Genomic DNA, 55,863 nt, shown 5'->3' with positions numbered 1-55,863 from the left:
GGTGGGTCGCAGGCCCGCCTACCTTGCAGGAGTGATTGGAAGCTCTGTCCCGCCGCGGGCCACTGGGCCTTTTCTATCAGTGGTCACAGTTCCGCCTACCTGGCAGGCGCGGGGGTTGGGGGGCGGCTCTGCCCCTCAGCAGGCCACTGGGCCTGCTCTGTGGATGGTCACAGTTCCCTCTACCTTGCCGGCGCAGGGGGAGGGGGCGGCTCGAATTTGTTGATTTTTTAAAAAAAATTTTTATAGTTGTAGATGGACAGTATACTTTTATTTTATTTGCTTATTTTTTTTTAAGCAGTGGTAAGGATCGAACCCAGGGTTTCATTCATGTTAGGCAAGCAGTCTGCCACTGAACTTGTTGATTTTTAACCTATTTAGTGTATTTTGATTCATTGTAGTCATTATTTCCTCATTCTTTCAATGTCATTTCTCTAGTCAGTAGGACCCCCTTCAAGTTTTTTTTCTATGTCTTCATATAACCCTAATCATTGTCGTTTCCTTGTTCTCAGGTATTAAAACAGGTTCCAGACCTATCTTGTACATTTCTTGCCCCAACACTGGAATCCTCCATTCTCCAAGGGGGCCTGATTCTTTCCAATGGCAAATGTTATTTAGAAACCAAACTTTGGGGAAGTTGAGGTATATCTTGCTGCCATGTTGGCCATTTGTCTTAGGCCTTTTTAATGGACAGAAATAGAAAATACATATTTCTCAGAGAAAACACTTTGTGAATTCATATTGATATTTTCAATTTCAATATAGGATTACAGAGTTTTTACTTCTTTTTTTTTTAAAAAAAAATTTTAGTTGCAGATAGATACAATACCTTTATTTATTTTTAGATGGTGCTGAGGATTGAACCGAGTGCCTCACACATGCTAAGCAAGTGCTGAGCCACAGTTCCAGCCCTTACTTAACTTCTTTAATATCTGTACTGATGAAAATTCTTGGTTTCTAGTGACATCCACAGTAGGGAATTAAGAATCCAAGTTGTAAAGTAGAGCTAAAAGGGCCTTCTTTCTATAAGTCACTGTAAAGTTTAGGCTTCTGGGGCACCCTAGGGAGCACAGCCCTGTTAGGCATGCAAAAGAAGACAGTGCTCTGAGTGTGGCCAATAAGAACAAGAATTTTAGATGATACAAGTCCAGATCAATATGAGCTTCTTCATGTGATTTAGATGCAAATGCATTCTTATGCAAGTATAATTGTAAAATTTCATGGATTACCTCAAAAGAAAGAGCCTTGATTTGAATTAATGGAAACTAGGGGACATTTACTACTTATCCTGTATTGGGAGTTTTATAGGGTTTTCAAGAGGTATTTTTATTTCAGAAAACCAGACTGAAAAACATGCTGTAACCTGTTAGATAAAGGAGGCTGCTGCTGGGGGGAAGGAATGGAGGTTTTAGTTTCCAATCCAGTGTTGAGTTTTAAAAATGCTCTCTGGAGTTGGAGATGGGGAGTCTGTTTATATGTGAGTGTTTGTATGTGTTAGGCTAGAAATAGGGTGGAATAGATGGTTAGAAAAACTTCCCTCATTGTTCAACTTACAAGTAATGTGATGTAAGTTCATGATTATATGTAGACCCTGGCTATAGGTTGTATACAGTTAATAGTTGTGTGAGGTCAGTTTATTCATATTTGCACATGACTGAAGGGACTGATTTTTTCATACCCACCACTTATTAGCTCCATTTCTGCACTACATATTTATTAGCAATCTTTCAGTAGGAATGAAAGCATGCTATATTCTGATTTTGTTTTCTCCTTTTGATAATTCCCCTCACCCCAGCTTTTTCAAACCTTTCCTTTCATATTTTTTAAAATATCTTTTTGGTTGTAGATGGATACATTACTTTTATTTTATTTATTTTTATGTGGTACCGAGGATTGAACCCAGTGCCTCACACTTGCTAGGCAATCGCTCTACTACTGAGCTATAACTCTAGCCCTTTCTTTTCATATTTTTAAAGAACATTCTTTTACCGCTATTTCTTATTTTTTCTCTTAGATTTGAGTATTATACTTCTTGTATTTTCTTTACTTTTTAAACTATGAAGTATAACTTATACAGAGAAGGGCAAAATATATATAGTTAAACTATTTTAAAAGCTTATCATATAAAATGTTGTAATATATTAATATAATTATATTTTATACTAATGCATTTGTTAATATGCAAAATAGCTACATAAATCATTGTGTATGATTTTATTGCTTTTCCTTACTTTGGGCACAGTTTCTTAGGAAACACAATATTTGGAAAGATACACTAGAAATCCTTCTGATTATAATTCTTTAAGTAATAGAGTTAAAATATCGCATCTGGATTATTTCCTGGAAGCACTTTTTCAGAGATGCTGCACTTTGGAGTGGACATTTAAGAAAAGAATTTTGGGCTATTCCCCTGTATTGTCTGTGTATGGTCATTTGTGTTAGAGGGAGTTTATTGTGACACAGTGGTGAGTTCTTTGGGTCGAGACCATCAGGATCTGTTTGTTAGCAGTTGCTGTTGTGAGCTGAAAGCCTGTGACTTGTCTGGATGTGTTGAGGACATCCTCTGCTCTGGGCTGTGCATATGCTGCCAGGGAGGAACTTCTCTGCTCTTGTCCTCCTCTCTGGCTAATTTATTCATTCTAACTTTAGCTTAAATGTTACTCACCTTGGGAAACCTCTTCTAGGTGGCATAGATTCTAGGTACCACAGTGCTATTCCTGTCAGAGTTCTTACCACACTCTATGTTGTATGATTAATTTTTTCTCTGCTCATGGGAATAAATGAACATTGTCACCTAATCCCAAAAGTTAATGGCTTTCTCCTCAACTTTTTTTTTGGGGGGTCGGGGAGGGGTTGTAGTGGGAGTACTAGGCATTGAATCCAAGGGCACTTTAAAACTGAGTTATATCCCCAGGCCTTTTATTTTTTATTTTGAGACAAGGCCTTGCTAAGTTGCTGAGACTAGAATTGAACTTGAAATCCTCTTTGCCTCAGCCTCCTGAATTCCTGGGATTATAGGCATATGCCACCATGCCTAACTTAAAAAAATAATTTTTCAAGTACTAGCTGTAATATCACTAAACAAAACTCACTTTCCACTACCCATAATTGTTTTTTTCCTCTGATTTTGCCAAAAATTTTAAACTTTCAGGAATTAATTTAGTAAAGCATTTTTAATTGACTTGGTTATTGTCTTGAACATATCATGGTTTTAAAGTCTTCTTTAGGGTTTGCTTGGATAATAAATCTTTAATTAACATTACTTAATGCCTCTATATTGCTTATTTAGTAAAATAATCTGCTTATACTTTTCTCAACTCAAAAGAATCAGACACTCAGCATCATTATAATTAATAAACACCATTGTGATTAAAAAGCAGGATAAATAATCTAGCCTGGATGGAAATGTGACCACATGCCCCACTCCACCACTATTCTATTTTCAAAGTTACTTTTTTAATATTTATTAATCAGATATACAAACACATTCCTTGTTCAATGCAATGAAGCTCATCATGAATAAATAGCAACCTCCTGGCCCACCAGCATTGGCTGTCATGAATTCCACACCCTGAAAATGATAACTTTCTTTTTTTTTTTCTTTGCTTTTTCATGCTTTCCTTTCCATATTTTAAAATAACATGCTTTTACTACTATTTCTTAATTCTTCAATTATAGGTTAGCTTTTTACTTTCTATGTTTTGTTTATTTTTTAAATTGTGAAATGCAAATAAAGAAAAGGGCATGAGATACATATACTCAAATAAAATATATGCAGCACATACATATACATATATATACTTGAAATAATTATAAAAGTTCAAGTATTATATAAAATATGTTGTATGATATATTAGCATAATAATGCTTTATACTATTGTGAATATCTATATGTAAAATAATTATATAAATAAATAATGTAATAAGTGATCATTATTATTTACAAGAATACTTCTCCAAGGCCTAAAGATCTTCATGCATCTCTTCCAAGTCCCAACATTCCCTTGTCTCCCAAGAATGGCAATTACCCTTGTTTGCAGGATAATTTCCTTGCTTTCCTTTATTGATTTTTATCAACCATAATTATTCCCTTAAAATATAGGTCAATTTTGCCACATTTTGAACTTAATTTCAGTGGAATCATACTGAAATACAGCAGTTCTCAGTGGGAGTGCTTCCTCTCAGGAGGTGTCTGACAATGTCTGGAAACATTTTGATTTCCACAACGTGGGAGGATGCTTTTGGAATCCAGCAGTTAGGGGCCAAAGATGTGGCTAAATATCCTACAATGTACAGGACCATCCCTACAACAAACAGTTTTCTGGCCCAAAATGTCAGTAGCTCTGAGGTCTACTAGTAACCCATAGAAGAACTTGCCACTGTATGAAATACTGTAGAGCATTCCACCAAATTTGTTATTTGTTTTTCTGGCTGAAACAAACAATGTTTCTGTGAACATTTTAGTATCTATGTGCTAGTCGCATCAGCAGTTTGTCTACGAATAGAATTTTTTGGTCTTAGGTGAAGCATACCTTCATCTTCCCGGGATTAGTTCCCAAATATTTTCCAAAATGGGTGTTAGAATATTTACTATGGGAAAAACAGATTTAGTTGTTTTGCCCCATTCCCATCAAGCATACTTTTCCTTCCAATTTATATGCATCATAGTTTTGGTTAAAATAATCTTATTTAGCATAGATATGAAACATATCCAAGTCATATAGCTATGAACATATCCATCTATTTATCTATTTATATATGTGTGTATATGTATATATACATTTATATATATATTTACATTTATATATATACATTTATATATATACATTTATATATATATATATACATTTTTTTATATATATATATATATATATATATAAATAATATATATATTATACAGCTACATATTCCCATGAATATGATCCAATGTACCAGGCAATGTCTGTTCTGTTTTCTTCTTAGAGATAGACTTCCTCTGCTTTTCTGCTCCTAGCCAGACTGACAGTCTCATAGGCTAAAGAGAACTTTCCCCTGTCATCTTGGGAACTGATTTTGATTCTTTCCTCCACTAGCCTCCCCTGTTTCCTGGATTCCTTAACTTCCTTCCTTGTGTGCTGAAGCACACTTTGGTAGAGTAATTTCACATTCTAATTTCCTCAATTTTGACCTTTGAAAAACTTTTTTATTGTGTTTAAATTTGCTGCCCCAAGCACATTTTAAGGTTTTAAGCAGCTTCTTGATTCTGGAGTGCTTCTTTTGTTCATTCAGCATCTGGTTTTGCTTCTTGTTTCTTATTGCTCTGAGAAAATTAATGATAGTTTTGTTGATTTTTTTTTTTCTTTTGCTCCGGCACTTTTTCTGTTTCCTCAATCTCCCCACTTTTCCCCCCCTGTTTGTTTCAGCTTCTGTCTTCCATTTCAAAGTTTCCTAAAATGTCTCTTGGCTTTTACCTACTTATTTATCTTTAAAAATATGGCATTAAGGGACAAATTGGAAATTCTATGTATGTGGGTGGAATGAGACAGGGCATAACTCATTTTGGTGAAAATTCCCCTTATCCTCAGTGTTGACATCTGTAGGATTTTTTTCCCCTTGGATTTTTTATGTCCTTGGAACAGAATCTTCATTTTCTTGCCTGGGACATACAAGGCTACTAATCATTGATAGTATGGATCAGAGCTGGAGATCTCACTGTCTATGAGTCAGGTCTTTGCTGATTGCCTGGTTCCAGTAAGGGGCCACATTTCTACCTTCTGCTATCCTTGCTGTGACCAAGTCCAATCATACATAATCTGGTACAGATTATCTGGAAATAAAAAAACCACCTTCTTTTTTTTTTTTTTTTTAGTATATGTTAAACTTTTAATTAAGTCCTTTTATTTTTGACCCCACTTCAGTCTGGTGTGTTCAAAGATGTCTGCTACATCTGGTTCCTGAGTGCATTCTGAATCATGGAACATGTTAGCCTAACTCACAGGTGGACACCTAGTAGAGGAAAGCAGAAGCCAGAATAGCTGTCCCTTATCTATCTGGTTGTCCTCTTACAGAATTTGGCTAGCATTTCTGCTTGGCTGGTGTCTTCTCTTTCATCCCTGTCCTTGTGAGTTTATACCTTTTACTTTTTCCCCTCATTTTAGTGGAGTTATAGCAGGTGAATAAAAAAATATGTTTAATCCACTGTCTTTATAGAAGTTAATTCTTCTCTAGCACTAAGGTGACACACGCATTCGTACCACATGTGTACCTCACAATCTGCTCCAGGTAAGGTCCCCATTGTTCGTCTAGTCACCACCTTCCAACGTCAGGTTTCTGTTACCATTGTACTCAGATTCTCAGCCTACACCTTTGATTTGCTTCTCCTTCCCCTTTGGCTTTAATGACACTGGTCTTCTTTGTTCCTTCTAGTTTCTTCTGAACTCTTCTCTGTCCATTCCTTTTGCATTTGTGATCTATAATATTTTATTCACTATCTCTTCTTTCTTTTTTTCTATTCTAGCTTTTCTTTGAGCCTCTCTCTTGGATTTTGGAATACTTGCATGTACATAATAAAATATCTTGGGTTTAGGGCCCAAGTTCAAGCAGGAGACCTGTTTATGTTTCATTTACACCTCATACACATAACTTGAAGATCATTTTTTAGTAGCATATATAGTGGTATATTTGGTGGTCTGAGTTTTGACTGCAACCTGTTACATGAGATCAAGTATGGAGTTTTCCATTTGTGGAATGATGTCAGTGCCCCAAAAGTTTTGGATTTTGGAGCATTTTGGATTTCAAATTTTCTAATGAGAGATGCTTAACCTGTAATAATTTCATTCTGCTTTGCATATAGTAAACACTAAAATAAGCTTTGGAAATGAAATGGATAATCCTCAAATATAGTTTCAGTCTTTCCCCTTTGTTTATGGTACAATAATGGTTAAAGAGTGAAATGCTCCCAAAGTAGCAACCAGAGAAAGACAGACATTAAGAGGCCATGGCAACTACCATCAAGATAATTGACCTTGGGAACTTCAATGTCTGTCTGTACATTTGGTTCTTCACACAATGAAACATACCAACAACATAGTCTAAAGACTAGAAATGTAGCATTTTAATAATTTTCATATTTCTTTGATAATTGTATGTTTAACATAAATAATGTCCACTGTTACATCTCTATTTCCTTTAAATATTTATTCAATATCTAATGAGTTAGTGCCTGCACAGTGAAAAATAAGCTATTTTTTAAACAAATTTTATTGGTTTGGTTTACATAATAAGGAAACAGCAACTACAATAGTTGCCACTTTAAGTGACCACGGGGGGGGGGAAACAAAATATATAATTATTTTACATGGTTATATTACAATTTTATAAAGTTAGCTACAGCATACCCATGTTCTGCTATAAACTGTATTCCTTTGGCCATGTGTAAGCTGTTAATATTAAAAGGTGTCTGAAATTATACCCATGTTAGCAGTGAGTAATAAGGAAGAAAACAGGTTAAAATCACTTGCAAATCTGTTAGCTATAAGATCCATGTTAACACCATTTTTTGTTGTTATATTAAATAGTTCTTTATACTAGAAAATTTGCTTTAAAGTCAGAGTAGCACTTTTCTATCTTAGTTTTCATCATGCAAAGAAATCATGATTGTTTGTAACCACCCTTTATCAGTATGTCAAAATTTTGAACAATTTTTTTGAAAAGCTACTGAATATCATTTTATTACAAATAGTGCATAAGTCTTCTTAGTTTCAGCTTTAAGACTAGGCAAGATGATACAAATCGGGATTCTGACATAGAGAAGGAACAGCATTGGAGTGTAAACGAGAAGGGTATTAGGATATAAAATCTCAGTAAATGGTAATAAAATGATCTAAAATTGAAACAGGAAAAAAAGATCTATTCATAAACTGTGAAGACAATTAAATGGCCCAAAGTTGATTTAAAGTTGAAAATCTAAAATGTCTTTTATGATGACAGGCATTTGAAAAAGTGATTGAGAAGAAATTAATAAACAAATTTGCAAAGATAATCCATGTGGCATTGAACTAATTATTTAATTATTGCCCCCTCTTTTTTTTTGCCACATTGAGTTTCGGCTTATTGTATTGTCACATTGGATTCTGGCAGAAAACAACATTCCTAGCTTATTTCCAACATGTGGCCTGACTTCCTAAAAGAAATAAATTGGAAATTCTGTTATATTTTAAGACAGAAAGCTCTTGGGCCCAATTTGTTCCTGAAGTCGCTCTGAGAACACTGAACTGTGTTCTGCTGGAACAGAATCAGGACCTTTTGCATTGATGTGACGGGGCCATGACGAACTCCAGGCTCTGAATGGGAATCGGTCCCCATGGGTTTCCTCCCACCCCATCTCATTTCCTCTCTCTGCCATTTTCTCTTGTACATACTTTCAAACACAACTCATCCCAAATTAATCTAAGGCACTTTGCTGCAGAGATTAAAAAATTGGATCAGAATACACAAAGTGAAGGTTTTTTTACACTCTTAAAAAGAAATTTTGCCTTCTGGTGATAGAAAAGCACCACGTCAAGAACACCTTTCTGTTGGTTATTTAAAAAAAAAAAAAATTGAAAAGTTAGTAATAAGCCTCACAGGTAGCTGTTAAATTGGTTAATTTGTATGATTTTAGAAAGTAATATTCTAAGTATACTTAGAGCTAGAGATCATTTTGACCAAAGCAAGGAGGGAGGGTGCGCCTTGCTCTTTTGCTGTGTGGACACTGCACCAGGCAATTCACATTTTGTCCTTTTTTGGGTCACTGGAATCTCCATTGTAAAGCTATGAACACAGGGGCCTGCCCCTTGTGTAATCATCTACATGTAGTGTGTGTAGTTAAGTATTTACAGATGACAAAAGTAAACAAATAAACTACCATACCGAAGGAAGAATATGCAGTAATCCTGAAAAAACTGTAGGTGGTATTTTCTTTGTAGATCATGTGACTGGGAGATTTTAAAGTCTTCTGTGATAACAGTTCAAGCCTTCTCTTTCTTTCCTGACATTTGATTTCATTTCAATGCAAAGAATGTAATGATTTTTAAAAACTTACCCTTGATCTCTCTCTTTCTCTCTCTGATACTCTCTCCTGATCTCCTAAATGTTTCTATCGTGCAAAAAATAAACTAGCTAAACTCTTTTCATTTTGCATTCACTTACAGTTTGACCAAAGATGTGATGCCATTCATTGGAAAGTTGCTTATTAAAGGATTTTTTAAAATTTCAAATTGAGCAACTGAAACTTTACTTAAAAATATGTCTTACATAATAAGTGGCACATTTTTCCTTTATTCAGACCAATCTGATTTAAAAATAAACCTCTTTACCAGGAATTATGAGTGAGCTCATTTTCAAATCTAAGGTGTGTATGAGTATACTAAAAAAATTAATAAGAACTACCCTGAAGTGCTAGCTGTAAAAAATTAAGTGCTTTCACAATGAGGCTTTCCTTAATTCTCACTGATTTTCTTCTCATATTGTAAACAGCTCATAAAATGTCAGGTGTAAGGATGAGTGTTAAAATAACCCTGCTTACATTTTTACATGGTTTTGTACCAATGTACAGATTTTTGTTTTGTTTTGGCAAATGTTTCATTTTGTTTTAATGACGTCTGTCCAAAAATCAAGAAAATGAGATTAAGTGAATATTCGTTCTTTCAAGACGAGCTGTATTTATTACTGGAACGGAAGTTGTCATATCCATGATCATTGGCTTTGAACTTTAAGCACGACTGCTTTTCCTCCAAGGACTGTTTTTCTTCAAATGACTGGCACCAGCAGCACAAACATGACTACAAAACAAAGCAGCTTGTCATATGTGCACATGACTCTCTGTCCCCACTCTTCCTGCTCTCTAGGGTTGGACTTTCTCTGCAGAACTGGGAGTTCTGGGGCCCTTTATTTCAATGCTCTTTTAATTCCCCCTTAATGAGATATAATTATATTAGTGGATTCTTATAAAATTTTTCACTAAAAAATATAAAGGAAAAAAACTATATAATCAAAATTCCTCATCTAAAGAAAACTACTCTTAATTCTTGATATATACTCTTGATGACTTGATAAACACAGTATTTGATAAATGTAGAATTTAAAACTTTTTCCCCTTACAAACAGAAATATTATCACATACACGACTGGATGCCGGCAGGTGTTTATGAGTGTGTATTTTGTTTTAATGAGATTGTACTATATGTGTACTCCATGACCTGCTTTTTCTTACTTGACAGTATCATAAACATCTTCCTAAATCAATGAATTTAATATTACTTTGTTATTTTTTTCAGTTGCATTTTTTAGTTGTAGTTGGACACAATACCTTTATTTATTTATTTATTTTTATGTGGTGCTGAGGATTGAACCCAGGGCCTCATGTGAGCTAGGTGAGTGCTTTACCACTGAGCCACAATGCTAGCCCCCTCAAACACCTTTTCAATGTTGTTACACAATAAAGCTATGAAGTTGCAGGCGTCTCAGTTGTATTAATTTAGTTTTGTTTTCCTTGGACTTTTTAAAAATCCAAAACTTTGTTCATTCTGTTTGTTTTCTGAGAAACTATAAGAAATTGTGTTGACTGGGCATGGTGGTGCACGCCAGTAATCCCAGTGGCTCGGGAGGCTAAGGAGGAGAGATTGCAAGTTCAAAGCCAGCTTTAGCAATTTAGTGAGGCCTAAGCAATTTAGCAAGACCTTGTCTCAAAATAAAAAATGAAAAATAAATAAAAAGGGATGAGGATGTGGCTCAGTGGTTACGCTGAGGAGAAAGAAAGAAAGGAATTGGGAGATTGGGAGGTTCACTCTTTTCTGTTTTGTATAATGAGGGAGTTGAGAAAAGTTCTTTTTCAGATCTAAAATCTGAGTGGCCAAAGAGTTTTATAAATTGCTTTATTTTTTACAAGGAAGCCAAATTTTTGGCTTCCCAAAATGAAATACCAGGGACAATGGATCATGCCCATCCAAGAGGAGGGCATTTTTTATTGTTGTTTAAGGAGTGAATGGATGGGTGGATGGATGTTACAGTGCCAGCAGCTACAGGAGGAACAATGAGACACGAAAAGGAGCAGCACATCTCTGTTGTATAAAACTGGGGAAAAGAAGAGTTGGAACTTGATTCAGATTTCTTTGTTTGACTTGCTATTCTCATAGCCCATGTAAAAAAGTGACTAACATATCATAATATGAATTATGTCTAAATAGTTCAAAATCTACCAAGAATAGAAGAATGGTAGATTTACTTACGTTCAGCTTTTATTTATCATGTGACACACATCAATGAGTGTAACTTTTATTAATTTTCTGAGCAATTCCATGAGAATAACTGGCTTTGGCAACAGGGAGTGTGGCTGGCTAGGATTTAGAGGCAAAAAATTGACTCGAGTGACTTATAAGCCAAATTCATATTTTAAAAATCACCCTTGATATAATGCAAGGGAAAACTAAAGAACAATTTGCCAGATATCTACAGATATAAATATTGATGATTTCAAAGGGTTATACTTGATGTCATGCTACAAAGAGCTTTTTCTTTTGAAATAGTCTCTTACCTTAAAGCAGTTTTTGAATCTTTTGCTCACCAAATACAGAGCAATTGGATTAATGCAGGAATTCAAGGAGGCCATGTTGATGCCAATATAATCCAATACCAATAAAAAGCTGCAAACAGACAAAAACCCATAACATGTCTATGAAAGATGCTGCTCTGAGTATGTGTTCACTGCAGACTTTTGTGTTTTTGTGAGGGAGAAAAATATTGCCTAGATCCAGTGGTTCTGAATTTGTCACTAATTTGCTAGTAACGATCGCTGTCCCTTGCCTCTGTCACTCCTTCGGTGTCTCATCTCCACTGCCCTTTCCCATGGTCCCCTCCCAAGCCCAACTTTCCTTTTTTAAAATACAACTTCATTGGGAAGTGCTGAGGATGGCCGAAAAGAAAGCATTTCCAGTGTCAGGGAAAATCAGCTCTGACATTGTCAGTCTTGCCACTCACTCATCACACTGTGTCTGTGTGTTCCCAGGGTTGTCCCAGGCCCGAGTCTTAATTGCTCCCTACGGACTAAAAAAGTGGTATTTTGTGTGCCTGTGAAAGGGATCGATGAAAACACTCCTGCGTGGCATTTATTTACAAAATGATTTCCATTCCACCTTTCGTACCTCAAAAGTTCGCATCTGTTGGGATCATTCTGATCGTAAATAGTGAGCTTCAAGATCCTGCTGAGGTGAAGGGGAAGCCAACAGAGGGCAAAAACAAGGACCAGGCAAAACACTGTTTTGGCCACTTCTCGTCTCTGAAATAAAACCAGTCAGATCCTTAAACATGAACCTTTTATATATATAGCATACACTCTTCCCAAACAGCATATTTGATATCCCTTAACTAAATTCAGCGATATTTGTAAAAATTTAGAACACTGATTCTTCTTTTGAATAGTTAATATCAATTAGAACTAAAATGATGATGAAAGATTCATCTGTCAAAAGTAATGGTTTCTCTTCTTTTAGATCATATAGACTACTTCTAAATAGATAAAATAAAAATATTCCTTATAATAAAAAATAACCTGGAGGAAGAAAATGGTAATGCGCTCTGGCATGTAATTTTAGTTTATTCTCATCAAAATCAGTTTTCATCTCTCTAGTGGTAATGACAGCCACAAGCCATCCAACCTTGGCACCTTCTTACCTGCTTTAGGTGGTCATTCAATGCGATTTGCATGCCACTCTTCTTTCTCAACATTTCACAGGTCATCAAGGTGTAAAAAAGTGCAGTGATGGCCAATGGCAAGCAGAAGTAGAAACTGAATAGCCACCAATCTTTAGCTGTCTTGTAAAACTATGGGGAAGTGGGAATTTTCTATGGTTAATATTCCTCTTTTTTTTTTTTAAAAAAATTATATACCAAAAGTTAAACCTAAAAAGAAATTCATCAAGGGGCGATTATCTCCTAAAGTAGATCCATTTTATAAATGCTATATAGAATCTTTAAGTCCACAAATATTTAAGTAATATATTAAGTGAAGCTTTTCTGAACAATATTTCAGTTCTTTGGAAATAGTACAGTGTGATTATGCATAAAATTTAAATAGCTGGACCAAATTTGAAATAAATGGTGATTCAGTGTTTCATCTTTATATAGATTATAGTTAAGAGTATTATTTGTGTGAAATATTATATCTGAATGTGTAATGATATCCTAGCATTTAGGGGAAGTTTTAACTTTTTATTGTGTTTAATGGGAGAAAAAGACATGAAAAGGTCTATGTTAACCATTTGGGTAATAAAATGTATAAATCAAAGCTCTCAAAAACTCAAAGTGCTCATGAAATGTTTTTTTCTCTTGTTCTTTTTCTGCTCTGTTATCTTTTTTTTAAAAAAGTACTATTATTCCACATATGTTTGTGTTGGAGAATATCTTATATAACTGATACAGCACTTTTCCCTCTTTTTACTAATAAATAAGCAATAATCTTATTCTCAATTTCACATTAATGTCCTTTTAAAATTATTTTATTTACTATGATATACACAGATAAATTTTATATAGTATTATTGTATATAAAATAGAAAATAATTTTTGGCTATAGTTAGATCAGCCCCTTTGCATATTCTCTTAATCCATTCTGTTGAACAGGGTCTTTATATTTAGGATCGGTCTTTTAGAGACTGGTGTCATCAATCTTTTCCTATTTCCCAATCAACCCAAAATTAAACTGGGTGTGGTGGTACATCCCTATAATCCCAGTACTCAGGAGACTGAGACAGAAGGATCACAATCTCCAGGCCAAGCCTGGGCAACTTACTGAGACCTTGTCTTAAAATAAAAAGTAGAAATGGCAAAAGGGCTCTGAATCTTTAGCTCCATCGAAGAAAGCTTAGGCCCTGGGTTCAATCCCCAGGACTGAAAACTACAACTACAAAGCATTCTTCAAAAATGGCCAACATGAAAAATTCTTTGCAAAGGTAGCTTCCCTTTAGCATCAGAGACAGAGAGCAGGTTTGCTGTTTCTAACACACCCATATTAGGCATCTTCTTTTGAACATTTGCAGAATCATCCATTCCTCCAATGCTTATGCAGATATGTAAAGTGGTCAGTCCTTATATGGTTTTAAGTAGAAACACCATAAACTCATATCATTTCTCATGTGAACTTGGTTTATTTGTATCTCTGAGATTTAGGGTGTTCTGGGAAAAGCTCTGATCTCAATTCTTGCACTTGGGTCATTAGTCAATGTTAACCCACAGTACTGGGATCTATACTCTTAATTGATGCCAAGGACAGTCATAAATCAATAGCTGCTCAAGGAAGGGGAACTAGGAAAAAATATCCATACATTTTATAAGGCCGGAGCAGAAAGTGGGGGTGGAGTAAAATTTACCTGCATGAAGGTTGTTTTCTGAATGGGATGAAGCAAGCAGATTCGCAGACGACTCCCTTTGTAGTCCATTGTAATCAGATCAAAACCTATGGCTTCGGGGATAGCCAGAACCACAGAGATCACCCAAATTAAAACAATTTCTACTGCTGTCCATTTTGGAACTCCTATTCCTTTAATTCGGCTCCAAGAAGCAACAGCTCGATATCTGAAGATGAAAATGGAATTGTTTTTCAAGCTGGTTAGTTTTATTGAATTACATAGTTTATTGTCTAAGTAACTTAGCCAACAGTATTATGGTGTTTAGGATAAACTTGACTTAAAAATAAATTCCTACCTGTCAATACTTAGAGCACAGAGACTCAGCACAGTGATTCCCACGGAGGCTTTCTGTATGAAAGGCACCAGCTTACACATCTCAGCTCCAAATGGCCAGTCCTCTGCCAGCAGCTGCATTGGGGAAACATGGAGCTCTGTTAGGGAGGCTTTCACAAGACGCCCTCTGAACTACATTACTTAGTGCAGAGTAATTAACATGCAAGAGGTTTGAAGATAAGACATCTCAGCGCTCATTCTTTTTCTCACGGACTATGCCTTTGAAAAGCACTCGTGTTTGATATATGGAAGGGGAGAATGTGTGGGGAATAATAAAATGCAGCCAGCTTATGAGAATTCATCATGCATACACAATAGCTTGGTCTGAATCCCCTCTGCAAGGCCAACTGGGGGCCCTTACTTAAGTTTCCCTTAGAAAATTGAAACAGCATATTGTCATAGAGTCTCAAAGCTCAGGTTATGGCCAATTAAAATACAGGTTAATTAAGAATAATGATAAATTTTCTAAAGCTGAGGAGGCTAGACTACCCCCATGGAAACGTACTCTGGAGAATAGTGTGTTCATTCATGCACTTGTTCATTACCAGTGACTACTCACCGAGTATTCACACTGTTCCTTGACACATTGGGCACAATCCTACCTACTTCAGGGTGTTTGCTCTAAATCTTTCCTTATCCTGGAAGGCTTTTTCCCCATAGACCCACTTGGCTAAATCACATGCCACCCTTGCCCTGCTTTTAGGACCTGCTCTTTTCAATGTGACTGACCCTCACTACACTATTATAGTAACCAGCTGGCCCTCCCTTACCTTCTCCACTTTTTTTTTCATCTATAGCACTTCCCAACTCTTACTACATTTAACATTTGCCTATATGTTTCTTTAGTTTTTTTCTGTCTGATTCCCTGGAGTCTAAGACAGAATATCAGTTCCATAATTGCCTAGAATAGTGCCCGACACACAGCAGCCGTTCAGTAAATATCCTTGCCTCTAAAATATGTAGGCACAGCAATACAATGAATGAAAAGACACAGTTTTTGCTTGTGTGTGTTTCTCTTTATTCTAACTGTAGACTATGTAACCTTCTATTATTAAATGTGGTTATTTTCTTTCTTAGGATATGGGTGTGTCCCCCGCTAACAATTGAATCACTTTAGGTAAACATCTGGACGGAATATTCACGAGGTTTTGAAAATAAAGGAAAATATTTCAAATCTATGAGGTTGTTTTTTTTTTTTTAAATAAGGTTTTCCAAAATAACCTTCCAAAAGTGAAAACTGTTTTGAAACACAATTGGTTGTTTCTGTCTTTTCAACAGTTACGAAAACTCAACTGAGTTTGTCAAGCGAGGTTGATTGTTCTTTAACTAGAATGGCCAAAGGCTAATATGCATGTCTAATTATGAATATGGCTTAGAGATGGAATACAGGACAGGTTTCATTTCTAAATGAGACAGGAAAGATTACACAAATACATGGGACAGATGTTGGAGGACTTACCACATATGTGCTTACTGTAGGCCCTGACAACCTGCAGGGCCAGGCAGATTAACACAAGACAATAAAGAGAGCCAGGTGTAAGCATGCCATCAGTGTCAGGAAGGCAACAGGGAGTGGTGGAGTCTGGGGTAATCCAGGTCAGAAAGGAGCAACTCTAATAGACAAGCTCTAATAGGTCCCTCTTTTCTAAGGACCCCCCAATACAAAAATCTATTGATTTTTCAAAAGAAGCCAGAAGTTGTTGTAATTTTTATATGAAATTTCACAATTAATAAAAGCTGTCAACTAATTCCTAATTTAAACTAATCTGAAACACTGTTACACACTGTTGTATTAACAAAATAGAACCGTGAGCCAGACTATTTTCCGTCTTATGACTTTTAGATTAAGCAGTTGACTCATAACTCGGCTTAATTCACTCAACTAATATTTATTGAGTATTCACTATGAGCCAAAGAGCATTTGGAATAGAGGATACATATCAGTGATTAAGGCAAACCCCCTGCTTAGTCTGGGGAGGGTGGCAGACAAAAAAACAAATACTTGATACAGTGTCACACAGAAGCTGTCATATTAAGAGAGTGGTGGTGGGATTTGAGGTGCTTCCTTGATAGGCTTCCTAGTAAGGTCTCTTGGAGGAGATACCATCTGAGTAGGGACTTGACCAAAATAAGAGAGTAAGACATGCAAAGGGCATGCTAGACAGCAGATAGAACATGTGCAAAGGCCCTGGGGGTAAAACAAGACTGGTGGACTGAAGTGGAAGCAAGAAGGTTCTCAAGGCTGAAACAGAGTGACCCAGGCCAAGTATATAAGAAATGAAGTTGGAAAGAGAGAAGGAGTTGTATTTTTTTTTTAAACTGAGGATTGAGAACAGGAGTGCTTTACCACTAAGCTACAACCCCAGTCCTTTTCCATTTTGAGACAGGGTCTCTCTAAATTGCTGAAGCTGGCCTCAATCTTTACAATCCTCCTGCCTTAGCCTCCTGAGTTGCTGGAGGTCTATACCACTACATCCAGCCCTGAATGCTTTTTCGAGGAAATTCATGATAATGTTTGGAGTAGGGAAATAGCATTACATTATTTCCCCTTTTTAAATGGTCACTGTGACTGCTTAGTATAGAAAAAAATGTAGAGTCAAAAAAGAAGCATTGGTGGCAGGCCAGACCATGTGGTGCCTTTATAACTGAGCCCCCCAAGTGAAATTAATAGAAGGTTTTCTTTCTTAAGAGGCTTGGTCCATTCTCCCTCCCTAGTTAATGAATCCCCAAATCATATTCATGTGCCCAATGTACAGCAAACACCAAACATCAAACACTGGGCAGAGCACATTCTTCCTTTCCTAAGCTGATCAGACCTTGAACACATACTCTCTGTTCCCATTCTTATCAATTATCAATTATCATTAACAAGCTTGGTATCTTTACTGCAGAAGAATGAGCTAACAGGGTCACAGAGTGATTTTATAAACTTGATTTGCCAAACTATAGATTGCTCATCGGTTCACCAGATGTCCACTAGAGTCAAGAAAACTACACACCCTGGTTTTATTGAAACTTGTGAAACTACCAGTTTCTGCCTTTTGTGCTCTTTTCCCTTGTATAACCCACAATTATACTTGCTGGGGGAAGGTGGATCTGACTTTCCCTCAACCTTTTTGATTGATACCTTCTCAATTAAACTTTCTCTATTCCAAACTCTGGTGTTTGATGTTTGGTGCTTGCTATACATTGTGCACATGAATATGATTTGAGGGTTAACTGGCAAGTTTTGTTGAGCCAGCCAGGAGTGTTGTACCCATGGTGAACTGACCCCATGGACATCTGGAGAGCCCCTCAAGTGCTAAGGTACTATTTGTCCAGGGGATTTCTCCAGACTGTCTTCTGTAACGACCAGTCACTTTTGGTGCACAACCACTTGAAGCAGAGAAACTCATGAGTTTCATAACTTTTGTCCCTTTTTCTTTTCTTTAAGAAAAAAAATTTTTGTGGTGCTGGGGATGGAATATGAGGCCTTATGCATGCTACACCTCCCAGCCCTTGGTTTCAATTTGAAACTGTTGAGTGAGTTGCCTTGGGACGTGTGGCTACAAAATTCTTTCTTTCCATTTTTATTCAATTTCTTGGATTTCATGTATAAGGATCCCCTGGGAAAATTTAATAGAGGAACCCTTGCTTAATAGGCTTTAGGCTTAGGAGAAAAATGGCCCATAAATAGGACCCTAAGCTATTATACCGTCTGACAATTAGAAGTATTTTGTAAGAGAGAAGGCAAATGGGAAGGCTTCCTGTTACTTTATCAAAGTGGACCTGCTTGGTGCAGATGTAAAATCATCATTCAGCACGCAAAAAAACTTAAGCTTGTCGTCGCTGATACAGAATGGGAGAAAGATAGAGAAAAATCTTTAAATGTTTTAAGTCCACAAATGGCTCTGCTATCACAAGCTCCTCAACTGGTGGTTGCAGACACTCCATCCCCTAATGGGAGCATATAGTAACAGAGAAATTATTCAGAAGGGAGGAAAAGTCTATAATGGTTTTCTCTCCTATACCTGTCAGGGCACTTAATTTGGCCTAACCCACACCTAACCCTGGAGATGTAACTCAGTGGTAGAGCACTTGCATTTGTGAGGTCCTGAGTTCCATCCCTAGCAACACACACACACACACACACACACACAAATTAAGAAGCCCACGCTCTCCCTCCCTTAGATTTAATATGATTTCTCCTTATATCACTAGAGGAGCCTTAACTACAAATGACAGGGAGGATCAAATTAATCTTACGATAAAAGAAGGAAACTTATTCTGTAATTAACACATGCCTATCTCCTGATTTAAAAAACCATATGATTGTAACTGGCTATCAGGGGAAGCCTTTTTCGTAGCCTTTGGAATGCCACTTTGGCAACATGAACTTAAAGCACAGCTTTCTATCTACGCCGGAATGCCTAGCAAAACTGAATGTACAGGTAACTTTTCTCAAAAGATGGGCTAGAAATAGCTATTTCACCTGAACATGCCTGATATTGATAACTGGCTGGATAACCAACTATTGCTACAGAATAACTTGAGGACTCCTTGGAGGTACCAGAAGATATCTTGAACTGGGTATGAAAGAGGAAGTATGGGTGGACAGGAAGTCAGAATGTTCCTGGATCACACACATGTCTGGGTGCTCCTAAAGAAAGACCATGAAATATCTAATTTCAAATAATATCCCTTACAAAAGAGGAAAATGTAATATGATTATTTCTGATGGCCTTTTTAAGTTAAGGTCTAATATGACCATGCCATTCCCTATATAATATCCCTAGCCTTCCAGTGAAATGGCCGAATTCTGAAGAATGCCTGTAGAGGCCCGCAGGGCCTAAAATAACATGGTGCAGAATCTATACTCAGTTCTTCCCAACCCTTGCACTCTCTTGGTTCACTGTACTAGGCTGAAAGGATGACTTTTTCTACATCCCACTAGAAGAAAACTCTTAAAGAGCTATTGGTCTTTGAATGGCAGATCCCAAACCCCAAGCCAAACAAAAAATTTGTTACGTTGTGCTTCCACAAGGGTTTAAGAACTCTCCCACAATCTTTAGGGAAGTACTAGCCAGAGACCTAAGGAACCTTCAGTTAAAAGAAGTGATCCTCCCATAATATGTAGCTAACATTTGGTTGTAAGTAAGAACAAGGCAGCTTTAATTGAAAATATTGTTCAGATCTTAAATTTCCTGGCTGAGAGGGAATATACAATTTCCAAGAAAAAGACCAAGGAGACTGTTAAAACTTAGAATTTGAGCTCCTAAAGAAATTAGCTCCACAATTGAAGAGATCATTGCCCAGGTAGCCAGCCCTACTACCTATTGACAATTGTGGTTTTCTGGGGATGGTCAGATTTTGTCCTATCTGGATTCCTAACTCAATGTTCATTGTCAAATTTCTTTCTGAGCTTTAAAGGGAGGACACCATGAACCCTTACAATGGACTGAGGGATGACAATCTGCTTTCTACCAGATAAAGTATAAACTGTTTGTTGGTTTAGCTCTGGGTTTCTCCAATTTAAGAAAGACTTTGAACCTTTTTGTACAATGAAAGCAGGGACCGAGACTTGGGGGAATAAATCACAATCTTGGTCCTTTTCACCACTCTTAGCTGACTTGTCAGAGCAATTGGATCAAACTGCAAAAGGATGGCCTCCTTGCCTCTTGGCAGTAGCAGCAACTTGTGATGTTCTCCAGGAAGCTGAAATGTTCACTCTGGGGCATGCAGCACCATGAACCCCACCCATCTACCCACCCACAGCCCACATGGTGTCCTTCCACTGTTAGAATAAAAAGAGATCATTGACTGACTTGAGGTTGATTGGGAGGATACCAAGCCATCCTGTTAGACAGAACCCTAATAAAAAATTAAAAGTGATTTCCACCCTAAATCCTGCCACTTTATTGCCCATCGGCTTTGATGATTATGTTCAGTAACTGAATAAATGTTTTCCATTGGACTAGACCTGACCAACAAACCACTGGGAACATCAGACATAGGCTTTTCACTGACAGTACATTTCATGGATCAAAAATAGTGCCAGATTAGGGAGGAGAAAGGGAAAAATAATACAAGGGGGACAAATGAATGACAGTAGAGGGGGCAGAGAGAGAAGAGGGGAGGGGAGGGGAGGGGAGGGGGGATAGTAGAGGATAGGAAAGGCAGCAGAACACAACAGACACTAGTATGGCAATATGTAAATCAATGGATGTGTAACTGATGTGATTCTGCAATCTGTATATGGGGTAAAAATGGGAGTTCATAACCCGCTTGAATCAAAGTGTGAAATATGATATATCAAGAACTATGTAATGTTTTGAACAACCAACAATAAAAAATTAAAAAAAAATGATAGAAAATAAGCTTTATAACATGTTTTCCATGGTTGGGGGAGGGACTACTCCAGTCATTTCTGTAACAAAAGACATATCAACATGAGGGGTAATGTTTGCCAGGCATTCGTTAAGCCTCAGCTACCTGGACACAGCATGCTGGGATTCTTCATTACTGGCTTCCCCTGCCTGGCCCTCACCTACATGCCAGATTCAGTGTACTGGGATGGAGAGCAGCTGTGGATGCAGGCCAGCTGCTATAGCAAAAGGAAGGGGGCTGCGTACCTTGTGTTCCTCTTTTTTGAAATGCTATTTCGATCTTTGGGAACCGGTGGTAGGGTGTTTTTTCTTGCTTAACCAAGCACTGTCTATGATTTAAATGCTTTGCTGGCCCCCTCCCCACCACCACAACCTCTGCCTTAAATGTAGGAGATCACACTCTGCTCTGACTAAAGTGTGCTTTTCCCCTTTGCTGGCACATAATGTCACTACTTCCTGTATTTACCCAGTTTGTTCACGTGCAGATACTTTTGTGCATGTCATTGTCAATATTGTCCATTTTTAGAAGCAAGTCTGTGTAATACTAAATTAAGTTGTGCACTTAAAAAAAAAAAAAAGAATAGTGCCAGATTAATTGTGTCACTGTCACCTTTCAAGAGACCACTGAAGCAAAGGCCCTACCCTCTGGCACCTTAGCACAGGAAGGTTGAATTCATTGCCCTCAGAAGAGCTCTACACTTGTATATAAATAAGGTGGTCAATATTTATACTAACTCCAGTTGTGTATTCTCCGTGGTTCATATTCAAGGGGTTATCTGGAAGGAAGAAGACCTACTCACCTTAAGTAATAAGGATATCAAACACATTTCAGAAATTTTGGCTCTATTATAAGATATTAATGAACCAAAGAAAATAGTCATCATAATTCGTTGCCTGAGACACCAATGGCTGAAGAAAACCCACTAGCTGACTAACTTGCTAAAAAGGCTGCACGAATCTTGAGTTTTGAGGATCTTTTGACTCTACCTGTGTCACAAACTGATTTCAATCAATACCAGCTCCATTATGCCCTTTGAGACTTAAAAAGACATAAGAGTGGGTGTCTGAGATGTCTTTCTCTTGTGCCAGAGGCTATACTAAAAGACCTCTTAAGATAATTCCACTGGAGTACCCATTCCAGTGGAACAACACCCTTCAGTGGGTCCAGAGATACCAGATAGGCCCCAACATACAGAGTCCTGTCCAACAAGATTGCTCAACAATGTTCAGTCTATGCCAAAAGTACCTCAAAGACTCAGCCTAAAACTTGTGAAAGGGAATTCAACACCAAGGGTGAAGCCTTGGTGAACACTAGCAAACAGAGTACTGTGATGCAAGGGCTTCTGGAAATTTTAAATATCAGTTCATTTTCTCCCATACATACAAGGCTTCTGAAATAACTAAAGCCTTATCAAAAGAAATAATTTCTAGATATGTACCATTTATGTCTATACAAAGTGGTAATGGGGCTTCCCTTGTGGCTAAAATAACTCAAGTATTCAGTCTTGGGCCTCGACTTGGAAAATGCACACTTCATGGACATCACAATATACCAGAAAGATGGAGAAGATGAATCTCACTTTAAAAAGAGCCACTGTAAAAATGTGCCAAGAGACCAACTTGACTAAGGTGTTGCCTATTGCTTTGCTTTGAGTAAAGGTGGCATCTAGAAGCAGACTTTGGTTCATCCCATATGAATTAATATGTGGGAGACTAGTCTAGGTACCCCACCAGAGGGAGACTTGACTCTAGAAGGGGAATCACAATCATTGGTTATTTAGAAACCTTAAATGAGGTCTTGACTTCTATTCATGAGTTTGTTTCCAACAGGTTGTTGTTCCCCACAATTGTACCTCTCTACCAGTTCAAGGCTAGAGACTGAGTCTTTCTCAAATCCTGGAAAGAAGAATGATCTGAGGACCAACTTTCTGTCAAGTGCTACAGACCCTATGATGTTCTGATGGCTACCTGGGATATATCACACCCAACTCAAGCTAGCCGTACCCTAGTCTGACTCCAAAGAACCCAAAGACCAGGGGACAAAGAACTTGATCACAGACTTAAACCTTCTCTTTAAAATAACTGCTTTTAAAAATAACTGGCCAAGACAAAATGTGATTTCACATGTATTATTACTGACATTATTTTCCTTAGCTACATTTTTATCATTTCCTTGGGAACTAACCAATATGATTTCTATTTATATTATTGTTTTCCTCACCCTTGTTCATATAGAAAAATAACTCTTTATGATCAGGATCTCTCAAACCCTGTAAGGCAGGATATTTAACTGATTGTTGGGTATATTACTCAAATCCCTCTTGGTTTATGACCATAACAACAACCCCTTGGCTTTACTAAACTTTCCATGGTTACTAACTTTACTGTGAGATATCAAAAAAGACCCTCCAAAGTGATATATAGAGCCTAGGTGACAACCCAAGATCACATGTACCACCTCCCCTGGTATTTTCTGAATCTCTCCATGCTAAAACTTGAGTTTTTGTCATATACCCTGAGGTTATGAGCTATCCTGAGCCTTTCAGTAATACCAAAATTAACAGACCACTTAGACATCCTCTTAACCAGTAACAGTTTAGCTAAATTCTGTGTAAGAGAAAACCCTGATTACTAGGCTCCTGTCTCCTGTAACCATCTTGATCAAGTCTGCCAACAAAATAACCACACTCTTCCTCTTTGACCTATGGAGGGCTCAATATTCAGGATGCTCTGAGTCCATACTCCTCCTACAATATATCTTTAAGAGTCTGTTCAAAAACTCCAGACTCTTATCTTGGTTTTCAATAAATAAAACACCAATCAGAAGTTCAAACCCCAGTGGTTACAGATGCATGGCTTGATCTAATCTAGGAAGCCTTGCCCTGAGACTCAGAGCTCAATTTTTAAAAAATATTGTGGATTTTACACTCTCTGACAGGATACCTATTTGTCTGTGGGGACTCTTTGAAGAAGTAAATACATGATTGGAATTGGAGGGAGGGTTGTCTACTGGGATATCTGGTCACATGTCTTTTTATCCATTGGTTCCAAGAAATTAAGTATTTGACTAACTCTATAAAATTATTCTCAAGATCTAAGAGAGAGTTTTATTACTATTTACTGGATAATAGGAAGATGGATTTTGGTACACATTTGGCAGAACCTTCTTACCCTGATGGGAGTTAGAAGGTCATGAATACATAATTAGAAAGCTGTCTATCACCCTGAAGATTATAGCTAATGAAACTGCTTAGATCATTTCCCTTCAGCAAAAAGGAATAGAATTCTTAGATAGAGTAGTGCTTGATGACCACATTGCTCTAGAATATACCCTAACCAAGTAAGGTGGGGTGTGTGCTATGGAGAATACTTCCTACTGTGTTGCATTAATGCCTTTGGTGAAGTTGGAACTCATGTTGAGAAGTTCATAAACAGGCATCCTGGCTTCAAAAAATATCCCCAGAAGCACCAGAAATTAAAAGGCAGGTACTCAGGATTGTTTCCCTGGACCCCCTAGGGCTATGAATCTGTATTTTCTGGGATGCTTAAATTCTCAGTGTCCATTTTACTGATCTTATTTATGATTTATGCTATGATTAAATGTGCTTCAAAATGTCGCAATAAAATATTTGTAAAAAGAGCACAGTCTTTGGTTTTTACACAGTCTTGAATTTACCCTTGGAACTTGTAAATATTTTGAATTTTAGGTGCAACAATTTAATTCCTCCATCCCCTATCCTCCACTCCTTCTCAGCGGTAAGTACCAGATGGGTTATCATCTGTAGTCCTTCAAGATTGAGGAATAATAAAATGGACAGTAGGGATTTGTAACAGAGTTTCTATAACGGAATTAATAAAGAACTTTCTCTTGTAAAAGGCTTGGATCATTTTTCCTCCCTAAAGTTAAAACAACAACAACAACAACGAAAAAGGTCACATTCTTTCTTTCCACTAATTAAGCTGACCAGACTTTCACGCATACTTCCTGTTCCCATTCCTAAAAGTATCAATTATCATTGATAACCTTGTTATCTTTATTGTAGGAAAATGAGCTAACAGCAACACATGGTGATTTACAAGCTTGATTTGCAGAACCATAGCTTGCTCGGTGGTCCACCAGATGTCCACTATTATCAAGAAGTCTGGGAACCTTGATTTTATTGAAACTTGTGAAACTACCAATTTCACCCCTGCATTCCCTGTTCTGCAAACTTTTCCCTTATATAACCCATACTAATGCTTGCTGGAAGAAGGATTTGAGGCCTTGTCCCCTGCCATCTTGGGCAATACCTTCTCAATTAAACTTCTCTATTCTGAGCATCAGTGTTCTGTGTTTGGTTTTTTTGTGTGTGTGTGTGTATCAGGCATAAAAACATATGACTAAGGTTCAACAGTGTGCTGGCCTGGGGGGAACAGGTGATGAACCATGTATATTTTGAAGGTAGAGCTAGCTAGCAGAACTTGCTGATGGGTTCAGCATAGAGATGCCAATCATCAGTACACTCACAGAGCTATATCATGTAAATAGCAAAGCCATTTATGGAAATGGAGTAAACTCTGGGACCTACAAATCTGAATAAGTCTGGAACTTGCTTTAAAAGAACAGCCAGTTGCCCTTGGAACATAAAAATAAAAAGATTCCAACTGGTTGCAGGGATACTGGGAGACCTGGTTTGGTATAAATTATTCAAACAATATTCTGTCCAGTTATTCTTATTGTCTTTAGATGAATCAAAAAAAAAAAACTATACTTACATGCCACCAATGTTGGTCTAGGCACCATACTAAGCACTTTATATATACTGTATTATCAAATTCTTAAGGCAATCCTGTGAAGCAGTGCTACTGTAATCCCCATCTTATAGAAAGGAAAGCTGAGGCACTTAGAAATTTATTCATTTGCTGTGTAGGTTTTAAATATGTCCACTTTATATAGTTATATATTTCTTCCTTCCAATGACAAAGCCTAATTTCTCTTTCTTGAATATGGATTGGACTTTGCTTTTAACAAATAAGATGTGGCAGAAGTGATGATGTGCAATGTCTGCGAGTAATTCGTGAAAAGCATCATGGCATCCTCCTTGCTCTCTCTGGGATCACTCAGTGTGGGCGAGGCCAGCTGCTATGTCATGAGGATACTCAAGCACGACTTGGGAGAGGCCAACATTTAAAGAGCTAAGGCCTCCTGAAAATGAACAAGAATTTGCCCTTTGTGTGAATGAGAGGATCCTCCAGTCTCAGTCAAGCCTTCAGATGACTCTAGCCTCAGCCAGTAACTTGAGTGCACCCTCAGAAAGACCCAAAGTCAGGACATCCAACTAGGCCACTCCTGAATTCCTGACCTACAGGCACAGTGGGAGATAGTGAATGTTTTTACTGTTTTAAGCCACAAAACTGTGGGGTGATTGTTCCTCACTGGATAACAATATATCTATCTTGGGTCACTCACATAAGTATTAGATCCACATATGTACCCAGCTGGTTCGACTCCAGAATCTATGCTTATAACCACTATGACACCTGCAAGATAGTGTTTTTAAGAACTGATCTTACAAAAATAATACTTGGAGTTAAATAAAATATTTTAAAACCCTTAGCTATGTGTTAAAAACAGTGGTACAATGTCTAAACTCAGAGTAATTTTTTTTCCTAATAACCTAGTATGATGGTCAACTTTATGTGTTTATTTGACCAGCCTCTGGGGGCCCAGATTATATATTTTTGGGTATGTCTGTGAGATTAGCATTTGATCTGGGGACTCAGTAATGGGCCTCCCCAGTGTGGGTGGGCATCATCCAATCTGTTGAAGAATAGAACAAGGATGGGGGCAGGAGGAATTGACACCTTTGGCTTTCCACCTCATCTCATCTTCTCTGTTCCTCAGAACTGGGATTTACAGCATCAGCTCCCCTGGTTCTCAGATGTTTGGAGGTGGACTAAATTATACTGGCTTTTCCTGGATTTCCAGGTTGTAGATGCAGATAGTGGGACTCCTTGAACTCCATAATCTCTTGAATCAAATCCTCATTATCCACTCTTGCATTTATCTATTTATTGTACTGGTTCTATTATTTCTCTGGAGAAATATCTAGCTACTTTACTTATATAATATCCAAACATTTGGTTACTTTAAAAAATTATATTCCTTCTCAAATTATTTCCAAATATGTTAATGTTGATATCATGTAGGTACAGCCATCAGAAGAATCAAAACGCATGAGTGTTCCAGGCCTTTGTAGGGGAAGCAGGCCAGCCAATGAAAATGAGTTCTGCACTGAATCCCAGCTCTGTTTTGAGGTTGCTATTGTTTTTGGCTCAGCCTAGAAATTGGATTACAGCTCTTCATACCACTGGGAGGCCTGCAGCCCAACCTCTGACCCAAGCTATCACAGAAGATAGGGAAACATAAACTGAAAATTGTAACAATGCTCTTCAAATTCAACACAGAGATAGTAAGAAACCTACTCATAACTGAGAGATTACAATTTTCCACTCTTAAATATTGAAAGGAAAAGGTCTATCCAGAAGGCACCCTTATCCTTCATGAATTTTCAGTATTTCATGCTTTTGATTCAAAGCTGGATGCTACTGGTTCTGAGAAACCAGGAAGACAGGGTAAGAGTTTGCACTGCTGCTTCCATTATTTTGTAGTGAGAAGGACATTTTGTAGTGGCAAGATGTTAAGTGCTCTTCCTACTAAAAGCTCAGCCTTTGCCTCTCTCTAATCAGAAGGCTCTGTGGAGACACAGCACAGCCTGATACCCTATGACAGAAAACATGCCCACTATGATGATGCTCATCTTTGTCACTGAAATGCCACTAGCAAGGCAGTCTCTGTGCATGGCTTTGGAATTTATTTAAATGCAAAGACATCAACTTCTTATTTAATAAAAAACAAAGTCTTAGTCATGGGAAAGCTGTGAAGTTTGGTAAGAAAATCATTCTCACCCAAGATGCCATCTTTTAATATTTGGTGAGGGAATGTTCTTACAGATTTTTTATGATTCCTGGACATTCACTCTTTCACCATTCACTAGAAAAAAAAATAACAGTAGTCAACATCTATAATTTCAAATCGAATAAGACAACTTCCCCCTCTGCAGAGGAAATCGATTTGCTTTATTGCAAGAGGAAGCAACTTCAAACCCAGCGTTAACACATTTCTTAGTCCCTATTTTTAGTTTTTTCTTTGGACTTTATCCCATTAACTAGATAACTTAAGGGCAAGGTCTGAATGCCAAAGACAAATCAAACATGTAAACAAAAAAGTCAGTCCCAAGCTAGGGGACAGCTCTGTGGTGAGTGCATGTTTAGCATGCATTAGGCCCTGGGTTCAATCCCCAGCACCAAAAAAGAAAAAAGTCAGTCTTACCACTAAAAGGAAATTGGAGTTCAGTATCCTTTCCCATGAGTTAAATTTTTAGGTTCTGATTAAAATTAAGTTTGAAAAATCTGTCACCTAATATTTAACAAATGTGAACCAGTTAGCAGATTCTCCTGCAACTGACACTGATTTTCACATCATGCTGTCCGATCTAACTCAATAGATTTGTTAGCATTAGGTCCTCCTGGCAGTGCGTGTTCCCATGACAAAGTGGTAGCTTATGTTAGTCCTGCTCCCTTTTCCCCTCAGGCTTATATTGTTCCCTAGCACATTTCTTTTGGATGATAAAAACAAACAAATAAATAAACATAGTGGTTCTAAGGTTCCTATTTGAGGCTAGCCACCATTTCATAACTTTACTTTGGGATGACCAAGAAAGAAAAAAGGAGAATTTAAATAAATTACTTTTATATTACATCATAAAATTATTCTTATGTGACATAGTTTTAAATTTTTTTCTAAAAGGATAAGAACATGAATAGGAAATATCATTCCTTTAAAGATATTGTAAAAATACGAAATCTCTCCAACTGAAAGATTTACATTTTCATTTCTCCTTTAATTAAAAATTACATTCCTAACAATTTTTTTTTTTTAAATCTGTTAATACATACCCTGTTCATGCCAAAAGGAATTAAGCTCCCACAGGAAACTCTAATCGTCTTGCGCTAGTAAATGTTCACTTGCCTCATTAACCAAACATACCACTTGCTTTTTCTAATCTTTAAATTTGAGAGTATATACTGAGCTTTAACTGTTTCAGAATATTCTACAGATTTATAATGCCTAGCACAGTACCTGGCACACAGAGGCACACTGAGTGCTTTTTGAGTAAAAATGAATGAATGAGTGAATGAATGAATGAATGAATGAATGCATTTGAGCACAAGGCATAACCAATGGTAAACATTTGTCAGAAGCCTTTTAATCTCATTTTCTAAATATATTCTTTGGAGAAATGCGGTGACTGTGTATTAGCTTTTTGTATTTTCTAGTCCAGGTGGATGATCAGGTCTTCCTGACATGCAGAGACAGGAATCTCGGATCAGGGCTTGAGGGCAGGCTGTACTCTTGTTGGACTTCTGTCCTTCCCAGCAGGCAGGAAAAGGTGAAAGACAAAAATTCATCCCCCACTCTCTTTCCTACTCGAACTTGTCAAGGAAATGACTGATACTAAACAGATCCTACTGTTTCTCACCATCTAATGTGACTTGGTGAGGAACTTCTGTCCCTGGGGAACTGTAAGTGTGATGAAGATGGCTGCTATAAACATGGACACTGTAAGAGATGACAATTTAGAGGGTGGGTGAGCGGCTCATCAAGGAGGACACTGGTCTGTTCCATCTTGTGATGAATTGTTAGCAGCATTTGTTTCAATAGACCCGTTACAGAAGTGTTTTTACAAAGAGTCGGAAGAGGAAAATAATGGAGTGCTTGCACATCACAGCCCGGGAAAGGGTGTATTCTCTTTTTATCTAGGTTTCCTATAGCAGATAAGTTTTTCAGTGTTTGAATAAGATAGGGCATCCCCATTCAAGGATTTCCATGTCAGAACTCTTTTTTTTTTTTAATTCATACATAGAGAGAATTCAAAGTAAGCTACGGTCAAGTGTATAGAAAATTTTTTTGACATTCATTGTATTCATGCCCTCGGGGGAAAAATATAAATTACAAGTTCTACTCTGTGAACATCAAAATGCACTTAATCACTCAAAGATTGTGATATGTGGGTTAGAAATATGTGGGTCAGAAATAATGTCAACCTATTCCCCAGGGCTCCATTTAAATAGGTCATGATGTATTCAGTACCCCCTGGAGTTGTGCCAGGCAGAGTTCCTGGGGAGTTTCTTTCATAACACCCATAAAACATAGGGTGCTCCATTGCTCTGGAAAGATTCCTATGACTTACTGAAATAGAACAATGGTTTTATGTTGATGGATTAAAGTTCTTCTAACAAAACCTTGCAGAGAAGCAGAGACAGAAAAGATATTTTGAATATATTTCTTAAGAGAAATTGAAGTTTACCTCAAATATATTTCTCTACAAGTATCACAGTAAAATTTATTTCTAAGTCTGTAATAGACCAGTAAGAAACTGGATTGCTACTCCCCTATTATCTGAACTTAAAAATATACCCACAGTTTAAGCTTAAAAACTGTCATTGAGCCAGGTGTGGTAGCTCACAACTGTAATCCCAGAGGCTCAGCAGGCTGAGGCAGGAGGATCAGGAGTTCAAAGCTAGCCTCAGCAATTTAGCAAGGCCCTTAGCAACCTAGTAAGACCTGATGTCAAAATCAAATGTAAAAAGGGGGTGGGGGATGTGGCTCAGAGGGTTCAGTTTTCAGTACCCAAAACAAACAAACAAACAAAAACCCAACAACTTTCATTGACACATTGTATATCTTGAAAAGATCCAACAAAGCCATTAGATTCATTTATCTGAGGTAGATCTTTCAAGATCAGGGGACACCTGAAGAAACTAGAGAATGAGAAACCTATGGCCGTGGAATAAGATTCTCCAACTGAATGAATTGAAAAATCTTCATTAAGTAATTTCTCATGCGGTACTTAGACCTATTTCTGTCTGTGGAATATGTAAATGAACATTGATCAGCTTAGTATCAGAAGATGTCTGTTTACTATGGAATTTTAAAACTCTTAAAATAGTTTGTAAACACCAAGTGATGTGTACAATGTAAACAACCCAAGAACAGTTTTCCTCCTTTCATGAAACTGCAAGAGAAGTACAGACGGGAAACCCATCCAAAAGCATGAGTACGGTTTGGAGCCTCAAAGAGGAGAATTGCTAGGAAAATTCTTCAGTCAGCTTTGATAATAAATTCATGAAAAATGATCTTTATATCCTCTTCTTCTGTTCTCTCTCTCTTCCTGTCCCCACTCCTCTACCCGCTTCCTGCCTTTTACCACCACATCTCGTCCATTTTCTTATTCTTTTATATTTTCATTAGAGGGTCTATAGATAAAGAGAAATAACTCTAATACAAAATCATTGGGAACAAAATTAGACAAGTTGTTGGCCAAGGTATACCCATGCCCACACTGAGCTTTCTCCCAAACATAACCAACCTCTTCTTTGAAAACTTCGGAAAGAAACTGTTTCACATCATAAATTACATCGCATATCTTATTTCAGCTCAGGCTTTATCTGTCAACACCCATGAAAGCACTTAATCACTTATTAACATTTGACATGTTTCTCTAAAAATAATCAACTATAGCATATGAGCCACACAGAGAACCTTATATGGTTTTCTTTGTGAGACGAAGAACATGGCTGCCTGGTCTTGAGACAACAGAGTCTTGGCCATGTTGTCTGTTTGTACAACTATGGAAATATCTACAATCTTGAACAACTCACTTTAAGTGAGCAAAGAAAAAAAAATGTAAATGCTTTGATAGGTAAGTCTTGCACTATTGAAAGAAAACATTACCTTGACATTTTCAGAGACTTGGATTTATGGAGTGATCAAAGGCAAACACAACAAATTCCATAGAGTCAACCTAGGGAAACTTTCATTGCCCAGGATCCAATGTTTGCTAACTCTTTGTCACAGGAATGTATGGCTAACACACAAAACAGTGCATTGGAAGCATGAAGTCTGGAGTTTTCGTGTTATTTGAATTCTGCTATTGATCTGTTATTTGGTCATGACTAACATACCCTCATACAGACGGGACCAAGCTTTCCCCCTGTTTTCTTTTGAATGTTTGTGAAAGTATGAGTAGAAAAAGTCCATAGAGTTATATGTTGTATATAACATAATTTTTTTTTTCACAAGCATTAATCTGTTATTGACTATTCTAGGTACTATGTTGGATGGGTGTTGGGAGTATTTATTTGTTACTCCAGGTCATCTAGAGCTAATAGTCTTATTCTTAACACATTTTAACAAACGGATAATACTTTGTGTTTACTTAGTGCCTCTTAATTTTTTTTTTTTTTTGCTATAAATAAGTAAATCTCAAAAGATACATAGTTTCCATTTTTGGCATAAAATGCTTCTGCCATTAAGATATCTTTAAATGTCACTAAAATATCTTAGTTATTTGACTAATTTTATAATATTATTAAATTAGAAGAAATTAGACTCCCTCCCTAATGATACCTGTGTTTCTTTTATTTCTGCATATGCATTTACTGCAGTTTATTGATGAGAAAATTATAACTTCAACAGTTAAATTTGATGGTGTTTCATCAACTTCTCCTTCTAACTATGAAACTGTTTAATTATGAACAAACTTGTTAAGTACTAGAAGTAGTCTAAGACAGGATGAGAAAGATGAATTTGATGAGAAATTCTGGCACAAAATATCTGATTACCTGCCAGGGTCACTTCATTGAAAACTCATTTGTGGGCTCAGTGAAGCAATTCCACTTTTGACATGCCAGCATTTTAATGTTATATATATTCCATCGTAACTAGTTAAACGTTAAAGATCAGCAACTTGGCCTTTCAGAACTATGAAGGCGACCTCCTTACCTCTTCGGGCGGCCTGCAAAGTCTTAACAGCAAAACCATCTAAGAGTACTCCAATGAGTCACGAGGCTGTTTTAGCTTTTCACCGGCATTGCATGCCTGATTACATTTGGATTCTTATCAAGCTAGTTAATGCAATACTGATAGCTGCCTTATTAGTTTACAGATTATTTTTCAAATTCAATTTGCTTACACATAAAAGAATCTACATTTGAGAATTATATTGACTCAATTATCCATATAAATATAGTGTAAGGAGAGTTACATTGATAAATAAAATCCAGAAATAATTTAAGAACTCATTATTTGCTCAAGAATTTTAAATTTCTTTCCAACCTGCAACCAAGTCATTTTAAATATCGCTGCTAAAGCAAACTAAGCAACAACATAAAAATTGTCCCAAATACACTCAGTACACAAGTGTACTCAGCTCTTTTGCTTTCTTCATAGCTTTTTGACCTCTGAGTGACCACAGTTTAGTAGTCAGATAACAGGTTTTAAGTGGAACAAACATCTAGATGACCCTACTCATTTTAGCACATGTAAGAAGAACACAGTGAGAAGCTTGTGAACAAGGAGAGAGTCACCCCTGCATTAGATAGTTAAACACTAACCACTGGTGTATAAAGACCTCGTAAATACTGGAAATCAATGAAGAATCATAGACATTTTAGAAACAGATATTAATAATATACATACATTTATGTGAAGAGGTTATATAAAATAATGACTAGTACTAAGAGTATAATAACTTTGGAATGCAATGTGTCAGTATCTATCAAAATCACAACTGCATACAACCTCTGAATTGGTAATTCCACTTTTAGAAATTTACCCTCTATAAGTAGTCATCTATTTGTGCAAAGCTATATGTACAAACATGTTATTTGTAGTCATATTTGTAATAACAACAGCTAAAAATAATTAAAAAATCAGTTTCCATTCTTATTCAGACACACACACACATTCTAATAACATTTATCATTTGATATCTATATGCCAGGCCCCATGCCAAGTGATATTCATCTATCTACTTATGTATCTGTACATTCATATAACATTGAATATTTCATGTATGTATGGGTGTATACACACATATCTATATTTACTTTGAAATATCCACTTTGGATGTGTGAATTTTCCATTTTCATCTGGATTGTGTTGTGCAATATAGGCACAGCCTTATGTGTACTCATGTGATGGGTAAATGAGGCTTATGATTTTCAGCATATTCACTAGAGTATTTGAAGTGCTTCAATAGCCACAATTTGCTCAGTGTCCTTAGACTCTCCCTGATCTTCAATACAGGATTGCCTGGCACAGGAGGCTGGAGAGTGGGCTGACTCTACCTGAACATTTCTAGGGACCCAGCTCCTGTAGGGAGGCCAGGCAGGGCAGGGCAGTCATGTCTTCCAAGGTTGTCAGCTCCTCATAGCAGCACCCCTGTGAGAAGTCCTGCTCCATTTTATAGCTGCATCAAGGATTGTGGCTTCCAGCAAAAGCTGACATTCTCTGGCTTGTAAATTTTTTGAACACTATAATTACTGAACTTCAGATTAGTGTTAAACAATTATGCAATCCAATAAATTTAATCAACACTAAATAAATTAAATCAGCAGACATTTTTGCACCCACAGAATGTATCAACAAAAGCTATGGGGGACTCTATGAACTTGCAGAAACTGTGTAAGTTGGATTCTCAAAGAGAACTATAGCACTGCATTACCCCCTCCGACTAAATTAGAAATTACTTGCTCAGAGATTCAAGTTGCCCACTTTGAGATACATTTCAATGACATTCATAATTCACTTAAATTAGAAATGATTCTCTTTAGAAATTATTATACCTGACTACTCTGAAATTCTAAATGCGTTTTAAAAGAACTTACAGTAGTGCCACAATTATTTACAGGAATAGATGACTTTTAACTGGTCCTGGGTTAAGCATTTTGTGGAATAAAGTCTTTAGAGTAACATCCACTGATATTATTGTTATTATACACTACAGACTATCTGAAAGGGATTTCAAGAGATAGAAATCCTCAAACAAATTAAATTAATCCTAGTACTTGTTTGCCAAGTATCCTACTTGCCATGTGTCACATAATTCCACTAATATACTCAGATGAAGTCCTAACAATGCTCATTGGAAGCCATGCTCTGCCTGATTACACTTGGTGCAGTGGGATGGGGAGGACCACAGGTTCTAGGGCCAGATGGCCTGGGTTCATACCCAGTTTAATCACTTTTTAGTGCTGTGACATCAGGCAAGTTACTTCACCTCTCTGATATGTAGTTTCCATTGTTCTGAAACAGGGATGATAATAATACCTTTTCCATAAAGTTGTTGCAGTGATTTAATGAAAAAAAAAAAAACCACACACACATAATGAGTGTTAACCATCATTGCATTAAGCCTTAAGTTAAACCAAAGGCAACAATGTAGGTTGGTTCCATGTTATTCAAACTTAGCAATGGGACCTAATTTATGTAATGGATTTGTTTCTGCCCAATGTAGAGAGCTAGATGGTTAGATATGTAATGACTCATTAGTTTATTTAAAAAGTGAAAACACAATTTTGACAGACTGGATGGCTTCAGGGAAAAGGATGTAACTGCCTAGGGAAGGAGTAAAGGAATTTGAAATGAAAGGAAACCTAGGTGCTTAGTCAGATAATAATTTCCCCACTTAACGGAAAACACTCATTTGATCAGACAGAAAGTAAAATGGTTCTGGAAGAGCTGATTTACATCTGATCTGGAGGTAACACAACAGACAAAAACATTCTCAATCCCACCTTCCACACTGTACTTCAGCTGCTGGCTTTTTTAGGGAGGTTTCTAATGGGACTAGATGTGTGAGTTTTTAAACTAAGATCTTCCTAAACAGAACTTCCATAAAATTCTGAGCAAACCTAACAAAACTAGATTATAATCTCCCCTTTGTGAGGGATCTTGTTTCACTTTTTAATTTCTCACAATACCTTGTATTGAAAGTTTCTCTGTTCCAGTTTGATGAATTGAATTGAAATGCCTCTGCCAAATGGTGTGGTATGACTTAGACTGTGGGACTCCTTAAAGAACAAATGGGTCACTTCTTGTCCTGCTAGAGTTGTGACTACATATTAACAACTATTTTCATTGCACACTTCTCCAAAAAAAACCTGTAGAGTTCATCAGAACCAGTTGCCATCAAGGATTTTGGGATTTCTTCAATTTATCCCCTGTTTCCTAAAGCATTTCCCTCCAGATCCTGAATCATAACCTGAGTCTCATCTCTAAATCTCAGAAATGTGTGGAATTCTTTTAAAATATGGCTATTAGGGTTAGGATTTCCATTCATGAAGGGAAATGTATAAGTCTGCCTTATGGTAACCATTTCTACCACAGAGGTCAGAGTATCCCTTACAGCAAGTCCCAGCCCTATAGTCCATTTTTCTGTCTTGTACTGAGGCTAGGGGTGGCCTTTGGCAATTTCAGAAAGTGCATTCTCATTTCCTTACACTTTGGTTGTGCTTTTATATAGAACTTCTATTGCTGCTGGTGATGAGAAGGTTGAGTTTTAGATATCTGCATAGCTCTTTACAATTTTCCATCTTTTTTCACTTAGACTGGTTCTCTTATCACCACAGATCCATAGAAGGGGGCACTAGCAGCCTTATCATAGAGTTGTGGAAACTGAGACCAGAGGTGTTGGGATGCGTCCAGAGTTCCAAAACACCCTGGAGTCAAACAGTATGGGTGCATATGTTCTGCCTGGTTCTTTAAGCCTGTTTCCTTTGATATGTGTGTGGTAATCACACAGCAATATTAACTACTGAAACCATTGTAGACTTTAAGTGCTTCTTGGTCCCTGAAATAATCAACAGGGTACAGTCATATGTCTTGTACTTTGGAACCTCACAAATTTTGGCCTGATCTTCTGGCTCATTGTGAGACTTTCAACATCCTATCATTCATCTGTAAAATGGTGGAAATATCTACTTGAGGGCTGCAGGAAGGAGTCTGGGAAGTAACATATCTAACCCAGATATGTTGTGACCATTCAACTAAGAGCCACTTGCAACAGATGAAGTTTTTCCAACTCACCTGCCTGGGCTTCTTTCTTCTTGGCCCTCTGTTTCCTAAAAACCTACTTCAGCTCCCCCACTTTCAGGGTCCTCAGAAACAATGGTTCCCAAAGTTAATATGCATCTGAATCACCAGAGCACATTATGATGCAGAATCTGATGAAGTCTGGGGTAGATTTGCATTTCTAACAAACTGTCAGGTAATGTCAACTGCCAGTTTGTGTACTACACTTTTGAGCAGAGAGGATATACCCAGATAACTGGAGTTCAGAACTAGTGGTTTTCAAACTTTACAGTTTAACATAATCACATAGACAGCTTTTAAAAATACAATCATTCTGCTCCACCCCAGAGTTTCTGATTTGATAGGTTTGGGGTGAGTAGAAAAAAAAATCTTCTTTTCTAATAAGTTTCCAATGATAGTAATGCTGATGGTCATGGGACTGACTACACTTGTCTTAATAAGTTTAGCAGAAGTTTACTAGACCAGAGAGAATTTTAGACCAGAAGATAATTTGGGTCCAAAGACTACTGTTAGGTGGGGAAGAATATTCTTGAGGAATCTTTTTCTAAAGACTGTCTCATCTCCCTCTTTCCAGCTGGGACCCTCCCAGAAGCCCGCCAGGATATTAACAAGGAGCCGGTTCTTTACCTTGTAGACATTGATAGGAATGTCAATGACGATGTGCAGCAGGTCTCCCAGGGCCAGGCTGGCAATCAAGATATTGGGACCGTTTCGCATGCACTTGTTCTTGTAGATGATTCTCAACAGTGTGGAGTTCCCGATGATGCCTAGCACGAACACTAGGCAGGATACAACCGTGTTGATATATTTGAATGTCTCCTTGATTTCAATGTTTCCTTGGCATGGGGGAAGGGAGGGAGTGCGTGGCGGGGGGCCTGCCACTCTCCCTCTTTTAGGCTTCTGTGCAGGTGCTAAGGACTGTGACAGGCTGGAGTTGGAACTTCCCGACCAGGAGGTCTTAGTAGGCGGCGTCATTATCTCTCGGGTCCCCAGAAGCCACGAAGTGGAGCGGGCTGGCGGGAATCCTCTCTCCTCTCCCCTGACCCCCGCTACGCCGCAGGCAAGAACCAGAGCCATCAGGGCGCATCCGCACAGGCTTGGCGGCGTCAGCATGCCGCTTGCTTCAGTGGGCGTCCGGTGACCGCTGTGCTGCTTTTAGTCTGGATTCCGGCAGGGGAATTAAGACAGGACACTAGGGTCAGCTACCACAAGTCCAACTCTGCGAACGCTAGCGCAGAGCTCAGAAGCGTCTCCACTACCCGCGCGCGCAAAAGTAACTTAAGTTTGCGCGCCAGTGGGGAACTTTGGCTAGCGTCACCCGCCCGGGCGAGTTGATTCTCCTTCCCGACTCCTCTTCCAGTGTTATTTCCTAAGTCCGGCCAAGGGGTAAATCACTGGCAGTGGGGCGGGGCATTCTGGAAGGGGTGTGACGGGGAGGGAAGGATGTGTGTCCCAAGCAAAGCTTGCAGCTCTTCGATGTGCAGGGAGAAAGACAAGTATGTTTTAGTTAAACGTGGGGAATAAGGCATCAAAGCAGCATGGGGCCAAGGGCATATGCTATTTGCCACATTTTGCTTTGTAAGGGAACTTAAACCACCCAGCGTCTGAATTTAAAGACACCTCCGGGCGTGCGAAAAGCCGCTACTCCCTGGTGGACTGCAAAAAGGTTACCCCTGGCACCGCCCTGGAATGCTTCTGTGGACTAAGAAAAATCTGAGACTTCTCAGCTCAGTCCAATTTAGGGGAATATCCGCTTTGAATTGGAAAGTTCTGCCTCTTCCAAGTGGCTTCCAGCACCCCACTTACTCGCCTTTACCCTAACCTCATTTTAATTTGCTGTATCTATAAGTTATGTGGATCTAGTTACTTAACCGCGCCCCCAAACCAATAAACCAAGCTGAAGCCCCAGAACAAGATCCAGTCACTGATATTAATTAGACGCTAAGCCAGAACGTTTACCTTGAAGATCCGACGCCCCAGGTTCATCCCAGACCTCGTTGCCCAGACGCAGAAGGGCCGCGCTCAGCTCGCAGCTAGGTTCCAGCCGGTTCCCGGAGGAGACCACGCCTCCCTGTACTGCAGGCGGGCCTGGTTCTGACGAAACGTGGAGAGAATGCCAGACTCTGTCGCTTCCACAGCTCGCTAAGGGTCTCTATTGTCCCCAGACAAGTACTTTTATTCATTCGTCTCTTCCCCATCCATCACCGCAGACTCCTCCCGCGCCTTCCGACCGCGCGGCAACCTTTCCCCTTGGGCGATGCCTGGACAGCATCAGCGGGAGCTGCTGGCTGGAGAGGGCAGTCCTCGGCCAGAGACGCATCCTAAAAGGCTGTTTATTTGTCATAGTTCTGAGTTCTTCCAAAGAAGAACTAAATCACGAGCAAGTAATCACGTACGCGTGATTCTCTGGGACTCCAGACTAGAAGGAGCTTCTGCATTAAACGTGTTAACCTGGACTTTAAATGCCGAGTTGAGTTTTCTTTCAGATAAATGTCCTGCGGTCATATTAAGACCTGGTTGGTTTAGGGGTACTACTTTTCGCGGTGTTTTTGTTTTATCCTTAAGTTTCAAGTCCACAGACGCCACAACACGGAAGAGAGGGATCCTTTCTTCCCAGGCCCTCATTACACCAGAAAAGGCTCTCTCTTTTTGTTTAGCACAATTCTTTCTCTCTGAAGTCCTGAAGTGTCACTGCCAGGCCGTTTCAGGGATTTTGATATTGCACCTGTGACGGATCTGATACATACAGGAGATATGAAAATAATCAGAAAGCTATCATGCAAATTCAACATAGTATTTATTTACCAGGCAGAGCAATAAAATGGATTCTGCCTGCCATCCTTATGCTCCATTTTTATGGCACAGAGGGAAATAATAGTGACTGACAGATCTGCCCAATCCTGTCTAAAATTCAGGCTGTGAGGTACAGTGGATGATACTCCTTTGTTCTCAACAAAGTCCTTGCAGAATCTGTGAAATTTCAGGCCCCAAAGGAACCCTTCCATGTAGCAGTTTGGCCCAGAGACTAGGTGGCTTGTTCTTGGCTTCCTAGCTAAGTAATGGAATGAGTGGAAGGAGAATCTTGGATTTGGGGCTCTTGTGAAATGTTTTTTGCGAAACTAGAAGTAGAAAATCAATTTCTACTTTAAAAGGTGAACTTTCAGTGTGAAATATGGTTAAGAACATGATTAGAGTAAGGTGGAAGGAATGAGAAATATGGTCTGGGGTTGTGAGTAGTAATTCCAAATCTGGCTGCTTTGAGCACAGCCCTTATCCTCCCTGTCTCAGTTAAAACAAGGTCAACATTCAGTTGTTTCACCAGAGCCCAGCAGCAATATACAGCCTTGTGTGGATAAGGGATTGTATGGGTGCATTTGGTGTATGAATATTTTGCTCAGTTGGCTCCACCAAGGGCAGTTTTGTACCTGTCCTTTTTAGGCCAGCCTTGTCTGCATACATCGACCCTTGTAGGGTGGCTTTCTCTTCCCCATTCCCCCCTCATCTTTATCACCACCCCTATTCACATGTCCTGTACTGTTTCCAGGATGGTCTTTCCATTCTTCACTGAGGTTTACCTCTTCCCTTTTCTCATTGCGCTTTTTGACTGTTAACCACTGCTTAGCACTCAATCATAGGGACTTCTGTGAATTATTATTCATTTAATGTGAATTAATTTCTTTTTTGTTGAACTCAAGAAATGTGTTCTACAAAAAAAAAGAAAGAAATGTGTTCACAGATTGACAATCCCATTTACACTATTTAATTGTACTAGAATTGCAGTTCTAGTTGTCATACTCAAGAACAAAGCCAAGTAATTTTAAGGTAAACATATATTTCTAATGTGGAATTGAAAACACAGTATGGGAACTATCATCTATATTAGGCACCTCATCCATAGAAGCTCATTTACTTCCTTAGAGTAGTTGTTGAATTGGGTATTATTTTTCATGATTCGACAAATGGTGAAATTGAGTCTCAAAAATTCACTTAAGATCACAAGACTAGTTGTGAGACCAGGACTTGGAGCTAGGATTTGAATCTACATTATCTGATTATGGAAAATGTAGTTTGGATTAACTTAATTACAGAGACTAAATCTTTTTTTTTTCTTATTTTTGAGAAAGCAGTGTTTTAAATTAATAATAGTTCATTGAAGTTTAACCTTAAAATTTTTACTTTAAAGTGTAAAGGTGATCACATAAAATTAACACTTTGATCCTCATTATCAAGTCATAAGAAATTGGTATCACTTTTCCCTTTTATAAAAAAAGGGAAAGGATTAACTTGTTTCCTGCTCTAATTAATCAGTCAGATTGACAAACTGACCTTGAAAGACTGACCTTGAAAGAGTACAGAACAGTGGGAACAGAAGAGTCTTTGGCCAACTTCCTTTTTCTTTTTACATTCTATTCTCATGCCTTGGTTAGTACTGGTATCACACAGGTGTTTTTTACCCTATGGTTAAAAGTTTCTTACTAATCAACTTTATTTATAAATTCAATAGAAGTTAAATACTTTGCAAATTTCATTTGTATATATAAGCCAAATATTGTATCAAAGTTTAAGAAGTCTTTCCTGAAAACTTGTGGATATAGACTAATTTTGCATTTCTGAAAATTTTACTTTGGGGGTGCTACATAAATGTGGAGTATTTTACAAAGTTGCTTTTCTGAAGACCCTTTTTCAAAGTGTTCTAGGAAATCTGTCAAAATTCCAAATTGACTCAGACTACCTTCCAAAGTCAGAAAGGTGGTGATGGACAACATCTCAGTATCTCCCTGAAATGCTTTCACCAGGAAGTCCTAAGACAGGCTTGAATGCACTTCAGAATTCATTCCTCAAAGAGGCTTGCCATGGGGAGCTCACCAAAGCAAGCCTTTTCCCCTGGTAAGAGAAAAAAGAAAAGCCCTTTTAGCCACAAAAAGGCTAATACTTTCATGTAATCCTCTTGATACGAATGTGCTTTTGAATGTGCTTTTCTAAACCTACCTTGAACTTGCTAATTCATGAATGCTGAGGGACAAGGTGTGTGAAAAATGCAGAGAGAGTTGATTCAATTGCTTTTCCACACATTCCCTGAGGATCAGATCCAATGATCAAACAGTGGTTGAAGTGAGAGCATAAAAAAGATTTAAAGTGACTGCACAAATCAATAGCAAACAGCAGGAACATTTCTATTTCTTGGATTTTTCTCTTATATTAGGTGACTATAGTTATGTGGGCCTTATGTCTAAGGAATTTTTTAAAAAATTAAAGTATAATTTATGTACAGCTATATGAACAAGACTTAAGTACACAGTTTGAAGAGCTTTGGCAATTGTATACAACCCCATGACCCATAGCTAAAGGGCTTTTTGAAAATGCATTTATTTTTGCCAAGTAACAAAATCTGAATATTTTTGATTTGGCTACTATTTCTACTAAACCTTTCACTCAACAGTTACTAATATGGCATTATGTAAAAATGTGGATGTGTAACCTATGTGATTCTGCAATCTGTATTTGGGGTAAAAATGGGAGTTCATAACCCACTTGAATCTAATGTATGAAATATGATATGTCAAGAGCTTTGTAATGTTTTGAACAACCAATAAAAAAAGGAAAAACAAAAACAAAAACAAAAAAGACATTATTTCTGCTTTACCAATTTATTTTATGTACATTATCAACTTCTGTAATTAAAATCTGGCTCATAAATTAGAAGTATGCTTAAAATGAGAAAATATAAGATTTGAATTTTACCCGTGATTAATTGATAGTACCTATAATCCACATCCCTAATGTAATGATAGACCTAAAAGTAATTAGAAAAGATGCATAATTGCTTTTTTTTTTTCTGTTTGTAGAGAATATGAGGATCAGGAAGGCCACACTTCCTTTTTTGTCTGTGGAAAAGAAAAACAACATAGTTCAGCTCTTGAACAACATAGTTCAGCTTCTTTATGGTCTACTTTAATTAAAGGGTAATGATTTTCTCCCCTTTTATGTAAGTAATTTTTTAATTTATTTTCTGGCATATTTTTCTATACAAATCTCAGTAAAAGAAAATAAGTATAACTGGGTCTACAAACTTAAAACTTTTCACAGAAGTGTTTGGCACAATTAAAAATATATTAGAAAGAGGTGGGGCCTTTGGAGAAGTGATTAAGTCATGAGGGTAGAGCGCTTATAAGACAGGTTATAAAAGGGCTGTAAGGAACTAACTTATGCCCTTTTTGCCCTTCTTCCTTCTGCCATGTAAGGACATGGCTTTTTCCCTTCTGCCATATGAGCAAGAAGGTCCTCACCAGATATCAAATACTGGTACCTTGGTCTTGGACTTTATAGCTCAAGATCTGTAAGAAATAAATCTCTGTTGTTTAAAAATTTAAAAAAATATATATATTAGAAATTCCAATATAAGCAGGAAGTCTGACCTATACTTTCATAGATGGTCAATGCATATGATATTTGCATAATTTATTTTTAGACCATTCAGTCATGGAGTAAACACTGTGGTAACTTTGTTAGCACAATCCTATCTGTGTAAGGCATTCTTCATATAGGGTATAATTTATGATGAGTGTATGCCTTTCTTCTGCAATTGTTTTCTTTAATTTTCCCCTTTCCCTGTTTCCATTCTCTTGATATGCAAATGGAGTGTCCTAAGAGATGTGAAAAATTAAAGGAAGTTAGAAAGAAGAAAAAGAGAAACTTAGGACCTTAACTGTCCAGTGGGGAGTAAAGGAGAGCTGCTGTCTTTTAACCAAAGAATCCTTTGCAGTATTCCACAGAGTATCCAAAAAGACACCAAAAGAGAATTCCCACTGTAGTCTTTTTCTTTTTAACAATTACATTTTATCAATGAGATAGTTCTATGTCATTTTTGCTAATTATTAAATTTTAGTAATGAAAATCTTGTCACATAAAAATTTCCAATCATGCCAGGTATGGTGGCGCATGCCTGTAATCCCAGCAGCTCAGGAGGCTAGGCAGGAGGATCATGAATTCAAAGCCAGCCTCAGCAATTTAGCGAGGCACTAAGCAACTCAGTGAGACTCTGTCCCTAATAAAATACAAATTAGGGCTGGAGATGTGGCTCAGTGGTCAAGTGCCCTTGAGTTCAATCCCCAGTACCGCCCCCACACCAAAAAAAAAAAAAAAACCAAAATACTTTCCAATCATGTTTTGAGATTTTGTTGTAGGGGAAGAGAACTACTTAAATCAAAATTTAAAGGAAGCAGGATTTTTCTGAGAGTTTATTTGCTGTACAATGTATGATCCCTGTGTTCTCCAGACCAATCTAAAATGATTAGTCCAGAGTGACAACACACCTTTGTCAAGAGGAGGAATTATGGGACTTTCAAAGTGTGCCCCAAGTCATAAGGTGTTTTTTGATCTCCCTCTTAGTGATGTATGCACAGGAAATTGCCTCTTCTCTTTAGTTTAGCCTTGCTAGGAAAAACAGCTATCACTACCTGCAGAGAAAGCGATTCTGAAATGGTTGTATCAGCAGCTGGGTATCCAAATGAAAGTACTCCAATAATCTCACAGGAAATTCACAGTAGACTTACTTCCTCTGAGAGCAGTCAAGCGATGCAAGGCAGGCTTTTGAGAGAGAAACTGCCCAAGTAGCAGGTACCAAGAAGCCTGCAGAGAAGGAGGCAGGATATAGCAATAGAGAATTCAAAAGGTGGTAATCCTTTGAACAATGGCATAGTGTAGATACTGTTTTTTATTGTGGTTAAATTAAAAAATGGAGAATTTAGCATGTTAAGCATTTTTAAGTACGCCATCTAGTAGTGTTAAGTACACCAATGCTGTTGTGCACCAGACCATAAATATTTCATCTTGCAAACACTAACCACCTACTGAGGGACAATTCCCTATTTCTCCCTGCACTTAGTCCCTTGCATTCATGGTTTTAAATTTTGTTTCTGAGATTCTTACTATTTTAGATACCTCATATAAGTGGAATATATATAGTCTACATTCTGTACAGAAGGCATTCTGTACATTTTCTAGAAGGCATTCAGGCAAGGTGAAAATGGTGTTGGAGCAGAATTTTCCAGAAATGGTCAGGCAGGAAGGAGATAGTAGAGAGGAGTATGGTGATGGTCAGTACTGGGCTGAAAGAATTTAGCTATTTTAAGCAACAAACTTTAGTTATGTCATAATTTCCATGGATCAGGAATCCAGGTGTTCCTTAGCTGAATAGACTATATAAAGTCTTGTTCTTTTGGTGATTGTCTTATTTCACTTAGCATAGTGCTATTAAGGTACCTCCCATGGCACCATTTCATGGGATTTCCTCCTCTTTATGACCAAATAATCTTCCATTGTTTGTATATACTACATTCATTTGGTTTATCCATTCATCCATCAGTAGAAAGTTTGGGTTTCTTCTGCCTCTTAGCTGTTATGAATACTGCTGCTTTGAACATGGGTGTGTAAATATCTCTTTGAGACCATGCATTTGATTCTTCTGCATATATACCCAGAAATGGAAGTGCTGGATTATATGAGAATCTACCATACTATTTTCCATAGCAGTTACACCATTTTTCAATTCCACATTTTCTTAAAAAATGACATTTTTCAATTAAATTGTTTATACTTAAAACCAACAATCTTTCAGAATTTAAGTAGCTTTTAGTATCAAGAATAGAAAAATATGAATAGTTAGATTATAATATGTCATGACACAGCTCTTTCTCTATACGTTTGGATTTAAATAACTATTTTAGTGACCTTCCCTCATTATTAGTCTGATATAGTGGAGAGTACTGATAGCAAGTGAACAAGCAGAGAAACAAATAATTTCTAACGTAAATTGCAATATTACAAATCCTAAATTGCAATATTACAGTTCCTGTGGAGTTTACATAAAGAAAAGAAAATTTTCTGTTTGCTGCAGAGGGAAGGGATTCCTGTGGGGTGGGGTGAAGTATGCTCAGCTATATGATACAGTAAGGCATGGGGACTTCTGAGAAGCCTTCTTATAATCACTACCCAAATGCATACCTTCCCTTTGGCTACCTTGTATCTGAAATTCTACAACCATTAACAAGTGTGCTCATGCTCCTTCCTTAAGAGCAGTCTTTTCCTATTTGGAAAGCAGAGAGAATCATCAGGATGGAACAGGCCCAGAAAATATGTATTCCACTGTGGCCACAGTCTCCAGAAGGCTGTCAGGCGAGGTGAAAATGGTGTTGGAGAGGAAATTTCCAGACATGGTTGGACAGGAAAGAGATAGTAGAGTGGAATATGGTAATGATCAGTACTAGACAGAAAGAATTTAGCAATTTTGAGCAACAAACTTTGGCTATGTCACAATTTCCATGGGTCAGGAATCCAGGTGTTCCTTAGCTGAATGGTGCAGTTTAATATATATGCTGAGGCTGCAATCAGGGGTCAACTGGAACTACAGTCTTCTTGAGGCTTGAATAAGGGAGCATCTGCTCAGATTTCTCAGGTGGCTTCAGAAGATCCATTTCTCAGCCTGCTCATATGGATGGTGACAGGCTCTTGAAACTTACTGGCCAGACATTATTTTCTTTCTAATTGGGTTTCTCTGTAGTATAGCTCACAACCAACAACTAGATTCCCCCTGAGCAAGCTGGAGAATGAGAGGGCAGCAACCTATCACTTTTCCCATATTCTATTAATTAAAATTAAGTCATGGTGCTAGCCACTTGCAAAGAGGGGATTACAAAAAAGGTATGATATCCAGGAGATGGGGATGACTTGAGACCACCTTAGAATCTACCTACTAGAAATCCTGAAAGAAGATTAAAAACAAAAAAAAAAAAAAGGAACTCTAAAGGCTATTACTGTAGGACTGAAGGACAGTACCCAAGGAAGGTGAGTGATCTTGCCCCAGTCAGCAGACCATGGCTGGTGAGCAGAAACCTCCTGTTGGGGTGATGGGCTGAGGCTGGTATGTAGAAACCACAGGTTGGGTCTGGAAAGCAGAGAGCCTTGGTCCAAAACTGGTATATAGATACCTTTTGTTGAAATGGGAGCCAATGGTATCCTTCATACATGCTGCTTCTGGCAGATGTCTTAAAGCAGGGTTCCAGTAGATATGAGAACTCATTGCCTCTTGGTTAATATGGTAAATTTCATGTTATGTCTTAAGAGACAACACTTTTCAGTCTCAACCCCAAATGGGGGAAATTTACATGGGTTCTCACCTGTGTGTCTGGCTTTTGTCCTCCTAGGTATTCAAGACTGGAAAAATAAGTTGCCTATGCCTAGAACTAGATTGTGAATGGCTGAGAGCAGTAAAGGGGGTTTCAAGATGACAGTGTCATTTCTCTGGACTTTCATTCTTCTGGCAGCTTGGCAATAACTTTTTTTTTTTAATCAACAGATAAATCTGTATTTTTTTAACCTTATAAGTGTTCTAAAGTATACATATGCTGTGGAATGACTAAATCCAACTGATTAACATATGTATTACTTCACATGGCTTCATACAGATTAAAATACATATATATTCATATAGGTGTATGTGTATAGGGATATAAGATAAAAGTGTATTTATCTGTTTATCTATCTATCTATCTACCTATTTTTCTATCAGTAGAGTAGTTATCCATAATTACCAGGTCCTTCACTTCTGGTAGTAGAAATCTGAGGTTCAAGGATCACTCGGGGAGCATGGAGCCATTGGGTACTAGATCTGGGAGCTGGAGTAAATTCAGAAATCTTCAAGTTGAGGCAGGTTGAGGGCTGGCTTGAACTTTATCCTGCCTTGTTCTAGATTGATGAAGGTCTTGGGCAGTCCATCGATTGCACAAGAAGAATGTGAGCAGACCCACTGGGAATGTGAAGACTGAGGAAGTCTGTGTCTAAGAACTAGGGCAGGGGCAAACAAGGGGAGCACTCAAGACAAATCTAAGGCATTTCCTCTTTTTGACAATTTGTCAAGAAAGTACACACCTGGCATTTAGGTAAATTTGACAATCAGGAAATTTGTACATATGTTTTCCTGATATTTTTCCAATTTTTAAAATTAAAAAAGTATGTGAATAACTATCATCACTGGGATGCTTGGAACAAAAATTATCTTCAGCATGAGATGTAACATATTTAGATTGTCACAGTCTTCTAGCACTTTGATCCACCCTATTGTGTAGGCCTTAAGTAAACTTAATAACTATACAAATAAATGTATAATTGGGGACAGGAGGATGGTTTGGGTATTATTAAATTAAGCATTAGAAATATTTTAGGAAATGTTAAATGTTATGATTAACCTAAATAATTTGGTGAAAATGTTACTAAGATATTCATAAGGAATAATCCTTATCTTGTTGTTGAATGTTATGATTAACCTAAATAATTTGGTGAAAATGTTACTAAGATATTCATAAGGAATAATCCTTATCTTGTTGTTGAATATTTGTTGGAAAAGCATTATTGTTATTCAGGTATATTTAGTCATTTATATGCAAACAGATAAGCAATTATATCAATCTTTCACAAAAATTAAACAGGATAAATACTTAATATTACATTTTACTCTATATTTTTGAAGCTCTAATGTCAATCATTGTCTTGTTTCAAAAGCCATCTGACCTTTAGTTGTCTTGATTTATACAAAGAAATATTCTGAGGAAACATTTCGTCCCTTTTGTTTACCACAAGGTAGTTTCAGTGTTGTTACGAAATGTTTTATATATTTTTTTTCACAATAGAGTTTTTGGTATAAAATTAGCTAGAGCACATGGTGTTTTTAAGGAGCTGTGTTTTTGAGAGGAATGCCTTTCCTGAAAATGTTTACCACTGGAGGCATCGACAGTGTGTTTGGTTTAAAATTAGCTCTAAAAACAACATATTTAAGTTATTTATTCTGAAATATATAAATGCAAAAGGATTTGCCTGGAAAACAAAAGTGGCCTTTTCCTTTGGAATTTCAGACACAACACAGCTTCTGGAAGTAAAGACAAGGTTGAGTTTGAGCACCATGCTATTCTTACCTCAGCCCTAGGGAAACATTGAATTTGTTCTGGGGCAAAGAAGCAAAGGCAAAATGTCATTGTCTTAGTAACATTTTACCAAATTATCTAAGAACTTCATAAGTATTTCCTAAAATATTTTTAATGCTTAACTTCACAATAAGGAAAACACATCTTTGGACCCCCAATTTTTATATTAATTTTTAAAGTTACAAAAATTAACTTACGGCCTAGGTCATGAGTGAAAGATGAAGTAGGGCTGGGCATTTGGCTCACGCCTATAATCCCAGTGGCTTCGGAGGCTGAGGCAAGAGGACGGTGAGTTCAAACCAGTCTCAGCAACTTAGCAAGACCAGTCTGTAAATAAAATACAGAAAGGGCTGTGGATATAGCTCAGTGGTTAATCACTCCTGGATTCAATCCCAGGTATTAAAAAAAAAACAAAAAGGAATTAAAACCAAGAATCAATAAGTGGGATGGAATCAAACTAAAAACTTTCTTCTCAGCAAAAGAAACACTCTGTGAGGTGAACAGAGAGCCTACATCCTGAGAGCAAATTTTTACCCCTCACACATCAGATAGAGCACTAATCTCTAGGGTATATAAAGAACTCAAAGAGCTAAACACCAAGAAAACAAAAAAACCAATCAATAAATGGGCTCTGAACAGACACTTCTCAGAAGAGGATATACAATTAATCAACAAATATATGAAAAAATGTTCATCATCTCTAGCAATTAAAGAAATGCAAATCAAAACTACTGCTAAGATATAATATCACTCCAGTCAGAATGGCAGCTATTATGAAGACAAACAACAATAAGTGTTGGTGAGGATGTGGGGGAAAAGGTACACTCATACATTGCTGATGGGACTGCAAATTGGTGCAGCCAATATGGAAAGCAGTATGGAGATTCCTTGGTGCCGCAGTCTGGCTGGGCACAAATAACCGGGAGGTCGAGCCACTTGTAGATTCAAGCAGGGACGAACTTTATTTTCGAATTCACCTGAACGCCACCGACGGGACCCTCTAGGAACTCCCCCACGAGCTCAACCGGAACTCAACCAACCCATGCGAACTCTCTAGGAACTCCGAGGGAGCTCAAAAATAGCGGGCACCGGAGGCAGCAGGAACCGCCCCTTCTGGCAAAATGCCAGGCACCATCTTGACCTGGCTGTGGCTCTCAACACTTGGAAATATGGAAATGGGACCACCATTTGTCCCAGCTATCCCTCTCTGTTTATACTCAAAAGACTTAAAAAGAGCATACTACAGGGACACAGCCACATCAATGTTTACAGCAGCACAATTCACAATAGCTAAACTGTGGACCCAACCTAGGTGCCCTTCAGTACATGAATGGATAAAGAAAATGTGATATATATATATATATATATATATATATATATATATATATACACACACACATATACATACATACAATGGAATTTTACTCAGCAATAAAAGAGAATTAAATCATGGCATTTGCAGGTAAATGGATGGCATTGGAGAAGATAATGCTAAGTGAAGTTAGCCAATCCCAAAAAACAAATGCCGAATGTTTTCTCTGATATAATATGGCCTCAATATATCTCCTAAGTAAATGGGAGACTAAGAATTGTGTCTGCATTGAAGGATTTAAACTCTGCATTTGGAAAATATTAAGTATAGTGCTTGGAATGTAATGATTATCTAGGAAATATCACTTTTATTAATATACTTTCTGGTTCCTGAAAGGTAAATATTAAGATGAGGACACTGTGAAATTGTATGATGGAGTCTCTTTAGCAAGAGCTGACTCATAGTGGGGTAGGGAGGGGGAGCATGGAAGGAATAGGTGAACTCTAGATAGGGAAGAGGGGTGGGAGGAAAAGGGAGGAGGCAGGGGATTAGCATGGATGGTGGAATGTGATGATCATTATTATCCAAGGTACATGTATGAAGACACAAATTGGTGTAAATATACTTCGTATACAACCAAAGATATGAAACATTGTGCTATATATGTGTAATAAGAATTGTAATGCATTCCACTGTCATTTATTTTTTGAAAAAATTAATAAAAAGGAAGACAAAGTAGGGTCCAAAGCAATACTGGTGGTTCAGGTGTAGGCATTTTCAGTTGAAAAACTTTCTTTTTAAAACATGTGTGAGCTTTAAGTCTTAGGTGCAGACATTGAAGAAAGTCAAAAAGTTAGTGATTCACTTCCTGTCCTTGCCACTGATGCTTGTTACAATAGATTTCTGGAAGTGACTGACAATAGGAATAATCATGTGAAGGTCTAACTTGTGGAGTGTGAACTAATGTATTTCAGACTGAAAATCAAGAGTTGTTTTGATTCTCAGAAATCCTCATAGCATGTGAGTTAGAGGACCAAAATGTACAGGACCCTATCTTATTTATTTAGTTATTTTAGTTATGTACAACACCAGGATACATCCTGACATTATCACAAAGGGATGGAACTCAACCGACTCCAATTCAATCCCAGCACTGTCCCCCCTCTAACTCCCCAGACACCCCCTCCACTTTACTGATCTCTCTTCAGTAGGACCCAGTCTTACCAGTCACAGAGTTTATGTGGAAGGAAGAGGGCAAGGTAAATATATAAAATCTGATGATGGTAGATGCACACTTTTGGTCTATATATACAAGAATATTCTTTGATATTTAGCAATGTTATACGGGATTCAGCTTACTCTAATAATGAACTTCTGTCCTCTTTAAGTGGCCTCTTTTCCCTCTATAATTATAATAGATATTCTCTTCTATGGCTAATAGTTGCAATTAATTTTTTAGACTAAGGTCTTAGAGGAATGAAATTTCAGCTTTTTTAGTTCTCAAAGTCATTGGTCAAGGCCCTGAACACTGATTTGTACAAGGCAGGCATATATTCCCACACGTTTCTGATAACAACCTACCATTTAAACCTCTGGATTAGAAATAAGAGAGAATCTAGCCCTTTTGCCAGGGGTCTGGAAATGAGAGGAGCACGGATTTAAGCAAATCTGAATCTTGGCCTCTTACCTAAGAGTCCTTATGTAAATAATATGGCCTCAATATATCTCCTAAGTAAATGGGAGACTAAGAATTGTGTCTGCATTGAAGGATTTAAACTCTGCATTTGGAAAATATTAAGTATAGTGCTTGGAATGTAATGATTATCTAGGAAATATCACTTTTATTAATATACTTTCTGGTTCCTGAAAGGTAAATATTAAGATGAGGATACTGTGAAATTGTATGATGGAGTCTCTTTAGCAAGAGCATTAAGAGAGGCTCACTGTATCCATGAGTTAACCCATAGCTAAGTCTATTCGATCACTGGCATTGCCAATCGTGCTGCATTGCCTTCTTTTGATGATCAACTATATTGATGACCAGGAAATGGGTGGGACTGACTGCCTCAGTGATTGGCATACTTCTCATCAAAAAGGTCTTCATGACAATTCCACAATAACCATTTGAAAATGCACCAAGAAAACTGAAAACAGTAAAAAAATAGGTTAGTAAACAGCAGGCTTTACATCAGGTACAGAACCATAATGATTCAGATGATTTGTTTATTTCATGCATAAAGTGTGTTCCCAATAAGGTACTCTCAGGAGGGATCTATTAATAACTGACTCATGATGGTATCAGTATCCATTTTTACTTTAGAATACCCCTTTTTAACTTTGTACTTCATATTATTCAACATCTGTAATTGGTACCACAAATTAGCATGATTGATTTCTTCTTTTCATGTTTGCTTTCAGGAAGGCACTAGTGTTGGGATTGAGAAGTGGTTTCAGATAGAAATTGCCACAGGATGGACATAAACCAATCACATAGTGCAGATCCAAGACCAACATCATGTCAGAAATTTTGATAGTTTGTAACATACTAATTTTTCAAAAGTACATTCAAAAAGCTATTTTTAGAAACTCAGCATTTATTGACCCATCTGTTATGTGCTAAAATAGAACTGTTAACAACTCTGAGATGCTCTCAGAAATAGGGAGACTTGGCTAAATACTTGCATGCCCTAAAATTTGTGTTTTTTTTTTTTTTTTGGAAGTGTAACAGGCACAGCTGGGTCTTGTTATTGATGCCAGTGGAATTTGTAGCACTATCTATTTTATGACAGTTCCACACCTACTTTTTTTTTTAACCTTATAAGGTAAAGACACAAACTCTAAATGTGCATTATACATAGAACTATATTTAGCAGCTAAATATGATTTTTGCAAGCCAAAGAGAAACAGGAATTCAGTCTCCAGATGCTGTTTTTGACAAGCAGCATCTAAATAGTTGCTGCCCAATGTCATGATAATGTTGTTGGCTAAGACAATTTCAGCCTGTTTTTCTAAAGTCGTCACATAAAGCCAGACTTTTATTTTTTCGTATGACATATAAAATACTTAAATGCATAATTGTGATAAAAATAAAATGGAACTTCAAATATTATAAGAAATTGATGAAGTGCTCAGTTTTACTTTATTAGAGTTTATATTTAAAGTTATGCCCTCAAATCTGCCTTTCCTTGCATTGTAGAGGAGTTTCTCAAGTTTTATATAGCAAGTCTTCTAAAGGGGTGGGCAAGAGACTTCTAATCAACCTGCTTATTATTGATTACTGATACTCTTGGGAAAGCTGCTCCATCCTTGGGTATTTTCTCTTTCTCTGGGAATTGTCTTGACCACGCAAGGTTGGATCCTATACCCTCCCAGGTGGAAGGCAAAGCGTGCTGGACTGAGAGGCAGAATACCTGGGCTCCTATATTTGCTTTAACCATTAATCTTTTTTTCAACACTGGAGCAGATGACTCACTGCCACCTGCATAATGAATAGTTTTGGGCTGTGCCATCAAGCTTGGCACTCTCCATGATTAGCAACTACCCTTTGGTGAGGTGCTTTTAAGAGAACTTAATCTGTGATACACACTGCCATGTGAAAAATGGACTTTCCTATGAGGCACTATGAAAATGGAGCCTTCCTAGAAATGCCCTAGTCCAAAGCCAACAGGAGTGTGCTGAAGTCCAGGGCATCTCACCCAATTAGTTCCTGCCACCTCAGGGGAGTCACTTTGTGCTTCTGAATCTCAGAGGGCCTTCCTCTCAGAGACAAGGATACCTTGCTCACCCCATTTTTCAGAAAACTCTGCTCTCTTAACACTTCACAAAAAACCCAAATCTTGTTTCACTTAGATATTCCTGGGCTGCCATCCTTCAGATACTGAGACACCACTTTTGTTCGTATGACCCAGTATTACTGGCTTTAGTTGATGTGGGGGTACCTGCCGCAAGTCATTCTGTCAAAGCCTTTCTTTCAGGTTATCATTTTTGTTGTTGTTGTCTTTGATGATTTGTTTTAATGTAAAGCAAATTTTCATGAGAGATATTGGTGGCTTGCGTCAAATGGTAAGGGTCAGCACACAATTAGAATAATGTAGCCATCTAGTAAAGAGGGCTGAGAAGAGCTCGGTTGACTTTGAGTCTCCTTATCTCTTTTTTGAGGCCCAAGCTATAGCACTACTTTCTCTAGGGTTGAAATAGTGGAATATTTGAAGAAACCCTCTCTTATTTTCAGTGGGAATCTTTCAATAGGCATTGCAATCAAAGTAGTTATGACTGACCCCAAAACCGTGAATAAGATCTACACTAATTATCTACCTACCAAAAATAAACCCTATTCCATCCCTATCCCTCTCTCTGTTACAGTCCCTCTAGTGCACTATTCTGTTTGTCTTTCTCACTTCACTAGAACATAAGTCTACAAAGAATATGGCAGAATTCATGGTATGTGATCCCAAGGTTACCTCATGAAAGATTATAAGATTAGATCATCATCTTTCTTCTTTCTTCCCTTGCCCTTCCTTTCCTCCTGCCCTGTACTATCTAAGGAATGTCAGCTGCCACTTCATGAGTTTACCTGTAGAGAGTATTCACATGAAGTAGCTGAGGCCTCTGGCCAATAGTCAATAATGAACTGAAGCTTATTAAATCCCTTTTGTCCCAGAGTCCCAGATGTTACACTTGCCCAATGTCCTTAAATAGGACATGTAAAGGATATACTACATTGTCCTGGTGTCCTATTTATAGGACAATCTTTTTAATTAATAAAGGATATATAAGTTCTATTTTAATTCACCTGTGTCAGTTTCATTGAAATATTTGCAGAATTGAAAACTTGGGACTTAATGAGCTGACGTTCATGAGCATGAACTGGGGAGTAGTGGATCTTCAAGACTGAGGCAAACTTCACATAACTAAATCCACATTCAATAGCTTGACTACAGCCTGTTGAGAAACTGAGTCAGAACTACTCAGGTACATCACTCCGGTCTTGACCTCAGAGACTATGTGATATAAAAGTTGAATGTTTTAGGCTGCTAAATTTTGTGTAATTTTTTTTTTGCACAGATAAATAATGCTTAGTAAATATTTATTAAATATCTGAATTAAATTATATATATTATATTTTCACAAAGAATGAGAAAGCCATTTTAAAAGTTACTGAATTCATGGGAGCTTTATGTCATTATGTGTGGTCTCAATTTATGGATACGAGAAGAAAACTACTGTCACATAAAAGGTTTAAGAAACATATTATCTATGAACATCATGGGTATTAATAGCATACTTGAAAGAATTAGAAAATTGGCATAGAATATAGTTTATAAAATTGAAGTGACTCTGACTTAGGTTAAAAGAGAAACCGTTTCTTTTTGTAAAGTGGTTTATTTTTTACATAGTCACGTATAAATATTTATAACTTACATACTCACAAGTGTGTATATATATATATATATATATATATATATATATATATATATATATA

General features: G+C 37.5%; 1 protein-coding gene across 2 annotated transcripts; it reads right to left on the bottom strand.

Moving 5' to 3' along the window:
* Positions 1-7,068: 7,068 nt before the first annotated feature.
* Ednrb (endothelin receptor type B) lies at positions 7,069-39,246 on the bottom strand. 2 transcript variants are annotated; one of them, XM_048801411.1, is made up of 8 exons: positions 39,054-39,246; positions 37,722-38,565; positions 14,713-14,825; positions 14,379-14,583; positions 12,685-12,834; positions 12,156-12,289; positions 11,549-11,657; positions 7,069-9,797 (listed from the first exon to the last, which is right to left on the bottom strand). In XM_048801411.1, exons 2-8 carry the CDS (start codon positions 38,205-38,207, stop codon positions 9,663-9,665), a joined length of 1,332 nt encoding a protein of 443 aa, XP_048657368.1. In that variant the 5' UTR covers positions 38,208-38,565; positions 39,054-39,246; the 3' UTR covers positions 7,069-9,662. The 2 variants fall into 2 exon arrangements, with proteins under 2 accessions (XP_048657368.1, XP_015354814.1); XM_015499328.2 differs by having other exon boundaries at positions 37,722-38,254.
* Between the last annotated feature and the right edge of the window lie 16,617 nt (positions 39,247-55,863).

This window comes from Marmota marmota, unplaced genomic scaffold (assembly GCF_001458135.2).
Source record: "Marmota marmota marmota unplaced genomic scaffold, marMar, whole genome shotgun sequence".
Taxonomy (NCBI): Eukaryota; Metazoa; Chordata; class Mammalia; order Rodentia; family Sciuridae; genus Marmota; species Marmota marmota.
This window is presented reverse-complemented; position numbering and strand designations above follow the sequence as displayed.

What these genes read in the sequence shown, in the direction of transcription:
- Ednrb (XM_048801411.1), bottom strand. Translation starts at nt 38,207, where the DNA reads ATGCTGACGCCGCCAAGCCTGTGCGGATGCGCCCTGATGGCTCTGGTT. An exon ending in TGAATGACCACCTAAAGCAG is followed by an intron (nt 12,290 to 12,684) that starts GTAAGAAGGTGC and finishes GTTTTATTTCAG; the next exon opens with AGACGAGAAGTGGCCAAAAC. An exon ending in GATTCAAAAACTGCTTTAAG is followed by an intron (nt 9,798 to 11,548) that starts GTAAGAGACTAT and finishes TTTGTTTTGTAG; the next exon opens with TCATGTTTGTGCTGCTGGTG.